Source organism: Brassica napus, chromosome C5 (assembly GCF_020379485.1).
Source record: "Brassica napus cultivar Da-Ae chromosome C5, Da-Ae, whole genome shotgun sequence".
Taxonomy (NCBI): Eukaryota; Viridiplantae; Streptophyta; class Magnoliopsida; order Brassicales; family Brassicaceae; genus Brassica; species Brassica napus.
In genome coordinates, this window is record NC_063448.1 from 3,756,100 (window position 1) to 3,818,256 (window position 62,157).

The 62,157-nt window shown below is 35.6% G+C and overlaps 11 protein-coding genes and 2 long non-coding RNA genes across 21 annotated transcripts in view; 8 read left to right on the plus strand and 5 right to left on the minus strand.

The window, feature by feature from the left end:
- Positions 1–2,555, minus strand: part of LOC106414530 (WAT1-related protein At1g09380) — a 3,261-nt gene extending 706 nt beyond the window's left edge. Inside the window, exons 1-5 of the mRNA XM_013855169.3 lie at positions 2,197–2,555; positions 1,019–1,081; positions 702–818; positions 363–615; positions 1–82 (exon numbers count right to left, since the gene is read on the minus strand). The exon at positions 1–82 is cut by the window's left edge and continues 77 nt beyond it. Of these exons, the coding sequence (XP_013710623.1) occupies positions 1–82; positions 363–615; positions 702–818; positions 1,019–1,081; positions 2,197–2,378 (697 nt within the window). The 5' untranslated portion in view covers positions 2,379–2,555. The remainder of the gene's footprint in view (positions 83–362; positions 616–701; positions 819–1,018; positions 1,082–2,196) is intronic.
- Positions 2,556–4,322: 1,767 nt separating this feature from the next.
- On the plus strand, positions 4,323–6,942 carry LOC106411652 (GDSL esterase/lipase At1g09390). Its single transcript, XM_013852453.3, has 5 exons — positions 4,323–4,702; positions 5,350–5,541; positions 5,616–5,782; positions 5,851–6,115; positions 6,461–6,942. Exons 1-5 carry the CDS (start codon positions 4,453–4,455, stop codon positions 6,691–6,693), a joined length of 1,107 nt encoding a protein of 368 aa, XP_013707907.1. The 5' UTR covers positions 4,323–4,452; the 3' UTR covers positions 6,694–6,942.
- A 5,525-nt stretch (positions 6,943–12,467) lies between these two features.
- LOC106415760 (probable receptor-like protein kinase At2g42960) lies at positions 12,468–15,060 on the minus strand. The gene is made up of 7 exons (XM_013856528.3): positions 14,814–15,060; positions 13,932–14,500; positions 13,742–13,846; positions 13,544–13,666; positions 13,167–13,467; positions 12,877–13,089; positions 12,468–12,805 (listed from the first exon to the last, which is right to left on the minus strand). The coding sequence occupies exons 2-7, from the start codon at positions 14,483–14,485 to the stop codon at positions 12,716–12,718; spliced, it is 1,386 nt and encodes a 461-aa protein (XP_013711982.1). The 5' UTR covers positions 14,486–14,500; positions 14,814–15,060; the 3' UTR covers positions 12,468–12,715.
- Positions 15,061–16,912: 1,852 nt separating this feature from the next.
- Positions 16,913–18,555, plus strand: LOC106415763 (PLASMODESMATA CALLOSE-BINDING PROTEIN 3-like). The gene is made up of 3 exons (XM_013856531.3): positions 16,913–17,853; positions 18,002–18,131; positions 18,214–18,555. Exons 1-3 carry the CDS (start codon positions 17,301–17,303, stop codon positions 18,419–18,421), a joined length of 891 nt encoding a protein of 296 aa, XP_013711985.1. The 5' UTR covers positions 16,913–17,300; the 3' UTR covers positions 18,422–18,555.
- Positions 18,515–20,436, minus strand: LOC106415761 (nuclear envelope-associated protein 3). Its single transcript, XM_013856529.3, has 5 exons — positions 20,109–20,436; positions 19,755–19,931; positions 19,118–19,654; positions 18,935–19,036; positions 18,515–18,852 (listed from the first exon to the last, which is right to left on the minus strand). The coding sequence occupies exons 2-5, from the start codon at positions 19,923–19,925 to the stop codon at positions 18,685–18,687; spliced, it is 978 nt and encodes a 325-aa protein (XP_013711983.1). The 5' UTR covers positions 19,926–19,931; positions 20,109–20,436; the 3' UTR covers positions 18,515–18,684.
- A 1,436-nt stretch (positions 20,437–21,872) lies between these two features.
- On the plus strand, positions 21,873–24,124 carry LOC106412246 (phenylacetaldehyde reductase). 2 transcript variants are annotated; one of them, XM_013853152.3, is made up of 5 exons: positions 21,873–22,125; positions 22,579–22,748; positions 22,839–23,030; positions 23,111–23,460; positions 23,813–24,124. In XM_013853152.3, the coding sequence occupies exons 1-5, from the start codon at positions 22,005–22,007 to the stop codon at positions 23,958–23,960; spliced, it is 981 nt and encodes a 326-aa protein (XP_013708606.1). In that variant the 5' UTR covers positions 21,873–22,004; the 3' UTR covers positions 23,961–24,124. The 2 variants fall into 2 exon arrangements, with proteins under 2 accessions (XP_013708606.1, XP_013708607.1); XM_013853153.3 differs by having other exon boundaries at positions 21,922–22,125; positions 22,651–22,748.
- Positions 24,125–25,371: 1,247 nt separating this feature from the next.
- LOC125587439 lies at positions 25,372–26,821 on the plus strand. The gene is made up of 6 exons (XR_007323721.1): positions 25,372–25,413; positions 25,498–25,598; positions 25,685–25,808; positions 25,925–26,006; positions 26,112–26,229; positions 26,330–26,821. It is a non-coding gene; the product is annotated as an uncharacterized LOC125587439 (long non-coding RNA).
- A 7,603-nt stretch (positions 26,822–34,424) lies between these two features.
- Positions 34,425–35,437, plus strand: LOC125587440. The gene is made up of 4 exons (XM_048757925.1): positions 34,425–34,465; positions 34,565–34,679; positions 34,768–34,953; positions 35,056–35,437. Exons 2-4 carry the CDS (start codon positions 34,626–34,628, stop codon positions 35,197–35,199), a joined length of 384 nt encoding a protein of 127 aa, XP_048613882.1. The 5' UTR covers positions 34,425–34,465; positions 34,565–34,625; the 3' UTR covers positions 35,200–35,437.
- Positions 35,438–39,526: 4,089 nt separating this feature from the next.
- Positions 39,527–44,953, plus strand: LOC106416147 (phenylacetaldehyde reductase). 5 transcript variants are annotated; one of them, XM_048757926.1, is made up of 6 exons: positions 39,528–39,779; positions 40,203–40,372; positions 40,459–40,650; positions 40,734–41,083; positions 41,181–41,333; positions 44,807–44,953. In XM_048757926.1, exons 1-5 carry the CDS (start codon positions 39,662–39,664, stop codon positions 41,317–41,319), a joined length of 969 nt encoding a protein of 322 aa, XP_048613883.1. In that variant the 5' UTR covers positions 39,528–39,661; the 3' UTR covers positions 41,320–41,333; positions 44,807–44,953. The 5 variants fall into 5 exon arrangements, with proteins under 5 accessions (XP_048613884.1, XP_048613883.1, XP_022558067.1 ...); XM_022702346.2 differs by lacking the exon at positions 44,807–44,953 and having other exon boundaries at positions 41,181–41,488; XM_013856984.3 differs by lacking the exon at positions 44,807–44,953 and having other exon boundaries at positions 40,734–41,070; positions 41,181–41,488.
- On the minus strand, positions 43,136–44,813 carry LOC106416148. Of its 4 annotated transcripts, XR_001283095.3 has the most exons (5): positions 44,258–44,813; positions 44,092–44,171; positions 43,781–43,859; positions 43,403–43,453; positions 43,136–43,323 (listed from the first exon to the last, which is right to left on the minus strand). It is a non-coding gene; the product is annotated as an uncharacterized LOC106416148 (long non-coding RNA). The 4 variants fall into 4 exon arrangements; XR_001283097.3 differs by lacking the exon at positions 43,403–43,453 and having other exon boundaries at positions 43,136–43,339; XR_007323722.1 differs by having other exon boundaries at positions 43,136–43,453.
- Positions 44,954–49,445: 4,492 nt separating the features above from the next.
- On the plus strand, positions 49,446–56,039 carry LOC106401942 (phenylacetaldehyde reductase). The gene is made up of 5 exons (XM_013842559.3): positions 49,446–50,090; positions 54,819–54,988; positions 55,054–55,245; positions 55,322–55,671; positions 55,778–56,039. The coding sequence occupies exons 1-5, from the start codon at positions 49,973–49,975 to the stop codon at positions 55,914–55,916; spliced, it is 969 nt and encodes a 322-aa protein (XP_013698013.1). The 5' UTR covers positions 49,446–49,972; the 3' UTR covers positions 55,917–56,039.
- A 484-nt stretch (positions 56,040–56,523) lies between these two features.
- On the plus strand, positions 56,524–58,290 carry LOC106401941 (phenylacetaldehyde reductase-like). Its single transcript, XM_013842558.3, has 5 exons — positions 56,524–56,775; positions 56,970–57,139; positions 57,279–57,464; positions 57,540–57,889; positions 57,979–58,290. The coding sequence occupies exons 1-5, from the start codon at positions 56,658–56,660 to the stop codon at positions 58,130–58,132; spliced, it is 978 nt and encodes a 325-aa protein (XP_013698012.1). The 5' UTR covers positions 56,524–56,657; the 3' UTR covers positions 58,133–58,290.
- A 224-nt stretch (positions 58,291–58,514) lies between these two features.
- BNAC05G07070D lies at positions 58,515–59,575 on the minus strand. The gene has a single exon (XM_013838140.3). It carries the CDS (start codon positions 59,456–59,458, stop codon positions 58,727–58,729), a length of 732 nt encoding a protein of 243 aa, XP_013693594.1. The 5' UTR covers positions 59,459–59,575; the 3' UTR covers positions 58,515–58,726.
- Positions 59,576–62,157: the final 2,582 nt, after the last annotated feature.

The following is a 62,157-nucleotide window of genomic DNA, read 5'->3' on the forward strand; positions in this document are numbered from 1 at the left end:
TGCCTCCACATTCGATACTTCCCATCAAACACATTAGAAGTGTGCTCGTGTATGGTGCTGCAAATGTTTCACTCATTTTCGTCTGTAACAAAAAAAATTAATCAACCATAATAATCTGTATACAGTATGATACGTAGTCGTTTGAATGTTGACTAGCCTTAAACTCGTTAAGTTATACTCAAGTTTAATTTTTCAAAAATTTAAAAGATAAATGAAACAAAAAAGGTATACAAAAAATAATATAGTGATTCTTAACAAAGAACGAAAAAGGTTGGCACTAGCCAAATTTTAAAATAGTTAGATTTTAGGTATCTGTTATTTCAGTTGGGTTCAGGTTGTTTTTTCCAGATTGAATATGTTACCTGAATAATGAACCAAACGGCCCAAGAAACGGCAGCAGCCATGATCATGAAAGGCCCCAAGAAGAAGTTAGAACCGTTGGAATCAGAACCATGGTTAGTGATGTTTTGAGCATATGCCCAATGGATCTTGGACTCTCCGATGCCAATGGTGTGACCATGGTAGAAGGAGAGAACCATGGCTCCGGCCACACATACTACTGTCCCTATCACTTTGGCTTGTCCTGATGCCTTCCTAATCCCTACAGCTTCTTGTCTGAAAATGTTGTTTTGAGTTTAAAAAAAGTTGCCACTAACGAGTTTAGTATATGATGGAAACTTTATTAAGGATATATAGATAACCTGAAGATTGCGGCGAGTAGGAAAGTGACCGCCGGCAAGAGGTTAGTTAAGGCACAAGCAATGGTGGGAGATGAATTTTGAAGTCCTATGAAGTAGAGCACTTGGTTACCGGTCACACTGCGAAGAAAAATCAAGATAAACCGTGTTATAAGAACTCTGATAAAAAAAAAAACTCTGTTTTCTTAAAATATTGTTTGCTCTGCTAAGTGCTAACTGCTAAATAGTTATTGAATGTGCTTGTTTAATAAAAGTATACTAATAATATAGTTTATAAAATGAGATTGCGGTTGGCAGGCAAAGTGTAAATATGCAAATACCCGGTGATAGAGCAGAAGAAGATTTGGACAAGAACCGTTAGTGTGATCTTCGGTCTTGTCTTACTGCACACAAGAAACAATGTACGAAATTTATGTTTTCATTAGTTACTATTCATTATCAATTAATTCGTCTAACATCGAATGTGATAATGAAAACAATGTTTATTCATCCCAATCAGGGTTAAGGGATTTAAATCAACTTCACATCTTAATTCTAGAACTAATGATGAGAAAACATGAACGTCGCCGTATAAGCACGTGACGACGTTCAAGTCTCCTGGCACCATGTTTTGTTTGTCTGTTTGTGCTTTCCGTTTAAGAAAGAAACGTGACGCATGGACTGTGTGAGAGTGCGTCACATTTCTCATTTGTTCTCTCGAGAACCGGAAACTATGATGATGTAATTACGTACAATCTCGACAAAATGGCTATGATTGACGATTCTAGATGGCCGGAGAGACTTAAAATAACGGTAAATTGTTAGTCATTAACAAATCTAAAGCTTACCATAATACTATGCGTATATAGGTTAATCTCCGGAAAATAAAACGATGCCGTGTTAATCTCTTTTTCTTTATTATTATTTAATCAATGGAAATTAATAGTTGCCAACTCATTTTAAATGTTGAAAAATAATTAGCTAAAACCCATTCAAACTAACAATATTATTAATTAACTTATTGGAGTAACATTAAAAAGTCTTGACCAGACAAAAATCTTAAATGTAAGCGATATTTCATGTTAATTAATTAAAAGTAGTATTTTGTTAAACTTAAAAAAAGTAATTAGCTTGGTTGATGCAAGAAAAGTCGAAGAGGGAAAATCGTTCTGCAATCGTTTTGTACTTTCTCAGTTAGACGTAAGACGAACCAGATGTTAACTTCAACCAAAAAAATACTAGAAGAAAAATTTAACTATTGAAGTTGACAACGAAAGATTAAAATATAGACTCAAGAAGCATGTAAGAAAACCTTAATTAATTTGAAGCTCAAAAAAACTAATAAACTAAACTTATATTTACAACAATGTTGTCCAAAGAAACAATATGAATTCAACCTTTCGTGAATACAATCTTGTTAATCATATAATAATGCATGTCCAAAATCGTTCGTTGACTAAGTCATATGATTTTTTTGTAACAAACTGAGTCATATGTTTAGATTCTAATTAGTACGTACCGTTCAAGAAAAAATGCGACGGGAAAGGTGGCGATAGTGGCAAAGATTTGGCGGTAAGCGACAAGAATGAGAGGCTTCATGCCGGATTCCATAGCCATCTTCGACGTTATGTTCATGCCTGCGTAGCCGATTTGCACCAATACCATCGCCAAGGACGGCAACAAGTCTCTTGATTTAACCATCTTCTCTTTTAATATATGCTTCGAAAAAAATTATGTTTATACTCTATATCTGTTTCTCTCACTATTACTAATCAATAATTATAGTTCGAGAAACCAAGTTAAGAAAAAGAGAGAGAGAGAGAGAGAGAGGTGGGATCTTTAGAGAATTTAATTATTAATTCCCACAAATATATCTTTCTTTCCATTCGACCTTAAATTTATAGTCGCAAATGTATACATATGTGAATTAAATGTATATATACAAATATACATACAAACAAAACTATATATATTACGAGAGAGATGTTTTAAACAGAAAGGTGAGAAACGGTTCGAGAATTAAGTTTACTTGCAACACATGTGCTCTCTTTTAGGGCATAGGACACACGAAACAATGGGTGATTTTGTATCATTTGATATTTATGGCACTTTATTTAACTTTTCTTCTTGCTGATTACTAATATATCCCGAATTGGCGCTTTCTCAAAAAAATAACGGAAAAAATAATTTTGTCTTTCTGAACTATTTTTCGGTTTCCGTTTATTCATGGGTTAGGTGGAGCTTGTGAATGAATGGAAGTAGCACGCATGCATAAATGTCTTTCTCAAGCTTCAAGCAACCAATTTGCCTTTGAAAAAAACACGTTTCTGTAATATTGAATCAAGGGTTTGGTTTATCGCTTGATTAACCAAACTGATTGAATTATTAAAATTAGTATCATGAGTATTTTTAAACCATGAATTCAGAAAACTGATTGGATTATTTAAATTACAAAGATAACTGTGATTATTTGTAAAACTTCAAAGGAAGAAAAGTAAAATATTCATAATCACTGAAATTGTATAAATAAAGATCTCATATATGTAGGTTAGGGTATTTATTTGAATTTAAAGGCTAGAGACGAAAATAACACTTTTAAAATGGAGAAATATAGGTTGTAAGAAAATAGATAAATATATTGGGTTGAATTCTACCTATAACCATTCTAATTTGAATAAGAAATTAAAATGGATTGAAGATGGTCTAAAAATATTTTAATAATTTCTTATTAGTTAGTAACAAAAAAAAAATTCAGCAATTGCCAAATAATCATAAAAATTAACTTACTTATATTTTAATAAATATAAAGAAAAATAACATTGATCCGGGCCAAAAAGATATATTTACAACATTACATGCAAAAAGAAAAAGAACATATACAAATATACAAAGATCGTACGTTGTTAGAGCAAGAGCATCAGTGAACCCCTCTTGGGATTCATCTTTTCAATTTTTTATTATTAAATTTTTTTCTTTTTCTTTTTGATTTAAAAAAAAAAAATTAGACCAATCGCCAGCCGCCACGACACGTGGGGCCTGCGCTACAGTGTTGAACTTTAGGAGATATGAGTTCAGCCGAGAGAGCTTTAAGAGAAAGAGGTTCATGTGATTGAGTTATTTTATTATTATTTTTTCTTGATTTCTGTGTGAACTCCCCCACCCTGAATGGGGGTGCTCTTAAATTTTGTGATTCAGAGTCAGCTGGATTTGAGTGGTTTTTACGAAATGCTTTCTAAATTGAAGAGGAATAATTATGATTAATGCTCCATTTGCATGAGTCATACAAGCTAGCGATGACGTTTCCAAATAATTGTTCGCGCCTCTTTGTTGGCTGCCAGTGTAAATTTATTCGATCTCATATTTTCGTTATTACGTAAAAGAGAAACTTTCCGTTTTTAGATTTGGATATATATGAATGCATATGCATACTTATGTAAATGATTAGCATCTCTATGCATAGCGCCAAATACAGTTCATTCTATCATATGTACATTTCGTCGTGGCCCGTGGGTTAAATCTTAGGCTAGTTAATATAAATGGGCCTTAAGTTAAGACCCACATACTTTTTCCAACGATGGGAAATAAATTATATTGGTGATATGCCTGATCTTAAATAACCCGAGTTATGTGTCAGTGTCAACCACCAACCTACAAAGTCTTTAACTTTGTATAAAGGATCGCATTAAAGCTTAGAAAGATAAAGAAGGCCCACACTAAGGCTTACCATTTAGCTGCAAAGCTCTCAGTGCACACTATCAATCAGCCACTTCTTAAAATGGCTACGCCCTCTCTCCACTCCCACACCTTCTTCCTCCTGCTGGCGATCTTCATTCTCCGACAACACTTGGCGGTGGCAGGAGGATGCCAGTATCCGCCCGTGATCTTTAACTTCGGAGATTCTAACTCTGACACGGGTGGACTCGCCGCCGGACTCGGTTACACCATTGGTCTCCCGAACGGCCGTTCATTTTTCCGGCGTTCCACTGGTCGACTGTCTGACGGCCGACTCATCATCGATTTCCTTTGTAAGTTAACTTCTCTTTGCTCTTGTTTGACTCGCGTAACTATGCGACGGTTGAGATTAGAAGTAGTGGAGTCATGTGATGCCCACCGTCAGATGAAACCGGTCAAATCTTAATCAACGGGTGAAAACCGCGCTCGAGAATCGATGTCGGTGATCGCGTTACGTGATATCACAAAACGACACAGCTCCTTGAAATGATGAAATCTATTACTAGAACAGACAAGTGGGGGTCCCATTTCACAACATGGAAGATCAAAGTATCATGGAAAATGGGTCCCACTCTTGAGATTCGGCGCGTGATCTCCATCTGTTAGGTTGCGTGACTAAAGAGTCAAGAGCGCCGTGCCTGATGAGTTTTTCTTTGTCCTTGCATATTATTTTAATCTGTTTATATACAGAGTTGATGTTTTATTAGTACAATCTTAACTAATCGAATGCATAAAGTACTTTGTTTATAACGATGTGGAGATTCAAATACATAGAGACTTGGAATAAGACAAATTCAGTCTGCTTTCCTTTGTTTTTACTTTTCAACTTTTCAGTTTTGTTTTGGCTCTTTTAATTTTTTGATGATTGGTGAAGTTATTAAAGTGCAACTATATCCACGTTGATATTTAATGAATGTAACGTTCCATGAAATATTTGCAGGCGAGAGTTTGAATAAAAGTCTATTAAACCCATACTTAGACTCATTGGTTGGATCAAAGTTCCAAAACGGTGTTAACTTCGCCATCGTTGGATCTACGACTCTTCCTAGATATGTTCCCTTCGTGCTCAACATTCAGCTCATGCAGTTCCTCCACTTTAAATCACGAGCACTCGAGCTTGCTTCCACCTCAGGTAATATCTATCTGATACCAACAACCTCTTTATAGTATCAACTCATGCATTGTAATATTCATTTTGTTTTGTAGATCCTTTGAAAGAGATGATGATAACTGAGAATGGATTCAGAACCGCATTGTACATGATCGATATTGGGCAGAACGATATCGCAGATTCATTTTCCAAAGGCCTTTCTTACTCCCAGGTCGTCAAGCATATTCCAAACGTTATTTCTGAGATCAAGAGTGCTATTAAGGTGAGAACTTTCGCTTATAGAAGTGTGAAATTTTTGGTTCAGTCAAGTAATTGTTGAAAATGTTCCAGACATTGTATGATGAAGGAGGGAGGAAGTTCTGGGTTCATAATACAGGACCCTTAGGTTGTTTGCCTCAGAAACTTTCAATGGTTCATAGCAAAGCTTTAGATAAGCACGGTTGTCTATCGAGTTATAACTCAGCGGCTAAGCTGTTCAACGAAGGGTTGGATCATATGTGTCGGGAGCTGAGAACCGAGCTGAGAGATGCTGACATAGTCTATGTCGACATTTATACTATCAAGTATGATCTCATCGCAAACTCTACTAATCACGGTAAGTTTTTAAGCATATACTATCCCTCTGTTATTAAAAGAATAATTTTTATGTGTGTTTTAAACATATTAAGAGAACATAATAAATTATTATTTTTTATATTTACTAATTTTCCTTAATTTTAAACCAATAATAATGTTTTAAAAGTAGAAAGTTTACGGTTCATTATTATTAACTAATAAAAATTGCATTAATTTTTTTTAAAATACATCTTGATGAAATAAAAATTTATTTGAAAACATTTATCTTTTAGCAACCTAGATAGTACATATTAGTAAATAACTAAATACCATTAGTGTATGGTTACGCTCTTTATGTAATCTTAGTTCATTCATATATGTGCAGGCTTTGAGAAACCGTTAATGGCGTGTTGCGGATACGGAGGGCCTCCTTATAACTACAACGTGAACATAACGTGTGGCCACGGTGGCTCTAACAGCTGCGATGAAGGTTCTCGGTTTATAAGCTGGGACGGGATACATTACACCGAGACAGCTAACGCCATTGTAGCCATGAAAGTATTGTCCATGCAATACTCCACGCCACCAACTCCGTTTCATTTCTCCTGCAGCCGCTGAGATTATACATCTAATTGTGAATTTAAAAAAATTGCACTAAAGAGAAAGGAGATGTGTGCTTCTACGGTTCTACCAAATCTCATTTTAAAAGACTTGTAATTGTTCTGGTTCTCTGTTTTCGAGAAGTCCAAAAATCTGTCAAGAAAACTACAATAAAGTTGGCTTGTCTCTCTCCTCCTTGAGCCACCTCACCAATGTGCTTGGGGCATTTTGTGACACATGTCCTCATTTATTTTCATTTTGTTTCGATTTCGATGTTGAAACGATTAATACTTTGATGGGCTATCACTCTCTTAGGCCCAGTTGTTATTAGGTTTGGTTAATCTTCATCACCAGCACCTTCATTCTCTGAAGCTCTAAACACCAAACAATGGCTCTGTAACGTATTCAGCTTTCGGCAAACATATACCATTTACTCAAGCATTAACGTCGATCCTGCCACTCCTCCCACTCTTTCGCATTAACTCGGCCTCATCATCCACCAACGTAACCGTTCGAAGCTCCGTAAATGTGTTCCGTCCCTGCGATGAACAGCCTCAATTCGACCAAATCCCAAAGGTCAATCACTATTAAACATCAACTCTACTAATGGCGAATTCTCTCTCTCTCTCTCTCTCTCTCTCTCTCATTACTTGACTATCTGTAAACCTAATTCTCTTTAACTCTATCAATGTCTGCTTAAAAACTTCGTCACCTAACATCTTATACAATAAAGTAAGCTTTTTCCTCTGATTATTTGATCAAAAGCATCGTGGGTTTTTTCCCTGTTATGAAAAATGGGTTTGATTGAAAATCAAAAAAATTGTGAAATTATCTCTGGTTTATCAGGTGCACGGAAGCTTGATCATGGAGTTTATTGCAAATGGTGGGTTAGTCCCGCTATAAGCAAGGCCATGGATGGTTAAATCCTCAACTCTGATTAATGGAGCTCTCTCAGTGCATTGTTCAGGAATTAAGATTTTTTCTGCAAATATACTTTTGCAGTTTTGCCCAAAACGTTTAAGGATTTTTCAGGTATATTAATGTTGTTCTTTGATTGTAGGATGTTTCTCTCAGTGCTCCTTTCTTACAACTTCCTTATTTAAATAAATTTAATGCTAAAAGGATAGGGTTGCAGGTTGGATTATTTTGAGAGTTTCAAGAGGTGCACCTGGAAGAACATTCTTAACCACTCACGGAGGTTGCTGGTTTGATGGAGAGCGATGTTGTGGACATCGTGAAGGTGTAAGAATGATACCTCTCTGAATGTAGAAGTCACTTGCAAAACAAAAGGTGAAGAAGTTTTCGAGAAAGCAACTTTACGACAGTGGCCACTCTGAAACGCCTCAGTGGAATATTAGGCGGTATTCTTCATTCGGCTTACTTCCCTTTCCGCAAAAAGAAAAGCTTATGGGTTCTTCTTGCGGATTCAAACAATATCTGTTTCTTCCCGAAGGTTGCTTTCATGGACAGAGTTGAAGCTATAAGCATTGCTTCGAGTGCTATTATTTAGACAGTGAATACTTTAGGAGAAAGCGTCGAGACAAATCATAATGCAGTTAGAGAAGTTCCGACTCTGTGAGAAGATTAAAAGTGGGTCTAGATTGGTTTTGCAGCCACTTTCCGAGGTAGGTGGAATGATACTGAGACAAAAACGTCAATACTCTTGCTAACCACTCTAAATTCAAAAATAATACTTGGAGGTACGTCTCTTTCCATCTTTATGTTTCATATAGTAATTGTAGTTATTCATAGACTTGAAAAGTTACACATTTAAAGACTTCTCTACGGATGTGTATCATTACTAATACCATTCCATCTATACTTTCAGGTGTTGTAACCCTTAGCTTCACAGATTCCCCACGACTCTTCTTTGATTCCGACTTCAGTGTGACCGAAAAATATCTATCAAGGTAATCGTGAATAAATCTTCCCTTCTCACCAAAAAAAAATCCTCAGAGTGTCCACGATATATGCTTCATACTCCACCACTATTCATTAGTTTTGGCCAGCATGTTTCTCCACCGTCACACCAGTTATAAGTACTAAAATATGAATGCCAAACCATGTCGTCGTCCACCGCTCTCGAAATTAATCCTATATAAACACATTTCATATTCAACCATGTTCGAGCTAGGTTTGGAGCAAATGGAGATACCACACCAGCTATCAAAAGCTCCTCCGCAGCTATCAATAGCTTCCACGTAAGTGTTTTCAAACAGTTCTGTTAGCATCATCAATGAATCTACAGCTCCCCTTTATGTCTTATATATATTATTCGCAAGTCATGCGACTAATCGTATGCTATATATATATATAGATATTGGTTTGAGGTTAAAGTATGTGATGACGGTGGTGGTGAGGCAACCTTTGTCATCTTTAAGCAGCACTGAAACTGGTTGGTGGACAAGCGCCATTGGTCATGAACGAAATGAGAGAGATACTTATAATCAATAAGTGTAACACTAGATATCTATAAGTCTCCTGAGAGTGCTCCCAACGAAGAAGCAGCCATAACAACGCCACAGTGTTTCCAAGACATAGTTGGACGCCTATGCAACTTCAAGTCAAGCTCACGGATTTTAATTTCAAGTTAACTCGCAAGACAGTCAGGGTCTTCTGTATTATGATGATACCATTTAAAAGGGTTCCACCAACCTTACAAACCAATGATGCGGTAGACAGATTTAAGTTTTTGTTTCTGATTTCTACGATAGCCAACCCCTTCCAGTTTATGTTTTTAATTCTGATTTCGAACACCCAAGTACTATTGGTATCTATTTCTTAGTTGCACCACCAAGTCAGTAAACTTATTAAAGAATTTATGAATTGTCTTCCTTTTTTTTGAGCAACTTATGAATTGTCTTCCATTTTTCATTTTTAAGATCAAATCTATAAACAAAACATTTAATAATTTATCATTTATTTAAATCGATAAGTCATTTTCAATCCAACAGTACATCAGTCTCTCAACAAATAATAATTTACTGAAATACATAATATAATTTAAAATCTAAGAACTTCGAAAAAGAATAATAAAATTTAAATAATATCCACATTTCATCAGCCACAACCAAAAACTAACATATAATAGATTTTTTTAATAATAATTTTGAAAAGTAAAATATAATAACTTAGATATAACAAATATAATATTAATGTAAACTTATCCGCCCGTAGGGCGGGCCAACCCCTAGTTGCCTATAAAAACGTTTCACCCCCTAAGACCCACCGTTGCTTTCAGGCATAGGCGTTTTGGGTATCTCGGCAAATATTTGGTTTGGATTGGATCGGGTAGTTCAGATCGGTTTAGATAGTGAAATTAGGAACCATCTCATATCTTGAAAATTTTGATTCTCATTTAGTTCTAGTTGCGATTTGGTTATTTCAGATAATTAAGATATTTCAAATAAAATATCAGATATTCTGTATAAAGTATTATATAATTATGATGATTCAGATAAAAACTTAAAATAATTTAGAATTTTTTGGATTTTTTTTTTGGGATAATTTCGAGTCGTTCAACAATTTTTGAAAAATTGGATTTTTTAAAATACTTTTGCATATTTTTGAATAGATTTTAACATTTTTGATTTTCAGGTTGTTTCAGGCTTTCAGTTTTTTTTTTTGCCCATGCCTTGTTGCTCTCATTTGCTTTCAAAATATTACTTTAGATTTTCTTTCTACTGCTTATATGCTCTTTCCTTATTTTTCGGTCAAATGCGTATATTCTCTTTCCATGTTCATCAAATCTTGTTTTGAGTATTGTTCTGCAAGATTACTAAAACTCGAGCAGTATGTATTTGGATAAAAGAATATATACATAGCACTGCTTTGAGTGGTAGTGGAGGATCTGGAGGTGATTGGTTCACAGCTTTTTTTAATTTCTACATTTATTTTTTAAAGCAATCATGCTTTTATTTTAAAAACTAAATCTAAAACCAAAACATTATAAAAGGAAATATGTTAGCTTTAAAAAGCATTTTCTCTAGATATCTTATATAGTGCTCTGAAAGATTTTTTAATGCAAAATAAAATTAAAGCTAAAGCTAAAAATCTAGAGCCTAAGGGGATGATTGGTAAGTGTTGTGGCTTTTATTTTTTGGTTTAAAATAATAGCTGTAGATTTTATTGCTGTAGCTGTAGATTAATTATTTTCAGAGAACTAAATATAACGCTCTAGAAAAACTGATTTCCAAAGCTATTTGTTTCCTATTTTAGTTTTTATTGTTGTACCTTTAATTTTTTTTTCTTAAAGCATGATTGGTAAACTAAAATGGATGTAGAAAAAAAAATGAGCCGTGGAAAGCACTCACCGCACTTACCAATCACACCCTAAATCTTAGAGTAAAAAAACAGAAAGCCATAGCCTCTACCAATCACCCCATGTCATGTCAGAACCACTCTCTTCTCATCGGTATGTTTCATTTTTGAGATTCCGAGTATGAAGGCACAGTTACTCCTACGTAGAGCGTTTTGCTCAAGCGTCACTCCCAGTGCAAACGCTAAAATCACTCATCTCTTACGTACCAGCCAGATTCATGAAGCCAGGAAGCTTTTCGATTCATGTGACTCTAACTCAGTCTCTTCCTGGAACTCCATGATGTCTGAGCATTTCACAAACCGCATGCCTCGCGAGGCACAGCTTCTCTTCGACCAGATGGCTGAGAGAAACATCACCTCTTGGAACGGGTTGGTGTCCGGGTATATGAATAACGGAGATATGGAGGAAGCTAGGAAAGTGTTTGACGATGATGCATCTCACGGTAGGTGTGGTGATGTTTTCAGAACTGAGTAAAGGTATAAGAAAGTCACCAGGTTGTAGCTGGACTCAAGTTGGAGATATGGCTTACGCGTTCGCTAGGGGAGGTATCCATCCAGAGCAAGAAGCGATTGTGAAGTTTTTGGCTGAATGGGATGGGTTACTGAGAGAAGCTGGGTATAATCCTGATTGCTATGTAGAGGAGGAAGAGAAAGTTGATAGGCTGAGTGAGAGATATCATAGCGAGAGACTCGCGGTGGCTTATGGTCTCTTGAAGCTACCAGAAGGAGTACCCCTCCGCGTCTTGAAAAACCTTAGAGTTTGTAGGGATTGCCATGCAGCGATCAAACTAATCTCCAAGGTGAAAGAGAAGGAGATCATTTTAAGAGATGCAAAGAGATCACATCACTTCAAGAAGGAGGAGTGTTCATGCAAAGTTATTGCTGAGGTTCAATAAAAGGCTAAGCAGGATGGTCACTTAGATTGTTCATCCATTGATGAGAATTCTCTCTTTGTTATGTTTATTTTTATTTATTGAGCTTGAGAGCATTATTATCCCAGCAACCTTTTAAATTTTTTTTTTCTTTTTTCTCAAAAAAAAAAAAATTAAAAAGCGCACTAATCGCGGACCGCTACGTGTTGGTGGGACATGCGAACAGTACAAGCAACGAAGAAAACTCGGTATTTATTTTGCATGCGGAAGCGACGATGCTTGTGCTTTTGGTGGAGCCCCAAGCCATAAGCAACCTTTTTTTGCTCGGGCTAAAGATGCTCTTATCAACTCCGCTTTTTAGCATTTTTCTTGTCTTTTCTTAGTAAGAACTAAAAAAAATCTCTTACAAAACAAGAACTCAATGGCACATTTCTTTTTGTTATTACATAGTTACTATCATTCTCTGTTGCTTGTATTGAAGAGCACTTGTTCTCTCATCTACTCCAAAGAGATATTCAAGTCTAAACAAAGGTTAGTCTACAAATAAGATTTCAAAGTGAATAGTGCTTAGACTTTTGTGTGGTAGAGAAACACTCGCTGTACACACCAAACTATTAATACTGATATGTAAGTTTCAATACAAATCCAGTTCCATATACAAGCATGTGAGTATATATGTTACATATCACACGTATCTATATATGTATCTCTCTCGACCATCTGTTCTTTCAAAAGCAAACCCGGAAGAAACAAAACAAGTAGAATCTCAAACACAAGAACAAGAAAGTGCACAAAAAGCAACAACTTCCAAAGAACAGAGAATAAGCCACACCAGGAAAGATCTCTGATTATTGAAGTCTCTTGCTCTGTGTTCTTGAAGCCGGTGTGCTTGTATCAGTATCCGAGTTTTCCTCTTGCGCTCTACGTCCTCTCCGATCCTGTTAAGTTTAATTCTTGCTTATGTATACATATTCTGCATTCATTATAAATTGTTGTAAACTACACTAACCTCTCTTGGTATGGGATATTCCTCAGACTCGAGCATACGCACAACTTGGCTCATTTTAGGTCTCTTTTCAGAGTCAGGATCAATGCATCTTAGTGCTGTAAGGAGAACACGTTTCAACGCTCTGGTCGCTGGCTTAACCGCTATGTTTGGATCAATCACTTCTTCCAGTCTCTTAGTTCCTACCATCATCTTCAACCACTCAACTAGGTTCACCTACAAAAAGAATGTATCATGAGTCTCAATACTCATCACATTATCAAATACATTCATCTCTCAAATAGTCTATCTACCTCACTAGCAGGACGTGCATAGTCCACAGGATCTCGTCCGGTTATTGCTTCTAAGATCAAGACACCAAAGCTGTACACATCACTCTTTTCATTCAGAAGTCCCGTATTCGCATATTCTGGAGCAACATACCCAAACGTTCCCATCACTCTAGTGGTCACATGGGTTTTCCCATCTCCGAGCAACTTGGCAAGGCCAAAATCTGAAACCTTTGCGTTGAATCTATCATCAAGCAATATGTTGCTCGACTTGATGTCTCTGTGGACTACTTTTGGCTCTATTGCCTCGTGTAGATACGCAAGACTGCACAGTAGATGAAAACATTACTCTAAGCAGAACGTATAAGAAAACTTTAAAAATAATGAAATGTTATGCTTACGCCTTGGATGTGCATGTGAGAACTTTCATTCTTGCCTCCCAAGTTAAGTATCCATGCTGTCTCATTGCTCCATGAAGCCATTCTTCGAGGTTCCCATTGTTCATATACTCATAAACCAATATCCTTATAGCAAAAAAATGTCACAAAACGTTTTGTTTCTTCTCTCTATAAAAAAAGACTCAAAAGGCTTATACCTACCTGTGTGTGCCTTCAATGCAGTATCCAAGAAGACGTACCAAGTTCTTGTGACGCACATGACCAATAGCATCAACCTCTACTCTAAACTCTTTCTCAGCTTGTCCCCTACAAAATCAAAAATTTCAGAATATTTAACAAAATTAAATAGAGAGAACTCTTTTTTTTTTTGAAACCATATAGTATAACTCACAAATGGTTCAAGATCTTTTTCACGGCTACATGAGTTCCATTGGTCAGCTCTCCTCTGTATACGACTCCATATCCTCCTTCACCAATCACATTCTCTTGTGAGAAACTGTTTGTTGCTATCTCAAGATCTCTCAGAGTAAACCAATGACCCCAACCAAGGTGTGACTCAGGTAAACCGGAGAGAGGTGATGGTGTTGCCATCTCATACAATGATGATGAAGACATGTTTGCAACACACATAGAACTTTCTTCCCCTGAGCCAGATGGACTGCTACTTACACCGTTCTGTCTCTTCTTCTCCATATCCAAATTGAGCAAGAAGTTGTCAGGTTCATTGCTGTCTTTCTTGTGAGGGTCAAAGTTTGAGACATGCTCAATTCTGATTTCTTTGATCTCTTTGGATATAGGAGGGGTTTGGATGATGGGAAGACTCAAGGTTTTGGATATTCTTGGTTTCTTTTTCCATATGAGACAAAATGAAAGAACAGAAAGTATGGCTATGATGAACAATGCAATGGAGATAACGGTTGCTTGCCAGATCTTAAGTCCAGACATTGTTTCCTTCCTAATCTGTTTGATTCAAGATCATCAAAATTAAAGAGATAAAACTTCACACAACGGCACCACAGAAAGAAAGAATTAAATTGTAGAAAGCTACAACATGAAAAATGATGTGAGATTGATGAAGAATAGGCTCCAAAGTTGATTTAATGGTCCCATATTAAACATAAAGGACCACTAAGGAGCTTAATAACCCAACAAGTCAAGAATATAGCTAAATGCAGCAATCATTACATATATCATTATCCAGTTAGAAGATGGCATAAGACAAGCAATGATGGTAGAATATCAAGGAATGTGAGAATATAATGATGTACATTACCTCTAAGAATGAAACTTGATGAGAGAAGCTCTTCAAAGAAAAGGAAAAAAAGACTATAACTTTTAGATGAAACTGGGAAAACAGAGTTTTTTTGTAAAGAAAGATGTTGAACTTTTTATGTGTAGAAGAAGAGTAAGAAAGATGAAAGTTATAAAATAAATAAAAGAAAACTTTAAAGCGTGAGCTGTGAAATCTGGTGGAAGAAGAAGAGATGGAGTTATCAAGTGGTAGGTGATAAAAAAATCCAGTCTCTCTTTAACTTTTTTTTTCTTTTAATTTAGGTGGTGAGAAACAAAGAAGCTTGCATTGCAAATTACATTTCATTACATCACATGAAACACCGTCTGCATAAGCGTATATTATACATATATATATATATATATATATTATGCATTTCCGTGAGGCAGGAGGATGAAAACTTTAATGTATAGCAGCAACTGTGGACTTAAAAACATTTTATATCGGCAGAGAGAAGTAGTAGTCTTCTAGAATAGCTTTTGAGTTGTGAAGCAAATTACGAAAGAGGTTGCTTAATCTTTGTTCATCGTCGTCTCCTTGAAAAAGAAAGTCCAACAAATTTGGAAAGCCTCCATCGAATCGTATTATTTATTTCCAAATGTAGCTCCCTCACACAATTGCGATCAAACCAATGAATAATCATTTGGTTTGGTTAGATCCCCGGTTTAAAAACAAGAATAGAAGCTCAAATTGGACCGTAATAAATATACCAGTCTTGGGCTTCAAATTATATTCTGAGCCCAATGTATAATTTTGTCCAGAATATTTAGACCAAATTTCTCCAACCTTCCCGGTTAGGGCTGGCAGATAAACCGAATCCGAAAACCCGAACCGAACTCGATCCGATAAAAATGAATTCAAACCGATTTAAAGCCGATTTAAATACCGAATTGATCTTCTTTTATGGTATTTCGGGTTATGGGTATTATCCGAACCGAACATTCAAAAATCTCAAAAAAAAATTTGTAACATTCAAAATCTCAAAAAAAAAATTATAACGAACATGGCTCAGTTTCTAATATATATCCAAAATACACTAAGATACTATTGAACATCTAAAATAATTATCTATTACATGAAGGTTGATGGTTAAAGGTGGCGTTTGAAGCTTGAAGTTTTTAGATTTTGGTTTTGTTTTCATTGAATAATGTTTCTCATTTCACGAGAACTTGGTTTTCATGCTTTCATTTATTCAGATAACTATGTTTACCTTTCATGTTTGATGTTCCTTTCCTATTTTTGAATAAATTTTAGTTATGGTTTGGTTACAAAATATGTATAAATCAAGTATTTTAAAACCAAAAAACCGATTTTATTAATGTTTTTCTTACAAAGTAGATACAAATCATGTACTTTTAAACCAAAAAACCGATTGAGACCTGAACCCGAAAGTACATCGGATTGTCCCGGTTCTTTGGAGATTTACTAACCCCGATCCAAACCTGGCAGAACCCAAACCGGTTTCAAACCGAACTTTCATATAATCCGAATGAAGCTGATTTTTATAAATCTGAAAAATCAAAACCCGATTGAACAAAACTGAAACCCGATTGGGATCCCGAATGCCCAGGCCTATTCCCGGTCTATAACAATCTTGAATTTCTCTCTTCAAATGAATTCAAGAACTAGTGTTAACTTTTTTGGATATGTGACAATAGTTTAGTGGTAGCTTTACTGTTGAACCCATGTATTCTTTTAAGAAGATAGTATCAAGATCCACCATTCCACATGGGTTGTCCCTACTTGCATGAATCAATCTTCTTATCTCAAGAACAAAGTTGTACACATTTTTATTTTCTAATGAGCAAAGAAGAATCATTTTCAAACGTGTAGAGTATAGCTTTTAAAATTAGGACAATTAATTAATCCATTAAACAAACAGCTAACAGAGCTTTACCTTCTCTGCTTTTTCTCCCTCACTTTCCGCTTTGGAGATTTATTTAAATCTTTGTGGGTTTTGCTGAGCTAAGCAGAAGATCAACCTTTGTATTAATTAATCTCATGATCTTAATCTGCAGCGCCACTCTCTTCCTTTTTCTCCTTTTTGGCTAAGAGAAAAAAGATATATAAATACCAATTTGCAGCTTCTTTCTTGAAAACTTTGCAGAACTATCTTTATGCATATGCTTATGTCTGAAACGGATCTGACAAAAATGTTTTTCTCTTTCTGTTTTGTTAACATAAGGCAAAAGCTTGTGTATCTTTGCACACATATATAAAGATGAGACTAGGCACAGGCCTAATCCAAAAAGACTTCATAGCAAAGCAAACATCTTTTCTCTTTTATTTTTTTCTTACTTAGTCACTTGCATGTAAAATACAGTCAGCTTCTTCCCCCCAATTTTCTCAAGAGAATCTCAAAGCTTTTGTCCTCCTTTCTTAATCACATCTTCTTCACACCATTATGTACTTATAAACCCAAGAAAGAAGAAGAGAAAAAAAAACACACAAACCCAATCTCAAGCTCTGATGGCGCAACAGAGTTACTTCTTCTTGTTTCTTTCTCTTGTCTCACTCTCTTCCTCATCAACTACAACTCATGATGTCTTAAACCCACCAATGGTCTTCCCTACAAACCCTACAACCACACCACCTGTTACTACATTCCCTCCCGTGACCATAACGCCAACAAACCCTGCCACAACAGTTCCTCTTACACCTCCAGTCACAACAGTCCCTGCAACACTCACACCACCTGTGACCAACCCAGTGACTCAGTACCCTCCAACACAACCCTCAGGAACGGTTCCTGTGATTCCATCAAACTCTCCTTCGGTTTCAGGTCAAAGCTGGTGCGTGGCAAAGCCTGGAGCCTCTCAAACCTCACTCCAACTGGCTCTTGACTATGCCTGCGGGTTAGGTGGAGCGGATTGCTCTCAGATACAGCAAGGAGGCAACTGTTATTCGCCTATCAGTCTTCAGAACCATGCCTCATTTGCCTTCAACAGCTATTACCAGAAGAACCCTTCTCCTCAAAGCTGCGATTTTGGCGGTGCAGCCTCACTTGTTAGCACCAACCCAAGTAAGTGAGGGAAAAAAATGATATATACTCTTGTTTCTTGTTTAATCTTTTAATCGGGCCACAGTGGATATGGTCTTTTCCAGTTGAGCTAATAACCTGTGGTGTTTTTTTCAACCATACGATTGAACCATTTTTGTTTCAAAAACAGGCACTGGTTCTTGTATTTACCAAACAGGCTCATCAACATCAACCTCAACGCCAACTCCATCAACACAAACGGTGAACCAGCCTCCTGTTACATCGACACCTATAATACCAACAGGAGGCGGTATAATCGGGTAAGATAAAGACATTCTTTCAACACTCTTGTTTTTGTCTCAAAGCCTAACTGAAAATGTATCTCTTATCTATATTTTCAAGGGTTGGAACTCCACCAGCAGTTTTTAACCCGGCGAACCCTTCATCAAACACTCTAAACTATCCATTATCAGGAGGTCCCGCGGTCTACGGGTTTGATGGTTCACCTAGTGGGAACAATCCGACGTTATCAGACTCTACCAACTTGCAGCTTCACTTTGGTCACACTATGGTGGTAACATTGTTTCTTCACGCAGTGCTATTTCATTAGAAAGTAGAATTTATATAGGAGTCAGAATTAGTTTAATGAGATAGTGTTCCACAAGCTCAAGCTCATTTAGTGTAACGTACCAAGAAGAAGCTAGGAATGTTAAGACATTATAAATTTGTTTTGTTCAACGCTCATGTCTCGGTTTTGTACAGAAAACTCCGGTTGTTTCCTTCTCTCTTTAGGACCAAAGCAGAAACTCAGACATTGTAACAAAGAGGTGTTCTATCTACTTTAACATAGTCTAAATGAATTCTTTCAATAATTTAGCGCCTAGAAAAGGCAACTAATAACAGCATCGACATGGAGACAACAACCTTGAAACCTGATTTGTCCCAGAAGTTTTGGTTATTAAAAGGATCAGCTTCATGCTGTTTTTTTGCAGCTAGTTGCTTCTTAAGTTCTTGTATTGCCACAGCGTTTCTCTCTCCTATCTACCAAACCACAGAAAAACAAACATCTCAATTTTCATATAAATTACTATGCTAAGTCAAATCAAAGTGAAAGTTTATTTACCTTGTGAAGTTTTCGAGTTTGGATGCGTGTTTCGCCAAGGCAAAACTCTAGCTTCAGCACCTTCTTTTTAAGCTCCTGGTTAATCCTCCTTTGATTCTCCACCTGCTCCAGACAAAAAAACAAAACACAGGCTTTACTGGATTAAACCATAAAGAGAAGCTAAAGCATGTGTTGTGTTGTTACCTGATCTTCTAACTCCTGCGTCTTAAACCTCCAGTGAGCCGATATAATCTTCAGCTCATCTCTCAGTCTCGCTATCTCATCATCTTTAGCCTTCAAAAGCTTATTGATTCTTTCAAAATTCTTTGGAGAATCTTCCTCTGGTAGCACTGATGCAACACGCATAAGGTCAACTTCAACTTTCGAAACCTCATCTCTTAGCTGCTTCTGTGAAGATTCTCTAGCTTCCAGCTCCTTTTGTAGATCCTCCAGCTGCTGGCCGAGTCGAGTTACTTGGTCCTCTTGCTCTTTCAATGAACCAGTCCTCTCGTGCAAATGCTTGGAGAGCAGTCTGCACTGAGAATAAGCTGAATCTGCAGACAAAGCACTTGCCTCTGCAGTTGCCTGCGTTGCTGCAAGCTGTGACTTGATCTCACCCAGTTCCTTCACATACTTCTCAGTAGCAACATCAGAAGCACGGATCTGCTCAACTTTCTTGTTTAATTCCTTAGAGAGTTCAAGCATTTCATCTTCCATTCTCTTAACTCTTGCTTCTGCTTCCTGCTCATGTATTAAACAAAAGTCTCAACTTTGAAACCAAAATCGATATTAAAATGTGATAGCTGGTGATAATATAAATGAGCTTTGCGTGCTTGCTTACCTGCCTCGAGATGACTTCTTGTGAACACGAACGCTCCTGTTCAGCGAGACGAGTCCTTGCTTGCTTCAAGTCAGCGGCTAAAGACACAACATTTCTCCTGAAACTCTGCTTCTTCTCACTCAGATCCTTCAACAGAGGATCCTCTTCTCTTAAGCTAACAGAAGCTGCCATTTTTTCCTGGATTGAATGAAATACCCAATCTCAAGATAATTAAGAATGTGAAATCAAATCCTCTTAACATAAAAATTCTCCTGTAACTACAGACATTAACGAGCTAGAGTGATAAAGACCAATACTTTTGAAGCATACAGCCAAAAAAAGAGGCGACCTTTGTTCAAAATTTGAAACTCTTACAGGTTTTTTGGAGTCTTCAAACCCTAAAAATCCAAATTTTCGCGTGACCCACCAGTCTCCATCGTCGTCAGTGTTCAACAGCTCCCCGGAAACAAAAAGAATTAAAGTCAGAAGAAGATCCAGAAGGTTTAATCTGACGGCTATGGTTTAGAGACTTTAGAGTGTGAATAATCTAATCTAACGGTTGAAAAGTTTAGGCTGTTGGGATTTATAGGAAGAACAGAAGAATCAATTTACAAGTTTGTGATTTTTCCAGAGGAGGAAAGAAGACAGAGAAAACGAGCCTGGATGCGGTCCGAGTTCGTTTAGGTTCGGATGAGGGTTAGTTTTTGCTAAAAAGCCTAAAATGCTCTGCTTCGGTGTAACCGAGCCTGGTGCTTCGGCTTTTGTGTCATTTAAAAGCAACGGAACCTACGCGTCAGGCGGGCTCGGTTTCAGTTGCTACTTGCTAGGGTTTGACTGTAGCGCGGCAATATTTTTTTTATAATTCAAATTATAGAAAACCACGTACAATAAACAAGTGAACAATGTTTATCTATCTATTGTTTGTTTATCATTCAAACACAAAATCTAATCTTAATTTCCAAACACTAATATGGGTTTTGGAATGATTGATAAAATGTCAAATCCTTATGAAATACCCAATTAGATAGTTTTGGAGTGTTTTGACATAACTAGCATAAGATATGATATTGAATATTAACAGATGTGAATAATCTCTCCCAATAGTTTTTACTACAGGTTTGGGGATGTCAGAGAGATGTTTCACTCGCTCATATCCAAGGTTTCGGTAAACCCTTCTGCGAATGGCAGATATACATAATTGTTGGATCCGAATACAACAATGAGACACATTGAAAAGCTTTAGGATGAGTTATAAATTTCTGATCAGTGGGTCATATGTCTCCTTAATTATTCTTTACTTATGTTGAATCAATATATAAATTGAACAAAGGTTTTCTGAAATTATATGTTACGAAGAAAGAGAATGAGATGGATGAGATGGATGAGATGGCATACAAAGTGTGTGTGGACATAGTGTAGAGTTTGGGAATTGAGCTCACTCCTACAGAAGAAACTAGGCATAAGGATTCAGTTTCTTAATTTGGTTTTTTTTAGCCAGTTAGTTTGGAATTCGGTTGGTTCGGTTTGGCCAAATTTTTAATTAATTCGGTTTCAAAAATTTTAAACGAAACTTTTGAATTCGGTTTAATTTGGTTAAAGTTTTAAAAAAAATCGGTTATTTTAGTTAGTTTGGTTATCTTAATTCGGATCTTAGTTAGTTTGGTTATTTTGAATCGAACTAACTTTTATTAATTGCCAAATCGAACTGAACTTTCTAACTGAATTGAACCGATAACCGAATTTTTTGATTGGGTTAGATTAATAACCGCATGCTAGAAGAAACCCTATGAGACTATGTTGTTAGGCTCAAGGAAAAGTCTGCTTACATAATCTCATCATAACTATATTTTATTAAAATTCATAATAATTTTTCGAGAGTATGATTCATAGACTTTTGAAGCTGTATCAACCATCTATGAAGTTTATAAAGAATAAGTAGCCTAATTGTGGAACAAATTATTTATGATGCCAATTTACTATAATAGTAAGAAGAATTTGGTCACACTTATAGAAAATTCAATACGTTTAGTTATTTTGCCAAACATATTTGAAAATTGTAATCATAAACGTGTCGAATATGTAACCTATTCGGACAGTCCATCCACATGGTAAACCAGTCCAAAAGATGTACACAAGTGTCTGCTCACTTTGTAACCACTCACTCATATCTCCCACGTGATATGTATTGGACAAAAATATACAACCCATTAACGAGCATTTCTCTCCTTCTCTTCATCTAAAACAATTTGCTATCAGATAAAGAGAAGGGAGATGAACAGCGAAGGAGGAAAGGTGGTCTGCGTTACTGGAGCTTCCGGTTACGTAGCGTCTTGGATTGTTAAGCTATTGCTTCTCCGTGGATACACCGTCAGGGCTACCGTTCGAAACCCATGTTTGTTCCCCTCCTCCTCTCTTTTCCATTATAATACTCTCTAGCGAGATTGCAATTCTTAGGGATGATTAAAAGTAGCTCAACAAAAGCAAATGGGAAATTCTGATGCATGTATTTTTACCTAAGACACCAAAATACATGTCCAGTTATAATTTTTTTTTCGTCAACCTCAGTTATAAAATATAAAGTTCAAATTGACATTTTTTATTTGATTTGTTACATCTATTTTTTTTTTCTAAGCTTTTGTCTTATATATGTGTGTTTGTTGAATGTATAACTTTCAATTTTTTCCCAAAAATGGAGCATCCATTTATTTTTTTCTGTAATTAATTCTACTCTTTTGATTAATTAAATACAGTATTTTCTAATTTTCTCCAAGGCACATCAATTAGTTGTAAGACTTGTAGAGATGCATTCTGACGACATACATAATATGTTATATTTTCCCATTAGCGGACACGGCGAAAACAGAACATCTTCTTGCACTTGAGGGTGCAAAAGAAAGACTAAAAGTGTTTAAAGCAGATCTTTTAGAAGAATTTTCCTTCGAGCAAGCTATCCAAGGTTGTGACGCTGTCTTCCATACGGCTTCTCCGGTTAAGTTCACCGTCATGGATCCTCAGGTTCATCGCAAATTTTACTAATAATTAGCAGAACCCTTTCTAATGTTTTTAAGGTCTAAAGCAAAATTTATTAAAATGTGTTTTTATCAGACGGAGCTAATAGATCCAGCCGTAAAGGGTACTATTGACGTCCTTGACACATGCAGAAAAATTTCCTCTGTCAAAAGAGTCATTCTAACGTCATCCATGGCTGCGGTTCTTATTCGTCAACCCCCTTTGGAGCCAAACGACGTGGTTGACGAGACTTTCTTCTCTGATCCAAGTGTTTGCATCGAATCAAAGGTCCTTTGGATTTTGTTTTTACACGTCAGTTTTGAGAGTTTGGATTATATATCTCTTACACAATTCGTTTTCCTCTTCAGCTCTGGTATCAACTCTCCAAAACACTGGCAGAGAATGTAGCATGGCAATTTGCTAAAGACAACGGAATGGACATGGTCGTGATAAATCCAGGATATATAATCGGCCCACTTTTGCTACCAACCCTTAACTTGTCTGTAGAGATCATTGTGGATATGGTAAAGGGTAAGAACCCTCTCAACTGTAGATATTACAGGTTCGTGGACGTGAGAGATGTTGCTTTGGCTCATGTCAAAGCGTTGGAATCTCCTTCCGCCAATGGTAGATACATAATCAGCGGCCAGAGTGTGACGATAAACCACATTAAAGAGACTATGCGTGAATTATTTCCAGATTTGTGTATTGATGATATGTGAGTGCTCTATCCATTTAATCCTTATTATTTACTACCTCCGTTCCTTAAAGATACATATTATAGAGAAAAATTTTGTTTCTAAAAGATTCATTTTTACATTTTCAATGCATGTTTTATTAACTAATTGCAAACTTCAAAAATTTTAATTGCACTAATTGATTTTTTATTGATTTAAAATTGTGGAAAGAAGATAAACACAAAAAATTATGCAAATTTAATGTGTTTTATTAAAATGTGTGAAAAAACTAGAATATGGATTTTTTAGGAACAGAGGGAGTATTAATCATCATACCATAAACTTTATCAAGGGTATTACCAAGAAACATAACATCTTTTGACTTTGTTTTAGGAATGGAGAAGGTCTGATGGATGGAATCAATTGCACAATGTGTGTGGATAAAGTGAAGAATTTGGGAGTTGAGTTCACTCCTCTGAAATCAAGCCTTAGAGATACTATCATTAGCCTCAAAGAAAAAATGTCTCTTGTGAGAGTATGATCACGTTCATATATGTATCTATATTAGTATTATTGGATGTATTTAAGTCGTGGACGTGAGAGATGTTGCGCCTCTCATGTCAAAGCACTCATGGTACGTGCACCCGATTGTAGATTGTGACGACAAATGACATTTGGGAATATTTTGAGCAAATTCTTCATTAAGTTTGAGTCTTGCCCATCTAAATTTTAAATCCTAATAGAGACCAGAAATACGTTGAAAAAGTAGACCATAAATACTGTTGAAGATGTTTCATCCATTAATGAAGTTTATAAGAATAAGTAGCCTAATTGTGGATTAAATTATTTTTAAATGCCAATATACTATACTAGTAAGAAGAATTTGGTCAGATATATATATATATATTGGGTCCTCGGGTTCGGGTCGGGTTTCGTCGGATCCGAATCTTTCAAGTCTTAAATATTTAGATTTATTAGGATAATTAGAATTTATCGGTTCGGATTTGGTATGGTTCCGGGTCGGATTCGGTTTGGATCCTGTCAGATTTGAACAAAACATACCCAAAAACATAAAATAAATATTTAAAAATATTTAAATACCTAAAAATATCTAAAATTTTATCCAAAATCTGACCCGGAGATATAAAAAATACCAAACTTTTATCCGATTATCCGAATTATATTTTTAAAAATCTAAAATTTTATCCAAAACTTAAAACCATACCAAAAAACCTAAATCTGAAACTTAGAAAAGATATCCATAATACCAAAAATATACTAAAACACCCATATATATCTAATATATACTTGAAAATCTATATAAATAAAGGAGATTTTTCTCTCTTCTCCTGCGTCCACGTCATCATTTAGCACAAGGCAAAAGATGCCACGTGTCCTATAAAAGTGTGTGTTTTCGTTACGTTCATTGTAATGGGTTTCTCTTATATATGTTGATGTTGGCTCATTCCTATGTTTTATTGGTCTTTATAAAAGTTTTTATACAGCCCAATTAAGAGTATCAGGTTTCTCATCGTCTTCTCAACTTCTTCTATGCCGATCTTTTCAGAAATAAAGCTTCCATCGACGAACTATAACGCCTTCACCTTCCATTAAAATGCCCTTAAATCCGAGCTTCAAGTCAATTATCCCACTACCAACTAAAGCTGTGAGTATAAATATCACATCTTGCACCGATGAACAGCACAACTTCAACGAGATCGAGAAGAAAAGTCTGCTCGAAATACCGATTCCGGCAATGGGAATCCTTTCACCGTCATTGCGGATCTGAAATTCAGTGCTGCTCCAACACAGGTTTGTTTGCTGCGTTTTTGGGAGGCAAGGAACGTTAGGAAAGGCGGTGAACTCATGAGTTCTTTTGAAAAACTAACCAAGTCCGTCAGTCCCATACCTACTGAACTGTTCTGATTCCGACCAGTTACTTGCATTGGCCAGTCTCTGATGATTGCTGGTTGGTTTGCATATTATTTGCAAAAGTGAGTGTTTGTTGTTTTCCAGTTTCTTTATTTGACCTCATTCTGAAATTGTTAGATTTACCTTACATCATATTGGTTTTGTAGGATTCTTCAGATATAATTGGTGAGCTAAGTGCAATCAGGAGCACAATCACCGACATTATACCGGGGGCCCAACATGTAATGCTAACTCTGGGTCTATAAAGGTACTTTGAATTGTTAAATCTTCTTTTCTTACAATGGATACTCTAAATATACCACCATGTGACTCTAAATCTTTGGGTTTTTTCAGGGATGTAAATGTTTGTGTTTGTATGTTTGATTCTTTGGCTCTTGCATTTCATAAATATTTGATAGCTACAAGAAAGAGCCTAAAATTGTGCGTTCCACCAGCATCAATCCTAAGATTGTTGGGGGTAAGAGACTATCTCTTTTCACTGTAGTTTCATTTAACATAGGTTCAACAAATCTATACAATATAGTGTTTGTTCTGAACTGACATTTTCTTTAAAAAAACCATATGCGTTGTCAGGCCGGTTATTTCTGAACGCCTCTTCTGGCGCATATATCTACTTTGATTCTGAGACACCTGCACGAAAAGAAGAGTTTGACAAGTAATAAGTGCCCTCATTCTGATTAGATAATCGTAACTTCAGTCTAATCCTGATGAAATTGAATTTCTGCTTTGTTGATTGTTTTTCATGCTCATCCCACTGCAGATTGACAGGCGATGGTACATACCAGACAACGTCTTCATCAAAGCTGGTTCATGCCCAAAAGGTTGAACCTCTAACTGTTGCTGAGCTTAACCAATATGTTATTATTGCTGATCCTCAGGTGAAATTTGATCTATTTAAATTTAATATTCTTTGAGATTATTCTTCTTATTTGTTTGCTTCTACTGCTAAATAAATTTGATCTATTTGAAATTTAATAGGTAATTGAGTATGGCTAAAGTGACCGGAATTCAGCAAGATTAGGGTTGGTGTTATATTGGCTGCTCCGGATGTTCAAAGAAACTTTTACGAGAGATATCTTCCTTCCACTACAAGAAAACACAGTTTTAGCAAGGAAATTTAACGAGGAAAACTAATCCTCGTGAAATTACGTTGACTTAACGATGAAATTGCGAGGAAATAAAGTTTCCTCGTAACAGCCTTGTAAAATACCGAGTAAAGCGATTCCTCGTAAAATCGTCGTAAGTTGACGTGGTTATTTCGAGAAAAATATGTTTCGTCGCAAATTCGTCGTAAGATTAGCATGATTTTTACGAGGAAATAACTTACGAGGAAAGAACGAGAAATCCACCAACTTAACACGTTTTTTTTGCAACCAACCTAATATTTCGTCGTAAATTCCTAGCAAAATTCAACTACCAGATTCGAAAATTTTCTATAAATATGGAGGTTTGAACATAATTTTAAGCACACCAACAAGAAAAAAAAACGTGAAAAAATGTCGGGCTTGGGAAATATTTTCGAGTTGCGGAGGTGGATGTATATGCATAGAGATGCTAACGGGAGAGTGACGAAAGAATATCTTGCTGGGTTGGAGCGTTTTATGCATCAAGCAGATTCTACACCGCTCGCCCAAGAAAGCGGTAAAATATTCTGTCCTTGTAGGAAATGTAACAATTCAAAGTTGGCAAATCGTGAAAATGTTTGGAAGCATTTAGTAAATAGAGGTTTCACGCCAAATTATTATATCTGGTTTCAACATGGAGAAGGTTATAGTTATGATCAGAATGAAGCTAGTAGTAGTAATAGCAACTTTCAAGAAGAACCGGTTGATCATCAATTGCATAATGCACATAGTTACCATCAGGAGGATCAGCCGATGGTAGATTATGATAGGGTTCATGATATGGTAACTGATGCATTCGTAGCTCATGATGATGAAGATGAAGAACCTAACATAGATTCAAAAAAGTTTTATGAAATGTTAGATGCGGCAAATCAACCACTTTACAGTGGTTGTAGAGAAGGTCTCTCTAAATTGTCATTGGCTGCTAGAATGATGAATATTAAAACTGATCACAATCTACCTGAAAGTTGCATGAACGAATGGGCAGATTTATTTAAAGAGTATTTGCCGGAAGACAATGAGTCTGCTGATTCTTATTATGAGATTCAGAAACTGGTTTATAGTCTTGGGTTGCCTTCGGAGATGATAGATGTTTGCATCGACAACTGCATGATCTACTGGGGAGATGATGAGAAGTTGGAAGAATGTCGATTCTGCAAGAAACCACGATTCAAGCCGCAAGGAAGGGGACGTAATAGGGTACCGTACCAAAGGATGTGGTACCTACCAATTACAGATAGATTGAAAAGATTGTACCAATCGGAGCAGACTGCTGGAAAGATGAGGTGGCATGCCGAGCATACTCAGACGGATGGTGAGATGACTCATCCATCAGATGCAAGAGCCTGGAAACATTTTAACAAAGTACATCCGAATTTCGCTAGCAATAGCCGGAATGTGTACCTCGGATTATGCACAGATGGATTTAGTCCATTTGGAATGTCAGGGAGACAATATTCATTGTGGCCAGTCTTTCTTACGCCATACAACCTGCCACCGGAGATGTGCATGCAACGGGAGTTTTTATTCTTGACCATATTAATACCCGGTCCGAAGCATCCAAAAAGGTCACTTGATGTTTTCCTACAACCACTGATAAAAGAGTTGAAGGATTTGTGGTCAACAGGGGTGAGGACGTATGACTGCTCAACGAAGAAGAATTTTACGATGCGAGCTATGCTTTTGTGGACCATAAGTGACTTTCCTGCCTATGGGATGTTGTCTGGATGGACTACACATGGGAGATTAGCTTGTCCATATTGTAATGGAACGACAGATGCATTTCAACTGAAGAATGGTAGAAAGACAAGTTGGTTCGATTGTCACCGTCGATTTCTTCCAGTTGGCCATCCGTACCGAAGAAACAAGAATTTGTTTAGGCACAAAAAGGTTGTGAGAGACACTCCTCCTCCATATCTAACTGGAGAACAAATTGAAGCGCAAATCGACTATCACGGAGCTAACGAAACAGTTCGCTGGGGTGGTAATTGGCATGTCCCTCGTAATATGCCTGATTCTTACGGTGTTCATCACAACTGGCACAAGAAGAGTATATTTTGGGAGTTACCATATTGGAAGGATCTTCTTCTGCGCCACAACCTTGATGTGATGCATATAGAGAAGAATTTCTTTGAGAACATCATGAATACAATATTGAATGTCCCAGGGAAGACAAAAGACAACATAAAATCGAGGTTGGACTTGCCGGATATTTGCTCAAGAAGTGAGTTACATATAAAAAGCAATGGCCAAGTTCCCGTTCCAATTTTTAGATTGTCTTCAGAAAAAAAGTCGGTTTTGTTCAATTGGGTGGCATCAGAAGTGAAGTTCCCTGATGGGTATGTTTCAAATCTTTCAAGATGTGTTGAAAAGGGTCAAAAGTTCTCCGGGATGAAGAGTCATGATTGTCATGTCTTTATGCAACGACTTCTGCCATTTGCATTTGCGGAGCTACTTCCAACAAACGTACATGAAGCACTTGCAGGTAGTTTACAATAGGACAATAATATTAAATTGGTTTAGTTTACAATAATAGTATTTGACTAACAATGTGTTTAATTGTTTTTGGAATAGGCATTGGAGCATTTTTCAGGGATTTGAGCACACGCACTCTTAAAGAAGAAGTCGTAGAACAGCTTCAGGAGAACATTCCTATCTTATTGTGCAACTTGGAGAAGATATTTCCTCCAGGCTTTTTTGACGTGATGGAGCATCTAGCTATCCACCTCCCATATGAGGCATTGCTTCGTGGACCGGTACATTACGGATGGATGTATCAGTACGAGCGAGCCATGAAATATTTGAAGGGAAAAGCAAAGAACCTCGCCAAAGTTGAAGGTTCTATAATTGCTGGAAGTTTGACAGAAGAAGTTTCTCACTTCACATCGTACTACTTTGCGTCAAAAGTACGTACCCGAAGAAGAGCTCCAAGAAGATATGATGATGGTGGCGTTGCGCCCACATATGCAGTTGTTGGTGTTCCAGAAATCTTTAGCCAGATTGGACGACTTGGTGGGAAATCAAAACAGGTTTGGTGGTCGAGTGAAGAAGACGCTCATAGTGCACACACCTATATTCTACTCAATTGCGAGGATCCATTGATGCGTTATTTTGAAAGGTAACTTAAATTGAGTATACATTATATAATTGAGAGAGATTAATTCATGTAAAATGTGATTTTACAGCATGTTTGTTTCACAAGTCGAAGAAACATTTCCTGGTATATCCACAAGTGACGTAGACAAAAGAAAAGATCAACACTTTGTTAAGTGGTTGAAGAATCAGGTATTAATCAAATACTTTTAAAATTTTCATACATGAATGATTTGTATTTCAACGTTCTTTTTATTTTTAAATAGGTTGATTATGACGACGATGCAGATTATCCTAAGTGGTTACACGAAGTAATTCAATCTCCACTTGTAAAGGTCACCACATCACAGATGTATTTCACACGAGGCTATACTTTTCACACATATGAGTATGGTAAACAGCGGGCAACCAGTAACTATGGAATTTGTGTGAAAGGAGAAACAGATTTCTACGGAATCTTGACGGAGATTATTGAAGTCGAATTCCCAGGGATATTGAAGCTAAAATGCGTCCTCTTCAAGTGTGAATGGTTCGACCCCGTCGTCAATAGAGGTGTTCGGTTGAACAAATTCGGTGTAGTAGATGTCAACGGTGGCCGGAGGTACAACAAATTCGAGCCCTTCATCTTAGCTTCACAAGCAGACCAAGTTAGCTTCCTTCCATACCCTCGGATGAGAGAGTCGGGTATAAATTGGTTAGCCGTGATCAAAGTTACACCTCGAGGACGAATCATCATAGGAGAAGAACCACCATTGCAAGAAGAACAAATAAATGAAGTTCATGAACCTGAACAAGAAATTGATGACATCCTTCTCATTGATCCGCATAATCACGAGTATGAAGATCTTACCGAAGATCCCACGGAGGAAGCTGTTGAAGACGAGTTTCATGAAAATGATGATGTTTCAAGTGATGACGAGAATGTCGATGAATCCGATTAATGTATTTGATATTTGTATGAGTTTGATTTATTATATATAATTAAAGATAATGGGAGTTTATTTATAAATAAGATATCGACATTAATTATAAGTAAAGGAATTGTGTTTTTATAATTTTCGGTTTGGATTAGAATGAATTGCTTGAGGTTAAAGGATAGAAGTGTTTGATATATGAAGTAGAAGATAAAGAAGATGTGGTTTGGGGTTTGGGGTTTCGTTTTAGGGGTTTAGAGACAGTCGTCGTACTTTCCACGTTACCTCACGGGAATTTTACGACGATTTATAATACATTACCTCGCATATTCCACGGTAACAGTAAACGTCGTAATAGCCTCGTGAACTTACGTGGAATTAAAGACGCTTTATAATTAAAAAAGCGGACCTCGCTTATTCCACGTAAGATCAAAACGTCGTAATAGCCTCGTGAACTTACGTGGAATAAGAGACGCTTTATAATTAAAAAAGCGGACCTCGCTTATTCCACGTAAGATCAAAACGTCGTAAGAGCCTCGTGAACTTACGTGGAATGAGCGAGGTCCGCTTTTTTATTTTACTTTTCGTCGTTAATTCGTCGGTAAATATAAACCCTAAACTAAAATGAAACCCAAATCCCTAAACCCCAAATGTGCAAACCCTAAAACTCCCCATCCTACTTCATATAAACTAAAAAAAAATTATTTTCTATTTTATATAAACTTAAAAAAAAAAAAGTTTAAAGTTATTGGAAACACATATGACGAGATACGTAAGTGTAGCCCACATAAATCTACATCATTTGTATTCAAATATCTTCTTCTCTTTTTTTTTTGTTTTTAAACCTTTCATATGTGATTTGTAGAGTGTGTTTTATTTGTTGTGTGATATGTCAAATTTAAAATTTGTAAAATAGTTTTTCAACGTATTAAACCTTTCAAATTCAAAAAAATATATATATTGAAGTTAAAGGGTTAGAAATATATGAAGTATAAGATAAGAAATATAAGAAAGATAGGGTTTGAGGTTTGGAGATAAGAAAGATAGGGTTTGAGGTTTGGGGTTTAAGATTTTAGGGGTTAGCAAAAAAAGCCTCGCTATTTGCACGTAATGTCGATGATAAAAACAAAAATCGTCGCAAGAACGACGTAAAATAAAACACGGGCCTCTGTATTTCCTCGCAAAAAAAACACGGGCCTCTGTATTTCCTCGTTAATTTGCGTGGGCCTTGCGACGAAACGAAAGACGGGCCTCTGTCCTTCCTCGTCTTTTGCGACGAATCTTCGACGAAACCTAATCCTATATATAGGCGAAACCGCAGCCCTCTTCATTTCCTCTCTATTTCCTCTCTACAGCCTCTCTATTTCCTCTCGCCATGGTAAGCCTCTCATTCCTCTCTAAGTAGTTTAGGTGGTTAGTTTAGGGAATTTAGTTTAGGAAATTAGTTTAGAAAATTTAGGTTTCGTAATTTTATTAATTACGTAGTTAATACTGTTCATAATTTTTTTTTTTACTCTTGATTTTAATTTAGAAATTTAAATTTTGCAGACTATTCGCAAGCACCAGCGTACTGCTCACTACTCGCAGATGTTCGGTCAACCGGGTAGTCGGTTAGACCCGCCTTCACTTCCCGGTTCTTCTTCAGCTCCCGGTTCTTCGGGTCAGCCGGAGACCGTCCCCGAGACTCAATCTTCTCAGAGAGTCTCGCCTTCTTCTACGGCATCGCCATCAGTTCCTCATGTGCCTCCTCCGATAGCTCCTCCTCCGATGCCAGCCCCTCATGTGCCTCCTCAGATGCCCGCCAATCAGGTTCATGCTGATTTGATGGTGCCACCGAGTTGTCCTTACTCTCAGTACACTGTTGAGGACATTCTCGGTTTGCCAGACAGAGAAGGCTTACCGATCATAGACCCCGACCGACCTGAAGGAACTCTCTGGTATGTATGTTACATTAATTTTTTAAAATTCATTTGTGACTTTAATAAATATTTAAAACTTTAAATTTGTTTTTTTTTCCAGGTTTGGGGTTGATAACTGCCTTGCAACAGAAGTAACCGAGACGATTAAAGGTTACTTCTCCATGCCACATCCCAACTGGAAATCCACTCCGATCTACATCAGAAGGACGTGGTTCAAGATTTACGCTGTAAGTTTTTACAATTTATTCCTGATTTATATTTTTTTAAATTTTATTTTTCTAAACTAATTATTAATATTTTTTTTTTTGCAGCAAAAATTTAATTGGTCCATGGGGGTCAATGAGAAGGTGCGGAAAGAGTTTATCGACAAGGCGAAGAAACGTTTGTTGGACACGGTCTCCAACTGGAAGGGTGACTGGATCGTGAAGGGCTATGAGCGGGGCAAACCCGCAACCATCACCACGGACGTGTGGGATGGCCTCATCCGTTATTGGAGGGATCCTGATGCCATGAGAGTCGCCCAGTCTTGCTCCGCCTCCCGTAACTCGGTAGATGAGCACGGCCACAGGGCGATGCAACATAGTACGGGCCAAAAGCCACACGCCCGCGTCCGTTTGGAAATGGTACGTAATTTAAATATTTAACTTTTTAATTTTTTATATATATATATATATATATATATATATATATATATAATAAAAACTTTCTTAACTGTTTTTAGGCCAAGGAGTTGGGACGTTTACCGACTCTTATGGAACTTTTCGATCGGACCCACAAGAACAAGGCGGGCGAATTTGTAGATGAGAAGTCTGAGAAGATCTACAACGATGTGGCAGCTCGTATTGACGAGCGTGAGACCCAGCTGGCGCAGGAGTCCGCCGACGGATCACCCGTCGTCTTATCCACAATAGAAGTGGATAGAATTTACGAGGAGGTAAATTTTATATAAATTTTTTATTAATTCCATTTTACTTTAAAATTTAAATTTTAATATATATTTTATTGTTTTTTAAGGTCGCTCCTAGGAAAAAGGGACGTGTGTTGGGGATTGGTTCCGTCAACGATGTTCCGAGAGCGACTTCCTCTTATGGCCAGAGACGGGATGATGAAGTCTCTGAGCTGCGCGACGTGTTGGAGACGACACAACATCAGCTGTCGTCGACACAAAACGAGTTGGCCTCGACAAAAACGTCGTTCACAGCTCGTATGAGTGGTCTCGAGAACTTCTTGGACGTCATAGCGGCCACAAATCCGGAATGGGAGGCCATGTTCAGGACCATGAAACAACAAAACCCCATTCCAGGCGAGGCATCCATGCAAGTCAACGAGGCAGATCTCTCGAGAAGGAGCGAGGAATTCTACGACGCGGCAATGCAGCATTAGTTTTTTTTTTGTTATTGTATTTTAAAATTCAAAACTTATTTATATATTATATAATTTCATTTTGATTCGGCCAAAAAAAAATTTTCTATTCGATTTAATTTCAATTAAAATTTTATTAATAAATTAAATAAATATAATTTTTATTTTATTTTTATTTATAAATTCAGTAAATAGAAAACAAAGTAATTTCGTAACTAATTCCCGATGTATTAACGAGGAAAATTAACGACAAAATCTCGAGGAACTATTAACGAGGATTTTACGTGGATTCGTTTTCGTATACTTTACGATTCTATTACGACGAATTACTTTCGTGTTATTTACGTTTTTATTACGACGAATATATTTAGAGGTTTTTGCGGGTCTTTTACGACGAATCCTTTTCGAGTTACTTACGAGGAAACACAACGACCGCATTACGTGGAAACCCCACGTGGTCTTTACGACGAAACCTTAATTCTTCTTTACGAGGAAAATATAACCTCGCTAATGAACGAGGAAATGGCGACGAATCTTCTCTTACGACAAACATATAACGACGAAACGCCTTTCATCGCCATTTCCTCGTAACCCTTCTTTTACGAGGAAATAACGAGGATTTTGGCCGTCGCTATACTTGTATTTTCTTGTAGTGTTCACATGTGTCACATGTAATGAAACTAATGTTGTGGCTGCACTCGAGTAAGAAAATTTGGAACTTTGTATCTTCCGCTTATTAGAAGCAAATGCCATATATTTCAAGGCACTGATGTTGTAGACTTATCCTTTCCCTTACAACAGGTACCGAGTGATACTGACAGTGTCAGACGCCACTGATACAGCGGCTTTCCTTGGTTTTGATATGGAGGTGGTTAAACTGAGAAACATTCAAGCTTCTGAGGCTGCACAGATTGTGGTATAACCTATAATCAAGCACTAACAATTAACTTTTACTATTACTTTTCCGTGATGATTCATATACAATGTTGTAAACTGGTTTGCAGGGGATAGGTGTTGATGCTCAGGTTGACACGGACCTGCCTCGGTTCCTTGCTAAGATTTTTGGGAATACCTACACCTTCCAGCTCAAGTTAAAGGACTTCAATTTTACTTCAAAGCACCAAACCTTCACTGTTTCTTGCGTTTTTCCTTCGCAAGAGCTTGCACCTGCGCCAGCCTTTGTTGTAAATGTTGGTCTCTTTTCTTAATGTCAATTTGCTGCTATCTAAAGTATATAATCTCTGTGTTTTTTGCCTTATTAATAAGGAAGGTGCACCCCTGAAGCAGCGCAGCCTGAAGTTGTAGCAACAGGATCAGATGCCAAAGTTGATAACACCTGCTGTGTTACAGAGGCGCCATCAACATCTGATGGTTCACTTGCAGGACGTAAAGCATCAGCCAAAGAACAAATTGCTTTGGATGAGAATCCACCGTAGAACCCACGTTTGGAATGAATCTACTATGAGAACTTATTAAACAACCACGTCTTCTCTTTATCAAATAATTTGTTTTGTTTCTTTCAATTTCCATTGAATTTATATTAAAATACTCAATTTTCTTTAGTTCTTTTCTCATTTTAAAACTTTCAAATTTCTTTAGCTCTATTTCTCCTTTTTAAACTCTACGTGGTGGTTGTTGTTCCAATTAGTAATGGAAATCACTTTCAGAACAAAAGATTTACATCACGTGGATCCGTAAAGTCAATAGTCATGTACCCTTGCATATGGACGTTCAAACTTGCAATGCTTATAAAACCGTTTAGGCTACAGAAAAGTGTTTACTTTCCAATGGCACCCATAAGCAACATGCTGAGCTCGCAAAACATATTTTGGCCCAACATTTATGGTGTTCAGGGCAAGCTTAAGAATAATAAACTGAAAATAATTAAACACAATTACACAATCAGAAGTTCACACACCAAAATTTTCAAGCACACAAGATTTAAATACAATAACATTGAAAAAACACGACCATCATTGTGTTCAACGTATTGGCCACTCCGCGTTTGCCAATGACAGTTTGAAACATGTTCCAAGTCAGATTTAGAGCTAAGATAAGGTTCACAATATTATTAACAGTGATACGTTAAACGTCGTCAACAATTACTATCCTGACACACAAATTAAACTGTTACAGTTGCAGGTGACTATACGTCTCCCAAATGAATCCTTAATGCATATTGTAAATGCAATGTAATTGGCATAAGACAGCCATTACTAGCATAAGCATTTTACATTTTTTTTCTCTAACCTCAACTTTACTTTATGTTTAAAGTTCAACTAAATTAATTCTGTTACGATTATCATCTTTTTATTCTACTTTTATTAAATCAATCAGTCATAACCACTTATGATATTTCATTTGGAACTAAACAACTTCAAAACAAAATAATACCACTACGGTCGCTAATCAATATCAAATGGATCAGAAAAAAAAAAATTTCTTTCGACGTATTTTCATCTTCATATTTTTCGAACATATTTTTTTACTAAAACCATAAAATAAATTATAAATTCATTTAAGAATAAAACATACAAAACCGGCGCGTAGCGCCGGAAAACCACTAGTATCTAATACATTTATGGCCATAAGAACATATATGAGTAAAGCCTATAATAGATTGGAATGAATTTTTATTCAAAAACTACTTTTCTTATATGGGGTTCGATCAGCACCGAATCCAGTTAATGATGGAATATATTTCTTCACTACAATACAAAGTATTACTGAACGGTCATCCAAAAGGACATAAAATTCCCCAGAGGAGCCTACGGCAGGGAGATCATTTATCTCTTTATTTATTCATTATGCGTACGAAAGCGCATGTAGTGAATATTAAAATGGCTGAACGAGAGAAACAATTAACATGCATAAATGTTGCAAGAGCACGTCCCTCAATTCCACAGCTGCTTTTTGCAGATGATAGTCTCTTTTTTTTTTGTAGTGAAACAATGAGGAATGTCAGGTAATTCTTAGGATTCTCAGGGAATACGAAAGGGCATCGAGTAAGCAGATAAATTTTGACAAATCTTCGATTCAATTCGGACACAAGATTAAAGAACTCATCAGACAAGAATTTCGGGGCATTTTAGGGATACAAAATCTTGGTAGGATGGGATCATACTTAGGAATTCCTGACAATTTGGGAGGATAAAAAATACAAAGTTTTGGGTTTGTGCAAGATTGATTAAACTATAGGGTAAATGTATAGACTTTCAATTTCTTTACCTAGAGAGGAAAAGAAGTGATTATAAAAATCAGTGGTAACTGCTCTCCCCGACCATGTAATGTCCTGCTTTCGCATACCCAAAACAGCAGTGGCACAATTTTGGTGTAGCCCAGGAGGTAATACAAAAGGTATGCATTGGAAATCACGAGACAAAATTTGTAGTCCAAAAGAGGAAGGAGGCTTAGGATTTAAAGACCTCATAGATTTTAATACATTTATGCTTGGAAAGCAATTTTGGAGGTTAATAGAGAAACCAAACACAATATTCTTTCATGTTTTCAAAGGACAGTATTTCAGAAATGCATCACCCATGGAACGAGTTCGATCGTACTCGTCGTTCTATGGTTGGGGCAGTATTGTCTCTGCTAGATCTCTGGTTAGAAAATGACTAATCAAAAGGGTGCGATCAGGATCATCTATTTCAGTATGGAATATCCTTGGCTCTCATCCACTCGCCCGACACCAGCAAATAAAAACCAACACCATATTTATCCAGACCTAACAGTGGATACTCTCATCAGTGAAAATTTGAGGACATGGAACTTACAGGCAATTCAGAGTCTGGTAGACCCAGATGATGTGAAAATTATATAAGGCATACCGTTAAGCAGATTTCAGACGACTGATCGTGATGGATGGCATTTTACTAATAATGGGAGATATATGGTTAAATGTGCTTATCAAGTTGAACGAGTGTACCCGGATAGAGAAGAACTTCAACAGAGTTTGGTCCATCGATCGCTCCTTTGAAGGCTTTCTGCTGGAAAGTACGAGATGAAACATTTTTTATGACAATTGGTATCAAAATGCATAGCGGTTACGAAAATTTTAAAAGCAAGGGGAATACAAAGAGATACAATTTGTACAAGATGTGGAGATCCTGAATGATCTATAAATCATGTGGTTTTTGAATGCCCACCGGCGGTTCCGATTTGGACACTCTCAAGAATCTCATCGAATCCAGATATTTTTCCTACTACATCACTTTTACAAATATGGATCACTTATTTTGAAAAGTTCAGCCGACATTGGAAGATCATCACTTTGCCGGGATACTATGGTATATATGGTAGGCACGAAATAATAAAGATTTCAGCAGTCTGGATATTGACCCTAGAGATACTCTTCAATTGGCAGAAACAGAGACATTACGTTGGAATGAGGCGCAAAGTTCACTTATACAGGGAATTGGTCAATCTAGACCACCCGCGAAAGTAGCAACAGTACCGGTTATCCCAGGTTGATGGTGTTTTACGGATGGATCATGGAAGGATCATGACCTCTACTCCGGACAAGGGTGGTACAGTACCCTGAAAGGTTTTGATGTTTTATTGGGGGAGAGGAATACAAAAGCGAGTCAGTACTGCACTCTGAGATCGAGGCCTTTATTTGGGTAATGGAATGTATACGAAATTTAAGGCAATATAATGTTACTTTTGCAATGGATTATTCTCAGTTGGTGAAGATGATTCTGGAACCAAAAGAATGACCAGCATCTACAAGTTATCTAGAAGACATAATCTAGAACTTCTAGTATATAGTAAAAATTTACTATATACTAGAAGTTTCGAAATTTTCGAATAATCTATAGGAACTCGATTTGGAACGGGTCGGGTCCAAGATCTGCGGTCCTCCACACAAGACCCAACAAGATAAAAAGATCGGGTCAGTTTTTACACGAACCGGTTCTTAGCCGAATTATAATTCTTTTGCCAAACATAGGGCTGGGCAAAAAACCCGGATCCGAAGAACCCGATCCGAAAAAATAGAACCAAACCCGAACAGAAATTGATTAAATATCCAAACGGGTTCAAAATTTTAGTATCTAAAGAACCGAAACCGAATCCGACCCGAACCTAAGTATCACGGGTACCCGAATGTAATCAAAATAGATTTATATACCTAAATATATTACTTATTTTTAGATTTAATATATATTAAAAACATCCAAAATATATATAAGATATTTTAAGTTGTCTAAAATACTTGAAAATATGCATAAATAGTCAAAAGTAAATGTCTAAAATAGTTAAAATATATTTAAAATACCAAAATGCTTGAAATATCTATTGATTTTCTATCCAAATATTCAAATCAAACCAATTTATATGTTAATTTTAGGTATTTTGACATATATTATACAAATTTAAATGCATTATATTATTTTGTTTTATAGATTTTGAGAAATTTTAGGCATATAATGAATATTAAAATTTAAAAATAATTTAAATGGGTTATCCGAACCCGAACCGAACCCGCAAAGATCTGAACCGAACCCGAACCAAAATTTAGAAATACCCGAATGCGGCTGAAATCTTTAAACCCGAAAATCCGAAACCCGATTAGATCCGAACCGAACCCGAATGGGTACCCGAACGTCCACTCCTAGCCAAACATATTAAAAAATTTGTAATTATAAACGTGTCAATTACGTAACCAATTCAGATTCAAACTCCTGTTATTTATTAAAAAGGAAAAGAAAATTCTAAGCAGCTTCTTAGCATTTAAGATTATGAAACGGGCGAAAGCAATGTTGAATTCGCTAGATCCACACGTTAAACAGTCCAAAAGATGCACGACCATTCACTTTATCTCCTAAAATATACGTATTTGACCAACATTACAAAACTTATTAATAAATTTCTCTCTTCTCTTCATCTAAAAGAGAGATGAACGGCGGAGGACAAGTGGTCTGCGTCACCGGAGCTTCCGGTTACATAGCTTCTTGGATTGTTAAGCTTTTGCTCCTCCGTGGCTACACCGTCAGAGCTACCGTTCAAAACCCAAGTTTGTTTCCTCCTCTCTTATCCAAGCCACGAGACTGCATTTCTTGGGGATGATTAAAAGTTGCTGAACACACATAAACGGGAGATTCTAATGCATGTCTTTTTACCTAAAACACCGCAATACATTTCCAGTTATAAATCATAAAGTTCAAACTGATATTTCTTTGATTAGTTACTTCTATTTTATTTTACTATCACTGTTACCATTTTTCTTATATATGTGTTTTGCTGAATGATGACATTTCAGCCTTTCCCAAAAACGGAGCATCTATTTAGTTTTTCTTTAATTCTACGCATTTGATTAAATTATACTCCTATTAATTACGGAATTTTTTAATCCTCTCCAAAGCATCGATCAGTAGTAAGACTTGTAGAGTTGCACTTTGACGACATATATATATATATGTTATTTTTTTTTCATTAGCGGACACGGCGGAAACAGAACATCTTCTTGCACTTGAGGGTGCAAAAGAAAGACTAAAACTGTTCAAAGCAGATCTTTTGGAAGATTGTTCCTTCGAGCAAGCTATCGAAGGTTGTGACGCTGTCTTTCATACAGCTTCTCCGGTTAAGTTCATCGTCACGGATCCTCAGGTTTGTTATAGAACTTGCAAATTTTACTATTAATTTAACAGAACTGTTTTTAAAGTCCTAAAGCAAATTTATTAAAATGTTATCAGACTGAGCTAATAGATCCAGCCGTAAAGGGTACTCTTAACGTCCTTAGCACATGCAAGAAAACTTCCTCCGTCAAAAGAGTCATTGTAACATCGTCCACTGCTGCGGTTCTTGTTCGTCAACCCCCTTTGGAGCCAAACGATGTGGTGGACGAGACTTTCTTCTCTGATTCAAATGTTTGCATGGAAAGAAAGGTCCTTTGGATTTTTTTTGTGACATATCAATTTTGAGAATTAGATTTATAAATTCTTACACGTTTCTCGTTCCTCTTCTTCAGTTATGGTATCCACTCTCCAAAACACTGGCAGAGAATGTAGCATGGCAATTTGCTAAAGACAACCGAATGGACATGGTCGTGATAAATCCAGGATTTATAATCGGCCCACTTTTGCAACCAACCCTTAACTTTTCGGTAGAGATCATTGTGGATATAGTAAAGGGGAAGAACCCTTTCAACTGTAGATACTACAGCTTCGTGGACGTGAGAGATGTTGCTTTGGCTCATGTCAAAGCGTTGGAATCTCCTTCCGCCAATGGTAGATACATTATCAGCGGCCAGAGTGTGACGATAAACCACATTAAAGAGACTATGCATGAATTATTTCCAAATTTGTGTATTGATGATCCGTGATTTCTCTATCCATTTCTTCCTTTATAACCATCCTACCATAAACTTTATCAAGGGGATTACCAAGAAACATAACATCTTTTAACTTTATTTTAGGAATGGAGAAGGTGAGATGGAGGGAATCAATTGCAAAATGTGTGTGGATAAAGTGAAGAATTTGGGAGTTGAGTTCACTCCTCTGAAATCAAGCCTTGGCGATACTATTATTAGCCTCAAAGAAAAATACCTCTTATGAGAATATATTCATATACTAGTGGTTTGCCGGCGCTACGCGCCGGATTTTTTATAATAATTCAAATAGATAGTTTAGACATTAAAATGTATTTTAGTGAATTTATTAAATTTTATTATCATTTTAAAAACTATTTGTCAAAATTATAAAAATACTATTATTTTAGATTTAATTCCGACATCATTGATTATATGAGGTTTAGAGAAATGAAATAGTTAGTAAAATTTAAATACATGCATGAAAGTCGTATTAATCTTCACCTAAAATATTTTATAACTTTAGGTATTAGTTTTATTTGTTTTGCTAAGACTTTGTAATAACCGATCTTATGTTTTGGAAGTGGTCAATCAAAAAAAAAATATTTCCAAATCACCAATACTCTAAAATTGTGTATTATAAAATATTTTAGATTTTAAAAGGATGTATTAACCCTTTTTATTATAAAGCATCTAAAATTTTAAAATCAGTGTGAGACATGTTTAATAGATGAATTATCCTATTTTGACTACTATATAATTATATATTACAAATTTTTGACTTTAATTATATAAATATAAAAACCAAATTAATTCCATATTTGAGTATTTTTTATTTCACTAAGATAATTAATTTAAATCAATGGAAAACTTGATTACCATAAATTACATAATATTTACTTAGTGGATGATTTCATAAACATAATTTTTAACTTAAAATATTATATTAAACTATAGAAAAAAACTAATAAACTCATGAATGAACATTAATAGTGTGTACTGGATTATTTTATGGATCCAAATATAAATATATTTGATATCCTAAGTAGAATTTGAACTTCTATTCAAAAATGTATCAGTAAAAATCTAAATATCTACAAAGAAATATACAGATACTGAAATGACCTTTTAACATATACTTTATCTTCAAAGTTTTATAAACAGACTGAATATATAATTGGTTATTATATTAACAACTGCATCGATCTATTGAGGTAGTGGATTGTCATTATAATATTTTCATTTTTATATGACGTAGAGCTCTTGTTTATATATCTGATTTATGGTGTTTCTAGCATGCTTTATTTTTCTGGCTGAAATGGTTTATCGCATCTGTTAAAATCTTAATAACATACTATTTGATGAACCCATATACATGTCATGGTTATAAATCATTCTCACTCTTAACGTATCTAATACATTGATAGCTTGCTACACTATAACAAACAGTCGTATTGAAAACAAAAGAAAAAAACAAAAATATAATATGGGCTGAGATATGTTTGCATGGATTGATGTATTCTGTTTTATTATATCAGATCAAAAAAGAGTCTACACTTGCGGTAGTCAAGTATATCCCGTTTAACCATGGTTGTTCATCAAACTCTGTTTATGATTATTGTTAGGGATTAACATTTAAGTTCTGAACGCTTGTGTTGCAAGATAGCTCCACTTAGGTACCTTGTTGCGTTTTCGTGGATAGGGACGCTGTTTGATGGTTGTTCGACGGTCCTCTCGAAGCTCGAGACTTGAGTCTCTCAGACGGCCCCATCTTTGGTCCAGCAGTATGTGGGGGTTTCTTGTTAACCATTTGGTAAGGTATACATGAAAAGTCGAGAATAAAGTACTTGTGCGAATCATTCCGCTGAAAATCTGTAGCCTGCTTGAATAGTTTCTTTTGAAGTCTCTCTGCCGCATGTGTTTACCTTTTTTTTCTTTTATTATTTGAAACATCAGTTGCAATTATTAGTGGGTAGAGATATTAGGAATATTTACTTTGCATTTCGAACTGAAGATTTAGTTTTTATTTACTTGACTGGTAAAAGACCTACGAACTTGTTTTGTAATTATGAAACATTATATTAGAATGGTCGGAATAGTATAACAGAGGATTACAAAAATAAAATTTGACTGCATAGCTACTAAGTAATTGAAAGTTTGTAAAGGAGTGTTATGTGATTGTTTCTCGTAATGTGGCTCCTTCTAACTGCTCCAGCACCTGACATATCATCTCCTGATTGTAATTCCCACTCTGTCAAAGTGCATCCCTAATCAGTAATTATCATAGTGTAAGTTGTAAACAAATATGTATCAGATACGTCTTCACCTACTCAGGTTTATTCTTTGGTACGACATGTAGGCAAGACACTACACTAAGCTCCCTGAAATATTCATCAGACTCTAATAAACTTTTCTAATAGTTTAACCAGGAACAAAAAAATATTTTACTCAAACAGAGAGCATCATCTTATAAAGTTAATTTTGTCACATGTGCAACCATATCGTCACTTACAACCAAAACAGCTAAAGTAAAACAATAGCACAACATTTGATTTTTCAACAAACAACAGCAAGTTTGGATAAGGCATAAAGAGAACTAATATATGGAGACTCCAAACATCAGAATCTAATATTGATTAAGAGAGACCGAGATTGACGTAGCAAGATATATAAAATACATGACAATAAGTCTGACATATAATACAAACCTTCGTTTGTTTGGGAGCTGGAGACGACAATGTCAATGTCTTCACCACTGTCCTAATACTTAGCTCGGAATTTTGTTCGCTGGTTGATTATCATATCCATAAACGCTCGTTAATATTTTTAATCTCATAAAAGGAAAAATAGGATTACCATCCCAGAAGATGAAATACGTCATCGTTGGTACCAAATCTATAACAATCTATTAAGATCTCAATCGCCAGTGTCAATAGGCCCAAGATCTCTCGGCCTATTATGTGACACTAACAACCTAATGTAAGAATATAATATGTTAAGTAGGCTCAAAAATAATCACCTTCAGAAGTGCAGACATGGACCGGAGCTGCCTCCTAAACTAACTCACTTGCTCATGGAGTTAAGAACCAATTTTCACTTCTTCAAAAACACGGGTTATCAATTTGGGAGTAATCAAAATCTGAAGCCGTGTCTGAAGCATAATTAAACTTATGAAAGCAATTTACCTTGGCATCAATAAGGAGCATATCGACGGCCATCAACTGACCTCCGGAGTCTGGTCTAAACGCGGGCCGGCCTTCAAGTCGGAGAAGTGAATCTGTGAATTTGACACTATTGGAAAGCTTCTGTGAGAGTTTCAGAGATTTTCGAACGGCTAAAAGTAGAGGAACAGGAGAGGACAATCTGAAGGTTCATATATACTCACTGTGAATAAAGATAGATCGTGGGGTTAGTGGGTTTTCGTCAATTAATGACATCTCCGGTGCGTTACTTGGCCGTGGAAATGGAATCAGGATCGTTAGTTTTTTGTTTTCTTAATCTCGACGGCTGAAGAAGTAAGCACACTAAAACTTTATGGAAAAATAAAGAAAATACTAATGGCACGTGGGCTGACACACAAACACACAAAAGCCCATCGAAAACCCAGTTTTTAAAACTCCACGACAAGCGATTTCAGAAAGTTATGCATATAACGCCACGTGTCGCGAAATGCCCTTCTCTCCAGAGTGATGTGGAGGAAGGAGGAGAGAGGCAATGCAACTTTATTGTATAAGATGTATTTACAACTTCTATAATATTAAGTACATATTACTAGTATCTTATCTAAAAGCGAATGTGATAAATACTGTGATTCATAAGCTAAACGTTGAGAAAGTGAAGAGTTTGGCTGTTTGGAGGTTGAATTCAGAAGCAAGATCTCGTGTCATTTAGGGCATCATTATCGGTGGGCTTTAGGTTGAGGCCCTTAGCGTAGGGTCCCTTAACTTTTAACTAAAAACGCTAAGGGACGACCCTAAAGTCCCTTATTTAAAGGTCGTCCCTTAGCGTTTTTAGTTAAAAGTTAAGGGACCCTACGCTAAAGGCCTCAACCTAAAGCCCACCGATAATGATGCCCTAAGCAACGAACCCTTATCTAACCTACGCAGCAGGCGGGCTCGGTTTCACTTGCTACTTGCTAGGGTTTGACTGAAGCGCGGCAAAATTTATTTGTATTTAGCCACGAGGGAACACACCACACAGTGTTTATCTATCTATTTATTGTTTGTTTTTGTTCATCATTCAAATATAAACGCTAATGTTAGTTTCCAAACACTAATATGGGATTTGGATGGATTTATAAAACGTAATTTTCCAATGAGATAGTCTTGGAGTGTTTCACTTGCTCATATCAATGCTTTCGAGTAACCCTTTTGTTAATGGTTTTGTTAATGGTAGATACTTCGATGTTGATCCGATTACAACATCGAAACACATTAAAAAGTTTTGGATGAGTCATCGTTTCCTTCTTCCTTTACTTAGTAGTTAATATTGAAATGTGAATCCATATTAAGCCGTACAAGCTTTATTAAAATTCTAATTTAAGAACGAAGAGAGTGAGTACATAGTGCGTGTGGAGAAAGAGACCATCGGAGACACCATTTTTAGCCTCAAGGCAGTCGTCTTCTTACGTAATCTCACCATACTTATATTTTACTGTAATTTCTAGTTCTAGTAATAATTCTTCTGGATAAATAATATGATGTATAGGCTTTTGAAGCTGTTGCAACCCTCTACGAAGTTTATAAAGAATGATTGTGGTTCAAATTCTTTCAAGTGCCAAATTACTATACTAGTAATAAGAACTTAGTCACGTTTTAGATAATTTTAATTATTGTATCAAACATATTTTAAATCTTCTTAACGATTCAGATTCAAACTCCTTTTATTGATAAAAAGAATTGAAAAGTTTATCTTCTTAACGATTGAGATTACGAAACATATTTACTCCCGGGAAAAGGTTTCTCTCTCATTTTGCTCTGTCTTCTCTCTAAATCAGACACAGAGGAAGGATTGAGATGAAACCAGTTAGTATGTTTTGAATCTGGGAAGCGGTGATTCTCTTACACCGCTATCGCCGGCTTTTGCTTCCGGGAAACGGTGGATCTGTCAGCACCGGTTTCGCCGGCTTTCATCTCCGGAAAAGCGGTGGCTCTTATAGCACCGTTCTTTCGCCGGCTTCTTCTCCGGTTTCATCCGGAATCAAGTTCTCGATCTATGCTTCTACTCTTCCTCTGTCCAATTGACTCTCGGTCTGAAAATCTCTGTTGATTTTTGGATTGATCGAAGATGATTGATGGTTTCTTCAAAGCGTAGATCGATGTTTCTTCGAGATCTACAGTTTTCCTCGGTGAAGGCTGTTTGATCTTCTTGAAGGCGGGTTGTTATGAAACAGAGAGTATGAGTTTGGATGAGACACTACAAGAAAACAACGGCATACTGAGGGAAAAAATCGTCGGTATGTCGTCGGAATAACGCTATTCCGACGACATACCGACGAAAAAAATCCTCGGAAATAACTCCTCGGAAATTCATATTTCCTCGGAAATCCCTCGGAAATTTCCGACGGAATTCCGAGGAAACCCTATTTCCTCGGAATTTCCGAGGACCACAAGTTCGTCGGAAATTCCTCGGAATATTCCGAGGAAGATGTCGTCGGAATATTCCGAGGGATAAACTTCCTCGGAATATTTCCAAAATTAAAAAAAAAAATTATAAATTTATTTTTTTAAATTGAAATTCGAAAATATAAAATTAAAATTGAAATAGAAAACATATTTAAAATAAAAAAAATAATAAAATAGTTTTTATAAATAAAAAAAATGTTTTATAAATACAAAATTAGTTTTAATAAATATGAAATCATCTTTTTATAAATACAAAATAGTTTTTATAAATACAAAAAAATAATAAAAGAGTGTTTATAAATCAAAAAATGTTTTATAAATACAAAATTAGTTTTATAAATATAAATATTTTTATAGATATGAAATTATCTTTTTATAAATACAAAATAGTTTTTATAAATACAAAAAACAATAAAATAGTGTTTTTAAATCAAAAAAAATATTTTATAAATACAAAATTAATTTTAAAATATGAAATCATCTTTTATAAATCCAAAAATCGAATTTATATACAAAGAACGGTTTGTATATTTAAAAATAGTTTTTATAAATACAAAAATAAAAAAAATAGTGTTTATAAATCAAAAAAATGTTTTATAAATACAAAATTAGTTTTAATAAATATAAATATTTTAATAGATATGAAATCATCTTTTATAAATCCAAAAATCGAATTTATATACAAAAAACGTTTTGTAAAATCGAATTTATATAGAAAAAATGTTTTGTAAATACAAAAATAATGAACAATTTATAAAAAAAGTTCTAAATCAATTCAACACAACCAAATCACAATTCTAAACCTATTACACAACAAATCACAATCCTAACCAATCACCCTAACAAAAATCTATCAAAAACCTTCTAAAATCATCAAATCTACTTAAAAACCTAACAAATAGGACCTAAGAGAGTGGGATAGGGTCCTTACATGATTTGCAAGGGAATGGAAAGGATTCGCCGGAGAGATCGTCGCGAGAGAAGGTGGAGAACGCCGGAAGGAGAGAGAGATCGCCGGAGAGGAAGAAGAGAGAAATGGGGAAGAAGAGAGAAATGGGGAAGAAGATGCGTTTCAAGTTTATAAAACCTTGGGTCCGACGGATATTTTCCGTCGGAATTCCCTCAGTATTTCAATTTCAATTTTCGCGAAATATTTGGCGGCTTGTTTGCCCGGTTAAATGAAAATATTCCGAGGAAATTCCGACGGCCACTTAAATATCCGTCGGAATTTCCTCGGAATATTTTCATTAATTCGAGGAAAAAAATATCCTGTGCATGTATTTCTATTAATTTATATTGTTCCTCAGAATTTCCTCGGAATATTCCGAGGAAATTCCGAGGAACTAGTGTTTGGGTTTTCAAAACGTCAATTTTTTTTTTATAAACGCATCGATCGATGTATATATATTCAAAAACGCATCGATCGATCACGTAGATGCACCGGGCCGTAAGAATGTGATCGATCGATGAGATTATCCCATCGATCGATTGAGGATATCAAGTGTTCCTCGGAATTTCCTCGGAATATTCCGAGGAAATACCGAGGAACTAGTGTTTGGGGTTTCAAAACATCAATTTTTTTGCCGTATTTCATTTCTTATACAATTGTAATGCATACCATTGAGGATTCTTTGTATAGATGAGCATAAACCATGAAATAAAAAATTTCAAAACGAATTGTAAGTATTCCCTTTACCGTTCATTAAAGTGTATAAGTGTTTCTCTTATGTTGTGGGGATTTCGTTCATACAATCGGAAAAGTGTTTATTATAGGGTAAGGAACAAATTTTTGACTTCATAATGAACGTAAGACCCTTAATAAGGGTTATATAGGTGTTATTCAAACCGCAAAACGTTGTTTTCGGTTTAAAAACCCTATTTCCTCGGAATTTCCTCGGAATATTCCGAGGGAATTCCGAGGAAACCCTCTTCTTCCTCGGAATTTCCTCGGAATATTCCGACGAAATTCCGAGGAACTAGTGTTTGGGGTTTCAAAACGTCAATTTTTTTTTATAAACGCATCGATCGATGTATATATATTCAAAAACGCATCGATCGATCACGTAGATGCACCGGGCCGTAAGAATGTGATCGATCGATGAGATTATCCCATCGATCGATTGAGGATATCAAGTGTTCCTCGGAATTTCCTCGGAATATTCCGAGGAAATTCCGAGGAACTAGTGTTTGAGGTTTTTTATAAACGGATCGATCGATGGATTTATGTCCAAAAACGCATCGATCGATCACTAAGATGGACCAAAGCGTAACAATGTGATCGATCGATGGGTATATGTCCAAAAACGCATCGATCGATCACTAGTTCGTCGGAATTTCCTCGGAATTTTGTAAAATCCCTATAATATTTCCTCGGAATTTCCTCGGAATATTCCGACGGATTGATGTTTCCTCGGAATTCCGTCGGTTTTTTCCGAGGAACACATTTTTCCTCGGAATTTCCTCGGAATATTCCGACGGATTGATGTTTCCTCGGAATTCCGTCGGTATATTCCGAGGAAATTCCGAGGATTTCATTTTCCGTCGGAATGTCCGTCAGAATACCGCTGTTTTCTTGTAGTGAGATCTCGATTCTTTTCGATTGATGCTCTCCAAAGCTCAAGGTGTGTGTAGCTGATGAAGCCTAAAGCTTCCAATACAGTTGTTGGAGGTGGTTTTTTCGGTAGTCGTGGTTGAATCTCCGGTGGTTCCGGTGGCGATTTGCATAATGGTTTCGGGGAGACATGGTGGTTTCGGTGACTCGGCGGTTGTTCTCCGACGTAGATCATCGAAGCGGTGATCGTGGTGGGGCATGGGTGACACGTGGGCTCGGAGTCTGAAAGTCATACACGTGGTTTACCTAGTGTTCCGTTTGGGTTTTGTGGTTTTGGTTTGGACCTCTATATGAGGTTTTGTATGTTTGTTGTTTTGGGCTTTGCCCGATTAATAAAATCAGATGGAAAAAAAAAAAGATTACGAAACATATTTAAAATCTAATTTCAAACGTGCCAAATATGTTGATCAATTCGAATTCACACTGTTGTTATTACAAAATAAAAAGTAATCTTCTTCGCATTTAATATTACGAAACAGTCAAAAAGCAACGTCGAATTCATCCCATCCACACGGTAAAACAGTCCAAAAGATGCACGACAACTCACTTTATCTCCTAATATAAATAATTAAATACGTATTTGACCAGCAGTACAAAACTTATTATTAATGAACTTCTCTCGTCTCTTCATCTAAAACAGTTTATGTCAGGTAAAGAAAAGAAAGATGAACGGCGGAGGAAAGGTGGCCTGCGTCACCGGAGCTTCTGGTTACGTAGCTTCTTGGATTGTTAAGCTTTTGCTCCTTCGTGGCTACACCGTCAGGGCTACCGTTCGAAACCCAAGTTTGTTCCTCATCCCCTTTTCCATTATCTGAATGTATCATCTTTTAGAATAAATAGAAATATACTCTCTAGCAAAAGTTCAGTTCTTCTAATATTTCCAGTATGAGAGAAAATAAAAACATTTACCATATAAGATGGAAAAGAAAAGATGAAACAAAATTACTATTCAAGCCACGAGACTGCAATGATTAAAAGTTGCTCAACAAAAGAAAATTGGAAATTCTGATGTGTTAAATTAGAGGAACCTCTTGAATTTTTCTTAATAACAATAAAAATTTACATTACAAAGAATTCGGTTAAAATCTTAATAAGACATGATAAAATATAACATTTCTTTTCGTTTCTCAAAATAATAGTTTAAAAAAATTTCATGTATATAAAGAAAATTATGAAAAGTTTCTTTTATATTTAATTAATATATTATTTTATTTAATTTCACTAATTAAGAAATAAAACGATTAATGATATAACTTAATCTTTTATCAAATAAAAATACATTAGAAATGTAAAACGATGTCTGTAATGGAATTTTTTTAGTGATAATTAATATAAAATAGAGTCATTTACGTGAATATATATAGAGAGATAAGTAATTAGGTAGATGTTATAATTTAAAAGTATTTGCATCGATGTGCATGCAAAATGTGCAAAATGACTAAAGTCTCCTTGACGCTTTAAATCATTAAATAGCTGTAAGAAAAAATGTATTGATAGCATGATTTGGTAAATATAATCTTGTCAGATTATACTATTTTTTTTTTATTCTAAACAGATTTTTTCTACCTATTTTACCAAACTTTTCTCCTTCCTCCGACTTGAGATCACATAATGAATATCTTTATTTTTCTCCTATCAATCGCTCTGATCTATTTCTCTGTCTACATCACCATGTTCTCCTATCAATCGCTCTGAGCTTTCATGCACCATATCTTCTTCTTTGAAGACCCAAAGAAAATTAAATTGGGTGTGCTTTTGTTTTGAATCGTTAACTCTCAACTGGAAGATGACCTGAACGAAAATGGGGATGATGAAAAAGATATAGAGAAAATAAATTAAAGAAAATGTGTATTAAAAAAAAGAAGTTTGCGAATTAGATTAGATTGTTTTTCAGTTTCATATCTAGAAGTCTGACCTACATTATAGTACATCTATAGGGGTATCTGCGGGATTATGAAAAATGTACAGTACACTTTTCATATCCTTAATTAAACTTTCTTTCTGCTTTATCTACTGCAATTTCTCTATAAAATATATGATTATCTTAAATCTTAGATAATTATTGAATATATCGGATATATATAACATATAGAATGTATCCTAGTATAATGTACTGTTTTTTTACCTAAAACACCAAAAATATATCCAATTAAACCATAAAGTTCAAATCCAAGTTTCTTTGATGTTGACAAAAAAAAGTTTCTTTGATATGTGACATCTATTTTTTCTATTTTACTTTTAGCTTTTGTCTTATACATACTGTGTTTTGTTGAATGATGACTTTTTGGTTTTCACTATTTTCAATTTTTCACTTTTTCAGCATACATTTAACTTTTCTTTACTTCTTAGTTCTTACCTTTTCAGTTTTTTTTCGCTCTTTAAATTAAGTTAGTAGGATTGCGCATGGTGAATTTATATGAAAATTATTTAAAAAATATCGTTGATAACACTCAAACTACCCTAAGGAGTGATTTTAGTCTCTCAAATAAAAGGTCCAATTGTAGTATTTAGGAATCGAATCCACAGAGAGCTAGGACACACAATAGACTATAGAAATCAAAATTAAGCTAGACAAACAGTTTATAAAGCAGTAAATCAATGAAAGCAAAGTGAACAAAGTAGTTGTTCGATTGGTTGATTGAGGTTGTAAACAATTAGGAGAAATAACTAGACCTAGGGATTTATCAATCAAAAGATTTAAAACTTCAATTCAAGGATGCTAATGGTTTATAGATTCAATTCTAGAACTCGATTTTAATACGTAAGCAATCCAGTTTTCGCATGCAATTGCTAATCAGATGTCTAAGTCCAGTCTCAGCTGTCGCTTGTTGACTTGGAGCGAGCGTCGATTGATGATATGACCTGAGCGTCGATCGATGCTTCCTCAGACAAGCATTAACGACCTAATCGATTTAGTTCAACTAGATTCCTAGACCAAGTCTCGTATGTGCCTAGGTATCTAATCCAGCAGAGTTCGGGTTCCGTTAATTGATTGTACTTTCATGTCTCTCAACTATCCTATGATTCTAGGTTCAAACAATTAGTCACACTGTCGTGCTATTCTAACTATTCCAGATCCTAGTATTACAAATCACCATGGTGCAGAGATCTATAGATAATCTAGCATTCCTAATTGATTATCAGTTTGACATTAAGCTCATGAAATCCCTAAACCTAACAAGATGAATTACTCAGATATGCAATCAAAAACACAAATCATAGTCTGAATAATATAATAGATAAGAAATCTATGATAAAACCAATGGAGTTCCAATCAATCTCTGAAAGAGAATTTATCTTCTCTCCAAACCTAAGAGAAAACAATAGAATAGGATAATAGAAAGCTTGTTGCCGTCAACAATGGCTTGGAAATACATAAATAGGGTTTCTGGTATTTTGGTAACTTGGTGTGGCTTATGGGCTTCAAACGGTCTTGAAATATGCTTGGACCACGTTCTGGCATCACTGTCGATCGACACCAATGCTGTGTTATCGATCGACAGTCCTTCATCTCCTCGACAGCTTCCTCTTGCGAGGCAGACTGGCCACTCTTCAGTAAAACGGGCATAACTTCTGCTACAGGATGCTGATTGACCTCAAACCGGTGGAATTGTAAAGCTAACTCAAAGCTCTATCTTGTGTCAAAAGATGGGCTCAATCTAACGGTGGGAAGGTCTCCATCCATAGCTAGACATCTGACACGTCTGTGCAGCTTTGCACTCAAAAGGCTCCAAAACACACCAAAATCCAAATCGTCTCTGAACCTGTAAATACTCTAAATAGACTATATATAGTAGTAAATATATATTAAAACACTTATAGACCATGGCTTAAAGTGGGTAAAATCTATGGTCTATCAATCGTACGGATATATTTTTGATCGAATTAATATTTTGGGCCCTTAAACAATTTTTTAAAACTTTTTTTGTTAGTTACATAATTTGTTTACTGGTGAGCTGATCTCATTTTTAAAAATATTTTAGGTCAAAAAATCACTTATCCCTTAAGAACCTAACATTTAGGGAGAAGAATCTCAGGCCTACTATTTGGTTACAATGAAACTATGCCTGCTCGGTTTTATATCATGATTTAGCAACTTAAAAGTTAATTATGGTTATGAGAAGTTTACGTTCACGTGCCAATCATATCTATCTTCAATATTTTCTCATTTTTGTATCACGTTTTTCATTTTTGTTATTGCTCGATATAAATATTGATTTTTGAGTTTATTCTTATTTCGTTATTTTGTTTTGGCCTGAAATTTAGAAAATATTTAAGATTTAAAATTATTAAAGAGATACATACTTAGGTTAAGATTCGCGTCTTGTGCAGAATAAATATTTTATATTTATTACTTATTTTATGTTTTTTGCATATTATGAAATAATAAAATAATAATTACATATTAAATAACTAAGAAATCAGTTATTATTATGTAATAAATTGGCGTGCACATATAAATCAAACGACCGCTCTTGTTTATTCGCAATCATGTTAGAGTAAATAAATCAAAACAATCAATCTTATCTATCGTATATGATATATAATTAAATTTAAAGTATATTAACATAGATATATAGTATACTTTTAATGTGAATATTTATTAAATGAGGTTTCTACCCATATGATTTTATGATTATTTGCATATTTTTGTAACAAAATTTTACAGTAACAATTTTTTTTAATGTGAAATGTTTAGTGGTTTCAATAATTTATAATCATTTTAAAAAATAAAGATTTCAAGATTAAAATATTAACTTTTCAATATATATTCAACGCAAATATCAAGATATAAGTATGTATTTTCATACGATGTATAGTTTAATTTAAACGATATGAAATATATATATATATATATAAACATAAACACCTATTAAAATAAAATTATTTATTCATATGATTTTATAATCATTGTATCTTATTACAGAAAAAAAATTTAAACCTTGATCACAAAAGTTTATGTGTGACTTTTAACAGTTTTAGTAATTTATACTCGTTTTGAAAAATTCAAAATATAACATATACAAAAAAAATCTAAATTTTTATTATAAGATTAATGTAATTGTATAATTTATTTTAATAATAAATAATTAAACAAAATGATATAAAGTATACGGATTGTTAGCGAATCTTTATTATTTAAAATCATTATTTGTCATATATATTTTAATCACATTAGGTGATTCCGTAGGTTTTATTTAAGGAAAGAATATATACAATAATTTCAATTTGATAAATGAATTGTCCATAATGGACATACTATATAATATAATATTTCCTAGTAATTTAATTTTGGATTAACAAAGTTCTTAATTGATTCTCAAGCCGTCACGTAAGCAAATTTAGCATTCTAATTATGTGAGAATTCAGTATAGTATTTTTTTAATTAGTACAACTACGTATTATAACTTTTTAAATGTTTTCCCATTAATATATAGATGATTAAAAAAGGAATTTTCTAATTTCTCGTCGATTGCATTTTGACGACATTTATGTTATATTTTTCATTAGCGGACACGGCGAAAACAGAACATCTTCTTGCACTTGACGGTGCAGACGAAAGACTCAAACTGTTCAAAGCAGATCTTTTGGAAGAATATTCCTTCGAGCAAGCTATCGAAGGTTGTGAAGCTGTTTTCCATACGGCTTCTCCGGTTAAGTTCATCGTCACGGATCCTCAGGTTTGTTGTGGACATCGCAAATTATATAGCAGGAGCATCTCTAATGTTATGTGGCTGTTTGTCAGACTGAGCTAATAGATCCAGCACTAAAGGGTACTATGAACGTCCTTAATACATGCAAGAAAACTTCCTCTGTCAAAAGAGTCATTGTAACATCGTCCATGGCTGCGGTTATTGTTCGTCAACCCCCTTTGGAGCCAAACGACGTGGTGGACGAGTCTTTCTTCTCTGATCCAAGTGTTTGCATGGAAACAGAGGTCCTTTGATTTTGTTGTTGCATATCAATTTTGAGAGTTTGGATTATCTCTTACACGTTTCCTTTTCCTCTTTCAGTACTGGTATCCACTCTCCAAGACTTTAGCAGAGAATGTAGCGTGGCAATTTTCCAAAGACAATGGAATGGACATGGTCTTCATTAATCCAGGATTTGTAATCGGCCCACTTTTGCAACCAACCCTTAATTTTTCGGTAGAGATGATTGTGGATATGATAAACGGTAAGAACCCTTTCAACTCAATATACTACAGGTTCGTGGACGTGAGAGATGTTGCCTTGGCTCATGTCAATGCATTGGAGACTCCTTCGGCCAATGGCAGATACATAATGGATGGCCCAAGTATGACCATATACGAGATTAAAGAGATTATGCGTGAATTATTTCCAGATTTGTGTGTTGCTGATACGTGAGTTATCTTATTCTTTTCATCTTACTAATTAATCATCATACGGCGTATAAACTTAATCGAGGGTATTATCAAAAAAACATGACATCATTTTACTTTGTTTTAGGAAAGAAGAAGGTGAGATCAAAGAAATCATTTACAAAGTGTGTGTGGAGAAAGTGAAGAATTTGGGAGTTGAGTTCACTCCTCTCAAATCAAGCCTTAGAGATACTATCATTAGCCTCAAAGAAAAATGTCTCGTATGAGAATATGATGACGTTCATATATGTATTACAACTTCTATATTAGTATTATTGGATGTATTTAAGTTGTGGAAACTTGGGGTTGGAACCGCTCTTGCAACCAACTCTTATAAACAGATATTTCGCTCATAACAACTATACGCTCGTGGACGTGAGAGATGTTGCCCCTCTCATTTCAAAGCACTCATGGTACATGCAGCCAATTGTAGATTGTGACGACAGATGACATTTGGGGATATTTTGAGCGAATTATTCAATAAGTTTGAATCTTGCTCATCAATATTTCAAATCGTAATAGACCATAAATACGTTGAAAAAAGCCCATAAATACTGTCGAAGATGTTTCATCTATCTATCAAATTTATAAAGAAAAAGTAGCCTAATTGTGGATTAAATTCTTTTCAAATGCCAATTTACTATACTAGTAAGAAGAATTTGGTCACATATTTAGATTTTAATTCTTTTGCCAAACATATTAAAATTTTGTAATCATAAACGTGTCAAATACGTAACCAGTTCAGATTCAAACTCCTGTTATTTACTAAGACGGAATTAAAATTCTAATCAACTTCTTAGCATTTAAGATTATGAAACGGTCGAAAGCAATGTAGAATTCATTACATCCACACGTTAAAACAGTCCAAAAGATGCACGACACTCACTTTATCGCCTAATAGATACGTATTTGACCAACATTACAAAACTTATTAATGAACTTATCCCTTCTCTTCATCTAAAAGAGAGATGAACGGCGGAGGAAAGGTGGTCTGCGTCACCGGAGCTTCCGGTTACATAGCTTCTTGGATTGTTAAGCTTTTGCTCCTCCGTGGCTACACCGTCAGGGCTACCGTTCGAAACCCAAGTTTGTTCCCTCCTTTTCTCTTTCCCAAAAATCGAGCATACATTTAATTTAATTTTTCTTTACTTCTACATTTTAATTGTTTCCACCCTCATACCTAAATTACTAAATACGTAATTTCAAATTTTCTTCAATCAGTTGTAAGACTTGCTCAGTTGCATTTTGACGACTTACATGTTATATTTTTTTTTCTTTAGCCGACACTGCGAAAACAGAACATCTCCTTGCACTTGAGGGTGCAAAAGAAAGACTAAAACTGTTCAAAGCAGATCTTTTGGAAGAATGTTCCTTCGAACAAGCTATTGAAGGTTGTGACGCTGTCTTTCATACAGCTTCTCCTGTTAAGTACATCGTCACGGATCCTCAGGTTTGTCATGGAAACTGCAAAAAAAAATTCTATTAATTAGCAGATTCATCAATCACGGCTTCTAACGTTCTAAAGGTCTAAATCATTTTTTTTTGTCGAAACCCTAAAGCAGATTCATCAATATGTTTTTTTTTATCAGACTGAGCTAATAGATCCAGCCGTAAAGGGTACTCTTAACGTCCTTAACACATGCAAGAAAACTTCCTCCGTAAAAAGAGTCATTTTAACATCGTCCACGGCTGCGGTTCTTGTTCGTCCTTTGGAGCCAAAAGACGTGGTGGACGAGACTTTCTTCTCTGATCCAAGTGTCTGCACCGAATTAAAGGTCCTTTAAATTTGTTGTTACATACTTACATATCAATTTTGGAATATCTCTTTCACATTTCCTTTTATTCTCCAGTTATGGTATCCACTCTGCAAGACTTTGGCAGAGAATGCAGCTTGGCAATTTACCAAAGACAATGGAATGGACATGGTCGTGATAAATCCAGGATTTATAATCGGCCCACTTTTGCAGCCAACCCTTAACTTTTCGGTAGAGATCATTGTGGATATGGTAAAGGGTAAGAACCCTTTCAACTTTATAAACTACAGGTTCGTGGACGTGAGAGATGTTGCCTTGGCTCATGTCAAAGCGTTGGAGATTCTTTCGGCCAATGGCAGATACCTCATTGATGGCCCAAGTATGACGATAAACGAAATTAGAGACACTATACACGAATTAATTCCAGATTTGTGTATTGCTGATATGTGAGTTCTCTATATCCATTTCATCTTTGCTGATATATACGAAGTCCAAGGGTGTACCAAAAGCGTAAGATCATTTGACTTTGTTTTAGGAATGGAGAAAGCGAGATGAAAGAAATCATGACGAAAGAAATCATTTACGAAGTGTGTGTGGAGAAAGTGAAGACTTTAGGAGTTGAGTTCACTCCCCTCGAGTCAAGCCTTAGAGACACCATCATTAGCCTCAAAGAAAAATGTCTCTTATGAGAATATGATCATGTTTCATGTACGTATTTACGACATGTATTACTGGATGTATTAAACCGCAGAGATGTTGCGTCTATCATCAGTGTATTAAACACTCATGGTACATGCAGCCGATGGTACATTGTGACGACAAATGAAAATGACAATATTTTTAGCGATTTCTTCCATGAGTTGAATCTTGATCATCTAGATTTCTAATCTTAATAGACCCTAATAATTAATTAGAATATATTTTTTTGATCTTGGTTTAAAATACACTGATTCATAACTATGCGTTGCGAAAGTGAATAGTTTGGTTGTATCATGTATGGGAATTGAGTTCACACTGCTAGAAAAGCAAGCAGACCTCAAAGACACAAACCTCTAAAGTGACGAAGATACATAAGATGAAGCAATTAAAATTAGAAATCTAACACTTAACACCGTTCCAAATACTCCTACACATAGCAAGCGAACCCAAAATTAAAGAAACTGGAAAAAAAACAAGGAGACCACTTACACAAATCTACACTAAAACTCAGAATCATAAATATGCCAAGCTTGAACCTTTTTTCACTAACAAGACAAAAGATACTTTGATACCATTGAAAAGCATCACTTCTCTTGCTTAACTTGCACTACAGACGGACTCTGTTTCTTGACTTGGGCGGTGGCAGAGCTCTCAATCTGTTTCAAACCACCATTCGATGCAGGACTCTGTTTCGGCTTCTGATCTCTATTCCCAGAGAGATGATCCACAGAGGGCTTCGAAACGGCCAACTTAGCCTTCTCGTCGAGCTTGAGCACGTCCTCGAGAGCCTCCCGCGCTCTCTTCTTCGCCACGGCGGCATCTTTCCCTTTCCGCTCAGCCTCGCTTCTGTAGAAAGTAACGGCCTTGCTCATCGACGAGGCCGCGATCTTCGCGGCGCACAAGAAGGCCTCCGAGAGGGCCTTATCCATGCATCGGGCGCCGTTTTCGTCGACGATGGGGCGGAAGAAGGAGAAGCCGTCGGGGTCGCGGCAAGGAGGACAGCGGTAAGGAGGGGACTTGGCGTCTCCCGCGCAGTGGATGTGAGTGACGGAGCTGCAGTCGGAGCAGGAGACGCGGCGAGACTGGTGCGGCGGGGAGGAGTCGTAGAAGGCGAAGCAGGTGGGGCAAAACGACGCCGGGTGGTTGCGGAGGAGGCAGTGCGTGCAGTAGAAGCGGAGGACGCCGCGGAGGCGCGCCGAGTGTATGACCCAGGAGTCTTGGCTTTTGCAAGCGCCGCACATCTCCGGGGAAATCGCCCCCGCGGCCGTATCAGGCGACTCCGAAGTTGACGTCGCCGTGGAGGAGGGGAGGTTCATGGTTGTCTCTGTCTGCGGTTTGGGGAAAATTAGGGTTCACTCAATCGAGAGGAAGAGAGAGCGTAACGACGGAGAGAGAACTAAAATCGATTTCTTACTAAAAGGCTTCCTAAATGGACTTGATTTATTGGGCTTATATTCCTGATTTACGAGAGAAAGGAGCAAACAAATGGACATTTGAATCTTTTTGTCTTTCTAGGTGTTTTAAAACCGGACAACTGGATATTTTGGGGTCACAGTTTAATGCAGTCAAACATGGTTTAATAATCTGGTTTAATATATTTTTAGTGTATAAATTTAAAAATAATGTTAGTAAATATGATACATAATTAAACTATAAATAAATTTAAAACATAAAAATTTAATAAATATAAACTAATTTTATGTTTATATGGATGGTTTATAGATTTTTGATAGTTTTAACGGTTTTTATTAGTTTAGTAACTCTAAAATCTAATCCGACTATGTAACCGGTTCATGGTCGAACCAATTATTAGACCCAACCTGACTATGTAACCGGTTCATGGTTGAATCTGGTTCAACCAACGAGTCGGTACGATTTTAAAAACACCGAGTTTCTTATTTATTACATTTGACTTTACATTCAGCTGCCTCTATTGGTATTTTCTTTTGGTTTATTTTAAAAATCTTTAGAATTTCACTTATATCATCATTTTTGGTAAAATACTTAGACCATGATTAACCCCAGTCTCTTAACAGGGGTTCTTAGCTTCGGTTAAGAGATATAAGAGCCGTCTCTTGGCCGAAAAATGTTAAAAAAATGTCATGATTATCATGAATTAAGAACTCTCGGTAAGAGACCGGAGTTAATCAAGTCCTTGTATCATCCTTATTTCTTAGTGTATGGGATTTTTTTTTTGGAACCAATGTATTACATTTAACTTCATAATTAACTTGGTTTGGTTTATAGTTGGTATTGATTAGATTTTGGACAGTCCAAGGAAGTGGGGACATATTTGATAAAGACGCAGCAAATAATGCGTGTCAACGTGTTGAAGTTCACTGCATTTTGCATAAAGATATTATCTGTATACATTGCATACATACACTAGCTGATTCTTTCTCAAAATATTCTGTTCTGGCCAGCATTTTGCATCAAAGGAAACGCATTCTCTACTTTTATCAATCTAGCTTGATTGTCATAGCATAAGTCACAGCCAGTTCTCTCAGCAGTCACCGCGTGTCTCGAGTCTTCTATCACCAGTTTTCACCATCACCATCACCATCGTCCTGAAATAAGTTTTTGGATTCTGATTATCACTAAAGATCCTCCAACTGATTTGCTTTTGTGTTGACGTAAAGCAACGTTTTGATATCCCCAATATATTATTTGAGAAGCATTACAGCTTCTTTTTGTAGCCACATGTCATCAATAAGATGATTTTTAGAATCATTAAAGAAATATGTTGGTCTATCTAATTATATAATAAGTTTTTTATTAAACTAACAATAAATTCATCATTAATGTACTTTATTATTTCCTTAAATAAAATTTACGGAATTGCCTAATGTTCCTAAAGTATATATGACAATTAATGATTTTGAATAATAAAGATTTGATAAAAAAAAAATAGTGTATCTTCTATCATATTTGTTTAATTTTAAACTATTAAATAAATTAAACAACCACAATAACCATATAATAAAAAATTAAATTTTTATTTATATGTTATATTTTGAATTTTTACAAACGGCTATAAATTACTAAAACTGTTAAGAGTCTCACATTCAAATTTTATGATCCATGGTTTAAAAATTTTGTTATGACAAAATACAAATGATTACAAAAATTATATAAGTAAAAAAGTCTAATTTAATTAATTATTAAGATTAATATATATATCATTTTAAATTAAACTATAAACCATATAAAATACAATATTTTAGTTTCAAAATTTACTTTGAACAATTTTTTTTGATAAAGTTTTAAACGATCATTGACAACTTATTTTTTTAAAAAAATTATAAATTACTAAAACTATTAATCCCACAATGAAAATTTTGTTATCAGTAATTTAGTTTTTTCTATAAAAGATATAAATGATAAAAAAACTATATGAGTAGAAATCATCATTTAATAGACATTAATATTAAAAATATACTATAAAATATATTATCTATGTTAGTATCATTTAAATTTAATTTAGTATCATTTAAATTTAATTACATATCCTATCAAATATATAAAAAATTTGGATTAATAAAATTATTTTATATGTTCGCACCAATTTAATTATATATTTAATACTTACTGAATTTTAATTATTTAATATATATTAATTATTTCATAATATATAAAAATATTTAATACATAAAATAATTTTTATATATAATGTTGATCCTGCGCAAGGCGCGGATCTTAACCTAGTGCATTTATATAACACGTACCTGACCATATAAGCAGACGAATGCCAATTCCATAAAAACATAAAATGTTATTTTTTTCTAAGTTTATGATAGTGAGAGAAAAGACTATTGCGTATCTTTATATTGCTTATTATAGTAAGAGAGATATCAAAACGTGTTGCGGGGGACAGGGTGTTTCGTTATTTTGATTATCGGCCTACCATATTTGCTTGGATGGGTTGTTTTTGGGTCTATATAGTTTTTATTATTTTACTCAAAATGTTTTCCTTTACGTCAAGATAGGGATAACTACAGCAATGACATCAATAATT

Coding starts and splice junctions, on each gene's coding strand:
- LOC106411652 (XM_013852453.3), top strand. CDS start 4,453: ATGGCTACGCCCTCTCTCCACTCCCACACCTTCTTCCTCCTGCTGGCG. Junction 5,542..5,615: donor CGAGCTTGCTTCCACCTCAG/GTAATATCTATC, acceptor TTTGTTTTGTAG/ATCCTTTGAAAGAGATGATG. Junction 5,783..5,850: donor AGATCAAGAGTGCTATTAAG/GTGAGAACTTTC, acceptor AAAATGTTCCAG/ACATTGTATGATGAAGGAGG.
- LOC106415760 (XM_013856528.3), bottom strand. CDS start 14,485: ATGTCTGGACTTAAGATCTGGCAAGCAACCGTTATCTCCATTGCATTG. Junction 13,667..13,741: donor TGCATTGAAGGCACACACAG/GTAGGTATAAGC, acceptor TTTTGCTATAAG/GATATTGGTTTATGAGTATA. Junction 13,090..13,166: donor ATGCACGTCCTGCTAGTGAG/GTAGATAGACTA, acceptor TTCTTTTTGTAG/GTGAACCTAGTTGAGTGGTT.
- LOC106415763 (XM_013856531.3), top strand. CDS start 17,301: ATGGCGCAACAGAGTTACTTCTTCTTGTTTCTTTCTCTTGTCTCACTC. Junction 17,854..18,001: donor ACTTGTTAGCACCAACCCAA/GTAAGTGAGGGA, acceptor TTTCAAAAACAG/GCACTGGTTCTTGTATTTAC. Junction 18,132..18,213: donor ACAGGAGGCGGTATAATCGG/GTAAGATAAAGA, acceptor TATATTTTCAAG/GGTTGGAACTCCACCAGCAG.
- LOC106415761 (XM_013856529.3), bottom strand. CDS start 19,925: ATGGCAGCTTCTGTTAGCTTAAGAGAAGAGGATCCTCTGTTGAAGGAT. Junction 19,037..19,117: donor CGCAGGAGTTAGAAGATCAG/GTAACAACACAA, acceptor TGTCTGGAGCAG/GTGGAGAATCAAAGGAGGAT. Junction 18,853..18,934: donor AAACTCGAAAACTTCACAAG/GTAAATAAACTT, acceptor GTGGTTTGGTAG/ATAGGAGAGAGAAACGCTGT.
- LOC106412246 (XM_013853152.3), top strand. CDS start 22,005: ATGAACAGCGAAGGAGGAAAGGTGGTCTGCGTTACTGGAGCTTCCGGT. Junction 22,126..22,578: donor GGCTACCGTTCGAAACCCAT/GTTTGTTCCCCT, acceptor TTTTCCCATTAG/CGGACACGGCGAAAACAGAA. Junction 23,461..23,812: donor GATTTGTGTATTGATGATAT/GTGAGTGCTCTA, acceptor ACTTTGTTTTAG/GAATGGAGAAGGTCTGATGG.
- LOC125587440 (XM_048757925.1), top strand. CDS start 34,626: ATGGAGGTGGTTAAACTGAGAAACATTCAAGCTTCTGAGGCTGCACAG. Junction 34,680..34,767: donor CTGAGGCTGCACAGATTGTG/GTATAACCTATA, acceptor ACTGGTTTGCAG/GGGATAGGTGTTGATGCTCA. Junction 34,954..35,055: donor CGCCAGCCTTTGTTGTAAAT/GTTGGTCTCTTT, acceptor GAAGCAGCGCAG/CCTGAAGTTGTAGCAACAGG.
- LOC106416147 (XM_048757926.1), top strand. CDS start 39,662: ATGAACGGCGGAGGACAAGTGGTCTGCGTCACCGGAGCTTCCGGTTAC. Junction 40,373..40,458: donor TCATCGTCACGGATCCTCAG/GTTTGTTATAGA, acceptor AAATGTTATCAG/ACTGAGCTAATAGATCCAGC. Junction 41,084..41,180: donor AATTTGTGTATTGATGATCC/GTGATTTCTCTA, acceptor ACTTTATTTTAG/GAATGGAGAAGGTGAGATGG.
- LOC106401942 (XM_013842559.3), top strand. CDS start 49,973: ATGAACGGCGGAGGAAAGGTGGCCTGCGTCACCGGAGCTTCTGGTTAC. Junction 50,091..54,818: donor GGCTACCGTTCGAAACCCAA/GTTTGTTCCTCA, acceptor ATTTTTCATTAG/CGGACACGGCGAAAACAGAA. Junction 54,989..55,053: donor TCATCGTCACGGATCCTCAG/GTTTGTTGTGGA, acceptor GCTGTTTGTCAG/ACTGAGCTAATAGATCCAGC.
- LOC106401941 (XM_013842558.3), top strand. CDS start 56,658: ATGAACGGCGGAGGAAAGGTGGTCTGCGTCACCGGAGCTTCCGGTTAC. Junction 57,465..57,539: donor GTGTCTGCACCGAATTAAAG/GTCCTTTAAATT, acceptor TTTATTCTCCAG/TTATGGTATCCACTCTGCAA. Junction 57,890..57,978: donor GATTTGTGTATTGCTGATAT/GTGAGTTCTCTA, acceptor ACTTTGTTTTAG/GAATGGAGAAAGCGAGATGA.
- BNAC05G07070D (XM_013838140.3), bottom strand. CDS start 59,458: ATGAACCTCCCCTCCTCCACGGCGACGTCAACTTCGGAGTCGCCTGAT.